At 42.7% G+C, this 72,089-nt stretch overlaps 1 protein-coding gene across 1 annotated transcript; it reads right to left on the minus strand.

The window, feature by feature from the left end:
* Positions 1–5,393: 5,393 nt before the first annotated feature.
* On the minus strand, positions 5,394–37,778 carry LOC143142570 (NXPE family member 3-like). Its single transcript, XM_076303540.1, has 6 exons — positions 37,466–37,778; positions 28,684–28,853; positions 26,642–27,447; positions 25,422–25,489; positions 25,014–25,220; positions 5,394–6,829 (listed from the first exon to the last, which is right to left on the minus strand). Exons 1-6 carry the CDS (start codon positions 37,476–37,478, stop codon positions 6,264–6,266), a joined length of 1,830 nt encoding a protein of 609 aa, XP_076159655.1. The 5' UTR covers positions 37,479–37,778; the 3' UTR covers positions 5,394–6,263.
* Between the last annotated feature and the right edge of the window lie 34,311 nt (positions 37,779–72,089).

Genomic DNA, 72,089 nt, shown 5'->3' on the forward strand with positions numbered 1-72,089 from the left:
AATGCATTTCCAGAATACCACAGACCCCGCCTACATATTGTTTAAGGGATCACATATTAAGTTACAATAACAAAGTGACAGTGACACTAAAGGCTATATATAGTGTTGTTGTGTAATTGATATGTGATTTATATTGATACATCACCCCATCAATGACTATCCAAAACAGACCAAACCTGTGAGTAGAACTAGTGCTGACAGTTATAGACAGACACAGATCTGTAGCTGGAAACCATACATACAGGTACCCTGTCTCTGCTAAGTTACTGAGGCTAAATGTGAGCTTGATTAGGATTTTTATGGGTGCTCTCCTTGCAAACTTATGTTGCTATTTGACATGGTGGTGTTAGTGGCTGTCCATTACATGCACTCTCCTCTCTGGTCAGGATATTAATATCAACCCCAATGCCTTCACAACATCATGGTGTGGACATCAAAGATTAGGGGGTTCCCTGAACCGCTGGACAAACCCAGGTGTGTGCCACATATTGGTGGGACATAGTAAGGTCTCCCCTTCATTGTGCAGTACTTTCAGAGTGTAGTAAAACAAAATACCAATGTAACATGTTGCTGAAGTTCTACCCACAGCATTAGAGTGTTTTGGATAGTCATCCACATAAATTACACACCAACAGTATATATTTGTATATTTGTCACTGTCACTTATAATTTAAGATTGAATTTCAGTAATATGTGATATCTTTACAAATATGTGGGCCAGGGCAGTGGCATTCTGGAAGTGCAGAATGTAACATCAGATAGCACACCTTGTGTTTACACAATATACTTTACTTGTAATGACCAAGTTAGGTTAAATAGGAATTCTCCTTAGTGTAAGTGTACTACACAAAGTAAGCATTTGTTTGCACAACTTGGAATTCCTATCCCAGATTAGTCTGTAATTTCAAGGCAATCGGTTTGCATGTTTTTTTTTTTTTAAACTACAGTTAACTAACAGGTTAAGTAAGGTTAACTAACTAACTAACTTCACAGTGTAGAAAAACTTAAGCTATTCAAGTATAGTTTACTCGATTTAAATTATCATGTTCACTTAAATTACTCCTTTTAGCCAAGTTATCTCAAAAAGCAAAATCAACATAATCAACAAAAGACAAAAACTGCTATAGAATAGCTATTCAATTTTACAATTTTACAATCCAAAGTAACTTTCCCAAAACTGAATGCATGTGATATTCAACACATTCTTCCTGTTGTTTGACTGTGGAATTACATTGAATTGCCATGAATTTAATTCCACTTCCTGTCATTCCAATTCCAATTCAAATTCAACTTCCTGTGGGGCGGAGCCAATTCAATTCAAATTCCAATTCGTGAATTGAATGGAGATCCATTCTAAAATTTAGAATTTTGCACAAGCCTGGCGCACACTACTTGGCCCGCCAAAGGTTCTTCTGGCATGACATGGAGAGGGAGGTCCGTGACTATGTTAAGACCACAGCTCCACTGGAACTTGTCTGCATTGACTTTTGGTCTACAGAGGATCACAACAACAAGTCTGTGGATGTTCTTGTAATCACAGACCATTTCACAAAGCTCGCCCAAGCGTTTCCCTGTCGGGACCAGACAGCAAGAAAAGTGGCAAAGACGCTGTGGGACAAGTTTTTTTGTGTCTACGGTTTCCCTGAGCGTATGCATTCTGATCAGGGAACAAGCTTTGAAAGCGAGCTGGTTGCAGAGCTTCTTCGCCTTGCTGGTGTTTCAAAGTCTCACACCACTCCCTATCATCCTATGGGGAATGGTGGGACTGAAAGGTTCAACAGGACTCTGGGTGGCATGCTCCGCTCCTTGCCTCCTAGACAGAAGCACAAGTGGCATCAGATGGTCCAGACAATGACGTTTGTTTACAACTGCACGGCCCATGAGACTACTGGTTTTCCTCCTTTTTATCCAAGGCTGCCGGTGGACTTGATGTTTCGTAGTGTTTTGTTGGACAACACAGTGTGTGACTATGACTCCTTTGTAGAATCTCTACTAAAAGATCTCAAGTCTGCCATGTCAGTTGCCCAGAAACACACAGAGTCAGAACAGAAACACCAGTCAAGTCAGTACAACAAGAAGGCCAAAGGTCAGCCATTGTCGATAGGAGACCGAGTGCTGGTGGCGAACAAGGGCTGCCGCGGAAAGCGTAAGCTAGCAGACAGGTGGGGAGACACCATGTACACAGTCATTGCTGCCAAGCCAGTGCTCCACGTTTACAGGATTCGTGATGACCTTGGAAATGAGAAAGTGGTGCATCGTAACCTGCTGCTGAAGGTCAATTTTCTCCCTCTGATTGAGAGGCTAGATGGAAGCTCCACAGAAGGTGGCGGGGCGGATGCTGATTCTGTTGAGAATGAGCCCCACTCTGTGCCTGCAGTTCTCAGTGATACAGTGTCTGTCCATCCCTTGGATGAAGCTATCTCTTCTCTGGATGCAGATAGTGGAGCCCGTACTTCATCATGGGTCTCACAGCATCACTCAGATGTCACTGCAAGGTCTACAGAAGACCTGACTGATGATCCTGGCTTGATCCAGTCTCCCTCTGACTCCCCTCCTGAGCATGGTCTGACTGATGCTTCTAGTCACAATCACATTAGTTCATCTACACAGCCACACATTCCTATTTCACACACCATACATCCACCATACTCACCTCACACTTCTAGATTTGGTCGGGTTATAAGGCCTGTGTGTAGGTTGATTGAATCGATGGTTCAGCTTCAATCTGTTCTTAGTGATGGTGTCCCTGAGAGACATGTCATCCATGTTTGAGTATTGTTTTCTAACCCTGTTTATTGACCTGGTTTAATGGGTTGTTATGGGTTTCAGTAAAGTGTGCATTACTTTTGTCCTTCTCCGTTGTGGTATAGTCTGTAGGCCTTAGTCTAAGGAGTGTATACGGCATCCCTGTTTCCTATACAGAATTCTGAGACTTGATCAACCTCTGTATTATTTTAGCCTGATGTGGTAGGCAGCTTTTTATGCTGGAGGGTTTTTAGTTCTAATGGCCTGTATACCTGATGGATGTTTGCAGATCTTTGTGCAATTCTGAAGGGGTGAGTGTAACAGGTTAGACCTTATACTTACTGTATGAATCACATAATTGCACAATAGATCTAGGTTATCTAGTTACAGTTTAAATCTATTCTATAGATAGATAGCTAGATAAATAGATACTTTATTTCCCCTGGGGATCAATAAAGTATCTATCTATCTATCTATTCAAGTTATTACACACTGGTATTGAGGGTCTCTAGTAGCCCCTCCTCTCCCCCTTGGTCTTGACCCCCGTCTCCCCCTTCCTCTTTCCTGTCTAATATCTTTATGGAGAGAGGTAGGTTGACTGATTGCAGCCTCATAAGCAATCTTATAAATATTTCTGTTAAATATTGTCATCCATAAGATTGCTTCCATTTATATTGTTTGTATTCAGTTTATGTATATTATTTGTGAGTTATTTTTGTGAATTTACCCTTTTAAATGCATTGTTTACATGTATACGTCCGTCTAGCCGCATGCCAAAAATAGCCATACAGCGATGTACAGTAGTTTAGCTAGGTAGCTGGGATAGCACATTAGCACCTGTAATATAGTTATACGTTTTCAGGAGCTATTGGCGAACTCACCCTGTACTGTATGCATTGCTGTGCATGTGTGCAGGTATGTTTTGTTTTTATTCTTCTCTTTACATGCATTTTTGTTTTGCCTGTCTAATATCTTTATGGAGAGAGGAGCTATTGGCGAACTCACCCTGTACTGTATGCTTTGCTGTGCATGTGTGCAGAATAAAACTTCAGCAGTATCCCGTGCTCGTTTTGGGTCATCTTTATTAATACTAGATGTACCGCAGAGCGGTACAAAATATGACCGCCGCCCAGTCCAGCACATTTTTTCCACAAAAATAAATCACGCTGAAAGGCCTATATGATTCTAACTGTCTCACTAAATTGCATTATCCACACTCAATTCTCACTGATATCTGCTAGACAACAAGTACCAAAACATGATTAGTTCATAGATTTCACATGTAAAATTAATTTTATACAACCCCACCTCCATCTTGCCTGTTCATAATTCTGAGAAATTATTGAATTGTGTGCATGTACATGTTTATGTTATGCGTGTGTGTGTGTGTGTGTGTGTGTGTGTGTGTGTGTGTGTGTGTGTGTGTGTGTGTGTGTGTGTGTGCGTGCTTGTGTGTGTGCCTGCGTATGTGCCTGTGCATGCAAGCGTACATATGTCTACTGTGTGAGTATGTGTCATACGTATGATTACTGTGAATGTATGTGTGTGTGTGTGTGTGTGTGTATCTGTTTGTGCACATGTGTGCACATGAAATGGGTTAACATGACCCCTGGAGGCAAACATACGGAAAAAAATGTTCATTCTAGGCCCTACAGTTCTCAAGATATTCACAGAGAACTGTGTCTGCCCTACCCTTCTTTCGGGGGGTCCAGTCCAGCGGGGGGGCTACAGATCAAAACGAAAAATTACGGTTCCATGCTATCCATGTGGGGGTACATGCCCACCAAGTTTTGTGTACCCCGGTCTTTCAGTGTCCCGGGAATCCTTGTTGGTGTACGTCACTAAATGTACACATAAATTATTTTATTGTAAGGCCCCCCATGAACGAAAGTACACAAAACTTGGCATGCATTCGGAGGGTGTCATAATGATCCTACACTTTTAATTTCGTGCAGTTTTGACCTTGTCAGCCAGAGATATTGTGATGAAAACACCTAATTTTTTGCTTTTTCATTTTTAACTAGGTGGCGCTATACATAAAATAAGTGGTAATGGGATGGGTTGACATGCCCCCTTAAGACCAACATACATAAAAAAGGTGGACCTCCTAGGCCCTACGGTTATCGAGATATTCACAGAAAACTGTCTCCGGCCACCTACAGGCCAGTTGGTGTATAGTAACATAAATTAATGTATTGTGTGGCCCCCCATGAACGGAATTCCACGAAACTTGGCGTGCATACAGAGGGTGTCATAATGATCCTACACTTCCAATTTTGTACAGTTTTGACTTTGTTAGGTCACAGATACCTTCAATTACAACACCTCATTTTTACTTTTTTGTGTTTAACTAGGTGGCGCTATACATGAAATGAGTGGTTATGGAATGGGTTGACATGGCCCCTTGAGATCAACATACAAAAAAAAAATGGTCCTCCTAAACCCTACGGTTTTCGAGATATTCACAGAAAACTGTGTCTGCCCTACCCTCCTTTCGGGGGGTCCAGTCCAGCGGGGGGGCTACAGATCAAAACGAAAAACGATGGTTCCATGCTATCCATGTGGGGTTACATGCCCACCAAGTTTCGTGTACCCCGGTCTTTCAGTGTCCCGGGAATCATTGACAGAAATTTGGGCATGCGAAAAAGAAAAAAAAAAAAAAAAAAAATCTGACTAAACCTATATCACCGCCGCTTTGCTGCGCGGCGGTCATAAATAAAGCACAAACGCAGAAGTCTACCCAGTTACATAGGCATAAGGCTAACAACAGTAGAATGCAATAGGTGCTGTGATGGCTCATGATGCAATACATACATAGCCAGAATTTTGTTAAAAGCAGACCAAAGGTCGAAGTCTGGTCAATTGTGATAGAAATGCTGTAACTTTAGGCTTAGGCCTACTCATTAAAATCAACAGAGAGCCCACTACCTGTATATTGTAACCCAAAACTTAAAGACATGTCAAGATAGGCTACACAGTGCCGCTGCTGGCCATTTTGGTGCCCTAACTGGTGAAATGCAGTGTTAACCTAAGTATGTCATCATATGGCCAACTATAAAGATGTACGATCGCTGACTGTACCTTTAAAATGCCATTTTTCATGCCAGGTGTTAATCTATATGCACTTTTCTACTTAAAAACAACTTAATCTTTAAAGAAGGGGTTTAAGGTCAAAAGTAAGGGTTGATATCATACTGCTCATCTTTTCTCTCATTTTCCCCCAATTCCATCTAGCTCAATAAACTCAAACAGACTGTGAGCGAATTGCTGTTAAAAGGAGGTGGGAACTACTTAGACAAAGAACCGAGTTCTCACTCAAATCACGTTCACGTTTGGGCTGATGCCTCTGGGCAGGAAAGTGCAGCAACGCTCACTCTTCTCCGACTGGGAGGAAAAGGACACTCAAGGAAATCCTGTATAAAAGATGTATATGTAAGATGTAAATCATGTTTGGCCCCACTGAACTACTTGCATTTCATACACATCCCTCCCCTTCCCCTTCCAGATCCCTCTGCTGGCTATGTGCTCTTCTTCTTCGCTGGGCACACGTGGGAGAGGATGAGGTGGATCATATTCTTGATAATGTCCCGTGGTGGGTGCAGATCGTGGGGCAGCGTGGGGTGTGCCAGCGTCATGTCCCAGGCGTCCAGCAGCACCACCCCACGCAGGCCACGGAACATGGCCCTCAGAACCGCGTCCAGCTGCACGGAGAACCAGTCGCTGTTGTACAGGATCACTTTCGTATCCAGCTTCTGCGGGTTGGCCGAGCGGATCACCACCAGCGTGTCCGGCGCCCGGTCCAGCAGGCGGGCCACGGCGCGGCGGATGTGACGCAGACGCCGGATGTACAACTCCACGGGGGTCATGCTGAAGTGTGCCCAGACGCTCAGCGCCACCACGGTGTTGGGCCCGCCAGGCAGGCCGTCCAGCTCGTTGGCCACGTAGTGCAGCTCGCTGGCGGAGACGGTGGAGAACCGGATGGGCGGACCGTGGCAGCGGTACTGCAGCAGGATGTTGTGGACACTGTCCACAGCCATGAAGGGACCCACTTTCTTTGGGCTGTAGAGGTTGACCTCTTTCAGTTCTGTAGGTGGGGGTGGGGGCGGGAGAGTGTGGTGGGGGGGTTACGTGACAAGGTAATATAGAAAAGTGAGACAAAAGTGAGACAGAAAGAGGAAGAGAGGGTAAAATTGCATGAAGAGAGAGACAACAAAATGACACTCAAATGTGTGTATACAACATAAAAATGCATTGTTGAGTTTGAAAACATCATGAATGAAAGAAAATTAGATACAGTTAGGAACAAAATTATTCATACCCTGGCAAATGTTGATTTAATGTTGGGTTTCTCTTGACTAATATGTTTGTCCTGACTGAAAATGACACTGTCACATGCCAAAATTTTGTAAAACAATGTGGTAGAAACATGTAATCAGAAAAAAAAACATTTTTATGAAAAATGGCGTGTTCAAAATTATTCTTACCCTTTTTAAATAATCAATGGAAACATCTCTGAGAAGAGTGATCCATGATCAGCATCTCTGATGACCAAGTGGTCCATTTTGGCATGGGGTGAAAATTTCAACCAGAAATGTATTCGTTTTGGGTGTTTTTCAGACAATGGGGCCTGGCAACATTGTTAAACCAAATGGCCTCATGAGAGTACTGCATTTCCGGCGGGAACTGCAAAAGTGTGCTTGCCCTGGTCCGGTCTCCAACGTGAGCAGACAGTGGCATACGCAAGCATTCTAACAGTGCCTTTCAGTGTTGGAGCAGTGGCAATATCTCAAAAGCTCTAGGAGAGGGCTATTCAACTATTGGATTGCGGGGTGAATGCGGTTCGTTGGATTTTACCTGTGGCCTGCCTTCGAATTTAGCTTCTATGACTCAAATCAAATCAATAAAATAAAACGACAGCAGTGATTGGCTGCAAAAATAAATAATATCACGCGTCTTGCGCCTTTCAAACTGGGCTATCAGGTAACCTACAGAGGAATTGAAATTATGAAATATGCATTAAATGCTGCTTGTCTGTCAGGATACGTTTTCACTGATTTATTTTAAAAAATATGAGCTATGTGAGAGTGAATGTTATATATTCTATCTCCTAATTCTGTTTTACTGGTTTATTTGACAAATAATCTATATGGATTTTCTGTATAAAGACCTTAAGTCTGTTTGGGATTGTTTTGAAAGCCTGGGATTGTTTTGAGGGCCTATTGATGTAGCCTATCTCAGATGTATCTCAGAATAAAGGAATACTTCATATTACTCTAAACCACCGTCTGTAAATCAACTGTATACTACTGTCTACATTGCACTATATTTCTTGACCTGTCTCTACATTGCATGTATGCATCACAGCTCAGATCTTTGGTTGCTATGAAGGGCAGTCGTTCTAAATGGATGGTTGCTATGGCCAAAGGCCAGTCAATCGAGGCGGGGGAAGCAAATTTCAACCGTTTCCTGTTGGTCGACGAGGCTTTCTGCGCAGGCTCAGGGGACGTAAATGTAACGTAGGCACGTAGTCTGACTCGTGTAACTCTTGTGATAGCTGCACCGAGAGATTGGGTACGTAGCCCCTTACAGTACTTCGTTACCACCACGTCTACATTACAGTTCTAAATGTCCTAGTTGTTCGTAGATAAATGTGATTTCATATAAACAGCACTCGCCACATTCATAGCCTACTGTCAATCCATCAAAACTTCGCTGAAATGTTGTGCTCAGATGCTTTCGTTCTTATCCAGAGAATACGGTTATTTTGCTCCTTTGCCAGTAGGGGTTAAGTCATTAGGCTTGTTTGAGATCGACTGAGTCTGACTTTCTACGTCAACGTGATCTTCAGAGGCTAGCTGGGAGGAGCTACAACAGAGGGCAGCTCATCCCGGACAGACAGGCTACAGTCTGCCTGACGTGACTCGCGGAGATATCGTGGAATTTTGTTTGCAATAAATACAGCAGAACTTTCATTCTTACTCATGAGCATGATGACTGACGAAATAAATTCTTATGATGTAGTTTAAATAAACCACTGTTGTCATACAGTTAACAGGCCTGCATTGTAGCACATAAATTCAATATCAAGTGTTTTCCCTATATGTGTGTCTATCTATTTAGCCAACAGCAGAAAATAACAGAATATCCAAACGTTTTCAGTAGGCTAGCCTACCATTGTTGCAGAAATCACATATAAGAAGGTATCCCTTCGATTTCTGTTCATTTTCGCATATTCCAACATAAGGAAGCAGCATGAGACACCCGTCAAAATCATCATGAGGAGATTCCTCCCAAATGGCCCTTTCATGTCTTTGAACTGACGTCATGAGGGCGTGTTTCAGCTCGTGCAGATCGTGGAAGGCAACTGCAAGATCTGTCTACAGGCTAAGACTCCCGCGATATTTTAAGGTCATGTGACATGGTGGTAAGTCCCTCCCCAGCTGACATAAGTCGGACAGGATTTCTAACCAGTAAGCATTGCGTCCATCCCAGTATGCATTGTGTTCAACCCAGCATGCATCACATCAAGTCAGATCTGCACAGATCTGCATAAAGACAAACAAGCCTATTGAGAGACCTCAGAGCCATACAGACCAGCCTCAAACGAGTCCAGGAAGTGACGTCAATTCCGGAAATAAGTACATAATTTACTCTTTATGGAGAATACAGCGGGAAAAAAACGTGTTTTCTTTTACAGTTCATTCCTTACTGGTCAGCTGGGAGGAGCTTGTGACTCACGCATAGGGACTCACGGCAGATGTTGCGCGAAATTTTGGTTTATGGCTATCGTTTAGATGTCCTTCCTATTCATTAACATGAACATGATGACTGACTAAATAAATTACTATGATGATTAAAAAACCATTGTAGGCATACATTTAACAAGTTATCATTATATCACATCAATTAAGCGTTTTCTGTAGACTAGGCTACTGTGTGACATGCTTTACACTACAGCATAACAATAGGCTATCAAAACGTTTGCAGTATCACTGTTTCAGAAATCACATACAAGAAGGCATCCTCTTGATTGTACATTTTTGCACATTCCAACATAAGTAAGCAGCATGAGGAAACTTGTAGTTTTTCTGCCTTATTTTCTAACTACTTTTACGAGTCTGCAGTATCACTGAGTACAGCTGTTACAAGAGGGTCTGGCGTCCCTTTGTTATGATGCACTTCCTGCAACGGTCATTCGTCTCTAAATTACTTAACTCCCTCTCTCCTGTGCGACGCTTTCACCCGCTCTGGTCGCATGCTCATTACTTAAATTACGTCACTCTGAAACTGAACTACTGTAGCTATAGGCTGCACCCAGGGTTGCTAGGCAACATCAAATAAACGAAATGAGAGTCTTTCAGTATTAAATGTGTACGTGTGATTACGAATGGATGTGTGTGGTTTGCAATTAGAATAAACAAGAAATAACATTTCCAATAATTTCCCATTATAAATTACATAATATTTGCACCTTCCTTACTTGTGAAGCTCACATAATTCTAATGATTTCACCGTATGTATGTGAAATGTAATAGAACGTTGCCACCTAGCGTTCAGATGTATTTTAACATTAACGTGACATTTCCTGCTTGTTCTGTCGTCAACTCCATGCTTTGAGGAAAACAATCTTTTTATCATGGTTTCCTCTTCAGTGAGCGATTACCAGCTCATTTTTGTAACAGAGATGGCTGTTTATTGTCCCTAGGTTTACAGAAACACCTATTAATATTATATAGATATAATACATCATATTAATACGTATGGAAATCAAGTTAACGCTGCCAACCACACTGTTTGTCTATTACAGTGGTCCCCAAACTACGGCCCGCCACCTCATTTTGGGTGGCCCCCCAAAACATGTCCGTGGTATATAGCATCTGGCCCGCAGGGGAGTACGACATCGTCAAACTATAACATCCGTAATTTCCCCCATTCATTCTCTATGGCGGGTCTTAAAGGAATTATCCGGAGTAAAATGCACTTTAGATCGATTTCCGGATGATTGGGGGTACATACGTTGAGTTGACATCAAAATTATGTCATTCGGATGTGTTTTGAGAAAGTCGTAGCCTGGAAGTGAGCGGGGCATTTCAATTGCGCCGCTACAAAACGCTATTTTTATACCTCTTCTACAGTTCCAAACAACATGACACTAACGTGGTAGTGAGTAGAGGGTCCCTAAAGCCAAACCGAAGTATCCCGAGGTCTTTATGTGGTCGAATAGAGAGTCCAGAATGAATTTCATCAAGCCAGTACCTTTCCGGAAATGTTGCCATCTTTGCCGCCACCTTGAGGGGAAAGTCCGTAGGAGTCTTATTGCTGTGTAACACACTCTGGAAATTCACAATTTCGTCGCCGTTTAAAAAAAAAAAAAACATAGTCCAGTCCATACAACTTCATTTCAATTTCGAAAGAAATACTGGACTATGTTTTTTTTTTTTTTTTTAAACGGCGACGAAATTGTGAATTTCCAGAGCGTGTTACAACACACTCAGCAATAAGACTCCTACGGACTTTCCCCTCAAGGTGGCGGCAAAGATGGCAACATTTATGTAAAGGTACTGGCTTGATGAAATTCATTCTGGACTCTCTATTCAACCACATAAAGACCTCGGGATACTTCGGTTTGGCTTTAGGGACCCTCTACTCACTACCACGTAAGTGTTATGTTGTTTGGAACTGTAGAAGAGGTACAAAAATAGCGTTTTGTAGCGGCGCAATTGAAATGCCCTGCTCACTTCCAGGCTACGAGTTGTGACTGAAAACGGTACAATCGAACTTTCTCAAAACACATCCGAATGACATAATTTTGATGTCAACTCAACGTATGTACCCCCAATCATCCGGAAATCGATCTAAAGTGCATTTTACTCCGGATAATTCCTTTAACAGTACATGTGTAATACTCTTTTTGTCCACTAGTGGTTGTCTTGGCGCTGTTTCGCGTTTACCATCGAAAACAGAATGAAATGTAGGCCTACCTGCAAACAATGTAAGAGGCTTATGCTGACTGCATCAGTGCTCAAAGTATTCTAAAAGTTTATCAATTAATTGTTAACAACTAACTAACTTCTAGTCAAGTCATATTTCTGAGACTTCCTGGGATAACTATTTCTATTTTTTATTCACTCGGTCAAATGTTCATCCAAATTCACAATTCACAAAGTTCTCATCAGGTGAGTGAAAGTTAGAATGGTGGTCATTCCAAATGTTTTTGCCAGCACTTCATAAAACTCTCATAGTTTGAGAACTTCCCCGTAAACATATGAATTTGCATACTTCAAAGCTTAAGTTAAAATAATTTTACATTTAAAAGTTCATTAATAGGATAAATATGATTTATAATTTCATGATTTAAAAATGTTAAAATGCATTGAATTGCTCTGTAAGGTTAAGGCAGGACTTTTAATGTGATTCTGATGCCCACTATTGGGTGCTTTATTTTGATATGTGGGGAGCAGAGGTGGAAAGTAACTAATTACATTTACTCACGTTACTGTATTGAGTACAGGGGTGGAGCTAGGGTATTGTGTGAGGGGGGGTGGGAGATGTTTGCCCCCCCCCCCCTTCACTGATATGTTGCGGTAACCCGCACTGTCAGGTTGGCTTGCGTAACTTCACCAACCTTTCCATTCACACATGTAATATGCAGTAGCCAACCAAGCAAAATATTTAATATGTTTATTCCAGAAAAAATAAAAAATAAAGCCTTTGATCATAGCTCCCTATTCCGGTCAAACAACTTTGCTCAACAACTCAACTCATTTAGCATGTTAAAGGGACAACAACTATCCCATCCTTTTTAAAGAAAAGAAACGTAAATGAAAACAATATCCCATAGCCCTTGCCTAACAGAAAATGAGCGACTGTGAACTCAAGAACGTTAAAAGTTGGCCCACTTTTAAGATTTTCTCAACAAAGGAAAAAACAGACACGTAGCTTTACAGGCCTAAAAGGACATGCACACTGCAAAAAACATTTAATCTATTTAGAGTTTCAGCATTCTCTCCTTCATGTTTGCAAATCTGTCAATAACTTTATCCTTATTGACCTCAATGTCTCTCTCGATACAGAGGAGCGCTAAGTCTGACAGCCGCGACTCACCCATGGTGGAGCGCAAGAAGCTCTTAATGAGTTTCAGTCGGCTAAAACTTCTCTCTGCCTTCGCACGGCTAATTGGAATCGTCAAGTAAATACGATAAAGAATGGCAAGATTAGGAAAAGCCTGATCCATGTCGTTTGCGATGAGAAATGGGAGGATTCTGTGGGTGTTTAAATGCATGCACAGCTCACTGTACATTGCACAAAATGTAACAAATTCATTAACCACTTCGTCGGCACTGGATAGATCCTGTGAATAAAAGTCCGCAAGCGCTCTAACTTTTTCAGGCGCATCAGGTAGAGTAAAATGTTTTGGGTTCAGGGCAGCAAATTTTCCAGCCATTCTATTGAAATCGACAAATCGATGTTCAAACTGAGAAACAAAGACGTCAAGTATGTAGTAAAACACATCGACTCTGAATTTGTCCCTGCTGTCTTCTAAAATCTCATCTGCGTGTTCATCTGAACACAAACGCGTTTTCTTACGAACTCTTCCCCTATCAAAATCGGTAGTTCCCTCACACAGTATAGCCAGCTCTCTGGCTGTGTTCTCTACAGCAACAAATGCCTCTTCTGAGCGCAACTCTCTGATCTGTTGCATACATGAATCAATGAGCTGAACAGCTGTGTTAACGTCAATTGATTCCTGTTGCAGGTAATTCGATAGTATGTAAGATTCCCCAGAACTGCACTCCAAAACACCAATAAGAACTTGAACTCGAAAGTGTTCAGTTTTGTCAGCAGGCCCTCTGCATCTGAGGCAGTCTTTGGACTGGTATTGGTGTGATCTATGATTCGCTGCAATGCCTCCAGAATTGCTGGCAGGCTTTGCATAACTGCATCTGCCGCCTGCTTTCTAGAAGCCCATCGTGTGTCGGACAGCCTCTTTAATGTCAAAACGGCTCCATCTAGCTTTTTTGGCTGTTCTTCCTGCAATATTTTATATCTGGGCAAACTAGAGGTCAAGAATGCATACAATGTTTCAAGTGTTCCAAAAAAAAGTTTTGCTGTAGACAATGAACAAACAGCATCCATGAGAATTAAATTCAAATTGTGTGCGCAACAATGTAGCTACATATATTGCTTTTTCAGAACAGTGCTCTTTAACCCTAGCCTGTAGTCCTGTTAAATGGCCTGACATTGTCCGTGCACCATCATAAGCCTGCCCTCTCATTAATTTGACATCAAGTCCCAGTTCATTGGTGAGAGTGTCTGTAAGGATGTTGTAGAATGACTCTACCGAACTGTCGGGAAGCTCTGCGAATTTAATGAACCGCTCAATAGGTTCACCAGCATTAGTGACATGTCTGACAGAGAGGGACAGCTGGTCGATTTTAGAAATGTCAATTGTAGAATCGACAATTACAGAAATTTTTTTAGTAGTTTTAATATCGTTTATAATTTTGGACATAATTTCACTTGCTATCGCAGATATGAGTTCATTTTGTGTCTGGTGGCTCAAATAGTATGTGGCCTGCAGCTGGATTGTTCAAGTGCTGCGCAGTCATGGCATCATAGAGTGCTAGACATTTCAGTAATTCCAGGAAATTTCCCTCATTAATACCAGGAGCGCCAAGACCTGCGAACTCTTGGTGTCCACAGAATGGGAGTCCTTGTCTCCCAAGAAAGAGAGTAGCATCAATCGGTCTGAGCACAATTTGGCGATTCCTCTCCACCTGCTGCCTCTCAGCTTTCAAGAGTTCTGCAATGACTGAACAGTCTTGGCTGATGCGATATTTTGTCATAAGAAAGTCTTTCTCTGCCTCACGATGCATGCTGCTTTTTTCATGCTTTTCAATTTTTTCAACACCCTTCTTAAAATTCATGAAACCAATGCAAGGGTCTGCCCACTTACCAATCTTCTTATCACCCTTTTTAGCGAACAGCCAGCAGCAAAAGCAGTGGAGGCGTTGACCTTTCGGGGAGTAGACCAGCCACTGCCGGTCAATGCACAAACTACCGACATTGCGCTTATACCATGCTGTTTTAAATCGTCTGTTATCCGAGTTGTAGGGGAAGTCAGAGTAATTGTTGTTTAAACCAGGTTGACATGGCCCGTGTTTAATTAAAGCTCTGATCAGGCTAGTGCTGAGTGACTCATTCCTGAAAAGGTAGGGATCCGTGGGGTAAGGCTCATTCAAATCAAGATGGAATGAGGTAACGTTAGACGTTGTGCCAGCAGCGTCCAGCACATCAACGTTAGCGTTGGAGGACGTTGAACCACAGTTTAGACCAGTATTTTTCAACCTTTTTTGTGCCACGGCACACTTTTGACACTTAAAATGTCCCACGGCACACTAACATCCTGTGTGAAGAAAAAATAAACATACCATAGCCTAAAATTTCAAATAATACACAGATATGGCCTTATTATGGCTTCTATGCAAGACCTGCTCAATAAAACAAGCGCCCTCTGTTTCATTTGTAGGTGATTATATCTAATTTAGTTGTTGTTTTGAACTGGATATGTGATGATTCTGTGAATACTGGATATGGGGCCCCCGTTGTACAATGCCTGCATACCACAAATAGTGCAATCATACAATCAATGAGAGCATGTGGTTATAAATTCATTGATGCAACAGTTGCTTTTCTGGACCAGTGAGTGACATTTGGGCAATTTTCTGCGGCACACCTGATGATCTCTCACGGCACACTAGTGTGCCCCGGCACAGTGGTTGAAAAACACTGGTTTAGACCTACATCCTGAGTTAGGCCGACGGTGCTGATCTGTGTCGTCTTCTTGTCCCGGAACCTCACCTCCTCTATAATGTTCTCTGACAGGAGGTAACTTCTAAGTACTCCTCCTCAATGCTGGAGGACACCACATGGCTAGTTTCTTTCTCCACCTCGCTAGCAACTGTCTCTGTCACCGCAGGCGACGTGTCGGCCTCATGTTCGGCCTGAGCCTGGCAAAAGTACCTTGTCAGTGGGGCACAGCTTGATGTGGGAGACAGTCTCCTCTGCTGCACCTCCAATCTTTCCCTCCGCTTACAAGCACCGGATTTAAACTTCCTAATCATATTTGAACGTTGCTTGCGGCTGAACCATAGCTTTGAACCAAAGACGGTCATGTAGGTTTACGTTCTGGAGGGAAATGACGCATTTTATAAACAAAATGTTAAACAGACAAAACTATGCCTAACCCAGCCTAAACAATTCCGAATGGATATGTGGTCAATAAACTGTATTAATATATATATATATATATACAGTGTTGGCACCCATGCTAAAGTTGACTGAAAAGAGGAATATAAAATCATCTTTTGGAAATTGATCTTAATGCCTTAAGTGAAAAATGAGAAAATATCTAACCTTTAAGGACACCAATTTTCTTAGTGAATGAATAATGTATCATAAATAAATAAATGTTCTTCCTTAAAATACAGGGGTCATAAGTATTGACACCCCTATATTAAATTCCCATAGAGACAGGTAGATTTTTATTTTTAAAGGCCAGTTATTTCATGGATCCAGAATACTGTGCATCCTGATAAAGTTACCTTGGCCTTTGGAATTAAAATAGCCCCACATCATCACATACCCTTCACCATACCTAGAGATTGGCATAGGTGTTATTTCAGTTAGTCTATTAGCTGGTTTGATGCTCATTGAGCTCAATGCAAATCAAACCAGCTAATAGCCAACCAGCAAAGTAATGACCTTAATTATGCAGGTTGAGTCGTTCTGATGGTTCTACAACACTTTTTGGGTCGTTTGGTGGGTGCTTCGTCTCCCCCTAGTGCTTCTCCGCGGAAAAACCGAATATGCAACTTTCTGGTCCCGGACCGAAGAAATACGGATGTGACTCGGCGGAAGGCCTCGAAAATGTAGTAAGATTGTAGTTTCTAAGAAGACTGCAAAACGGACTCCGACTTGGCTTTGTTGCTGCTGAAATTGTAAGTAGCCTACCCTTGGGTGAACTTCGTTTTTGTAATGTGGTTTGATAGTCTCTTGAACAATGTGTTTGCTCGACCGTTTTATTGTGAGCCCTGTATGTGTTTAGCTTGGTTTCTTGATGGCTAGCTCGCTAGCTAGTGGGGGTTTAGCGTAGCAGTCACTTGCTACCGAAGCTGCAGGGGGAGCTATGTCGTGAAAAATGCGAGCCAAAATCAGGCGAAAACCCAGAAACAGCGAAGGAATAACCAGACTTGCATAGGGCTTCTTTAAGTAAAAGTACTGAAGTACTTGTTTTTAAAAGTACTTGAGTATCAAGAGTACAAGAGTAGCCTACATTTTCCAAATATTGCATTACTATTGCCACGGTGCTCACATTTATGTACAGAAACGTCCTACATGGAGTTATGAAAAATGTTAATGTTAATACCTTGGAGAATGTAAAAGGAATTGAATCAAGTCATTTTCATTTTTTTACCATGTTGCCAGGGATGGGCAGTATTTCTAATACATGTATTTAAAATACATATTTCAAATACAAAATACTATTTTGTAATTGAAACACTTGAAGCGAAAACTATCATTAACTTGTACAGAAAATCTAAATAGTCTGGCGAGGTGGGGCCTCAGGTTCCCGGGATGGACCTGCTGCGTCTTCATCCATTGTTTCGTTTATGGCTTCATCTCTTATCTAAATCTGACCATGGAGTTCACTTTGGCGGAAAACTGAAGGTGATTGCTGATAGGCTGTCTCAATCAGTGGCGCCTGCACAATCCAATTATGTTTGAGAGGGAAACAACAAATTGAGGGTTTCCGAGATTTTGGGCTATATTTTGGGTCACCAGCGCATGGCGTAAAGTTCGTTATTCACCTGCGCGAAGTTGAATTCGTTATTTTGCACGTTTATTTTTTAAGCATTGCGCCCAGGGGTGTGGCAATTAACAACCTAGGGAGGGACCTGGCGCATTATCTAAAAATCGCTATCATACACCACCTAAACCTGGTCAGACGTCAATGGCGAGTTGTTCATATGCTATTTTAAGAGCGCATGTCAACAGTCATATTGGCAGGTGCACCATCCTTCTATCATTCATGAACGCACACCAGCGCACGTCCATGCAAAGCATTACAAATTGCACGATTACAATGGGAAACATAATTAGAATAAAGATATTACGAAATACTGTACATCTCATGATGAGTAGTTATTCACCATGATTTGCAAATTGGTAATGACGGTTAAAAGTGATTAGGGGAGAGGCGAGAGACACGTATGGAGCACAGCTGAAGACGCACTGTCACGAGATATAAGCAACTCCTCTGCAGGATAAATGTTGTTTTATTCAGTCATTTGAGCAACATTAGGGTAAGTGTTGCTTTTTCCAGCCTATGTTTTCGATGGTAACCCATTGTCAGTCAATAGTGAAAGTAACTGCATATAACTGTCTTGTCGTTGACTGACTCCTTGGTGAAGTTAGTTTCACTTTGCCAATGAGTTCAAATAATAGACGAGTGCAAATGCGTGAAGGCTATGCTAGGTTTTAGTAAAGCATGGTTTAAGAATGACTATTCCATACGGTCTCGCAAGCAGCCTCCTTCAAATGCGCCGTTGAATGCCAAAATACCGATGCATTTATTTGACATATCGCGCATTGCGCCGTTAAAGGGAATGACAGATGTCATTCTCATTGGTTTAAAATGATGTTACGCCCCAAACACACCCATATGACTGATTAAAAGACCTAGGAACACCTTGTTACGCCATGCGCTCCACTTTTGAGAACGAAACCCCTCCCAATGTGAACTGGACATCCTACTAAATTTGAATAGACTTTTGACGAGTGACGATGCACTTTAGAATGTCATGATAGGGCCCTTTAATTTTTTCCTTTTTTTTTAGAAGAAGTAACGGGTACTCACGGTTATGGATAGAAATGTAGTGGAGTAAAGAGTACAATATTTGCCTCTCAAATGTACTTGAGTAAAGTCATGAGTACTCCCCAAAAATGATACTCGAGTAAAGTACAGATCCCTCAAAATTGTACTCAAGTACTGTACTCAAGTGTACAGTACTCCGCTACTGTCCAGCTCTGCACGTACCCAACCCCACTCCCTCAAAATCAAATTGTCATTATCATTATCACAATCATTAGTATGCCTATATTGTTATACATGCACTTTCACTTAAATATTTTGTGACATGCACATCAGAGGACTGCTTTACTAATGTAAGATATAATTAGTTTCATTGCTTTTGCATGGTTGCATGATGCTTGCATAAGAAAAGAAATACTTCTCAAAACAGCAACAATTATATGGGTGCTATTGTTTTGGGATGTTTCCCTCATGCAAGCATCATACATTGGTAGGAAATGGAGAAAAAATACATGTTTTTTAATGAAGTTTAATTTGAATGCCTGAATGTAAGGATTCAGGAAACACAATACCAGCTTTTTTAGCGAGCAGATAGATGTAAATCACTCATCTGTTGATCTTCAACAGATAGAAAGAAGGCTACAATAGCTTTTGGCCACGTTATATTCAAATTTGATTATACAATACTCAGTGCTATACTGTGTATTATTATAGAGTCTCTGCTCTGTTTCTATGGAAGTTCCAAAAATCAACGTTGTTCTATTAAGTGTCTCAAGTCTCACGCATTGAGCGTAAGACACACGCATTTCAATGACTTCACACGCTCACACGCCGCACACGGCATTTCTCACTCCGAGAAATTATTAACTTGCCCGCACAGAAATTTCTAAGGGCTATATTTTACAAACGTGTCACACAACGTTGCTGTCTGTGCGCTCATTCAGCTCAGAGAGCTGCTGTTCAGTTACTAACCTATCGGCCAATCAGAAAATAGGATTTCTCAACCAATCAGGAAATAGTTTTGTTTTGATGTGGGTCCGCAACGAGGAGACTGCTGGTCCGCGGAGTCGTGGAGTGAAATTAGGCCCGGTGCTTCGTCTGATAATTTGCTGCGCAGTTGATCAAGATACCGCGGACTGACAAAAAAGAAAACAAACATTTCTGCTATCGATGTCATTAAACATGGAGCCATACAATAAAGTGGTGGTATGAGCGTTCATTCAATGCAGGCGTCTGCGCGAGAGAAACTGAAACTAATCTATAACGTTGGTATCAAAGCTCCGCTTCAACCCGTTGAATGCTATTTAATTGTTTAACGACACTTAATAGAACAACGTTGATTTTTGGAACTTCCATAGAAACAGAGCAGAGACTGTATAGCACTGAGTATTGTATAGTCAAATTTGAATATAACGTGGCCAAAAGCTATTGTAGCCTTCTTTCTATCTGTTAAAGATCAACAGATGAGTGATTTACACCTATCTGCTCGCCAAAAAAGCTGGTATTGTGTTTCCGGAATCCTTACATTCAGGCATTCAAATTAAACTTCATTAAAAAACATGTATTTTTTTTCTCCATTTCCTACCAATGTATGATGCTTGCATGAGGGAAACATCCCAAAACAATAGCACCCATATAATTGTTGCTGTTTTGAGAAGTATTTCTTTTCTTATGCAAGCATCATGCAACCATGCAAAAGCAATGAAACTAATTATGATCCCAAAGTCTGCCATGACTGGGCCTCAGGTCAAAGAAGTTTGAGAAAGGCTGGTCTACATAAACTGCATCAGATTGAGGTTTGCAGTGATGCGCCTGAAGGCACGGGTTGAGGACCCAGTCAGTTACGTCACAATATGCACATTTATTTAAATTCATACCTACGTATAGCCTAGAAATCTAGACGCGCCCCTAGCGGCAGCGAATTACATTTGCTGCCAGGGCTAGTCTAGCAACTCTCCGTTGGCTTGTGAGCTCCAGAAATCGAAACTTAATCAGGCCAATGAAATCGTGTATAGAGTCGTTAGGTGGGCTTAACATAATGATTGATGGCAGAGTTGCAACGGTTGGCTTGAATTCCCTGCTACTTGATAACAAATAAGATGGATGTTGCTGCTGGTGAACAGTGTGACACGAGTTAAGCTTTTATTAAGTTGGCAAACGTTTGAACTAGCCAACTAGCTCTGCTGGTGGGAAACGCATAGCGCTGCCGCTGTCCTATTGCGTGCAGAGGGAATTTGAAAGACAACTGATTATCCCGCCCCTCGGACTGAGCACTGCGAACGGTGAGTGTCCAGACCCTACATTTTAATGTGGGTCTGGCTCGTCAGGCTAACTTACGTAATCACCATGACCAAAATTGTACTTTTTTTTTACTTTGAATCTTGAAAAAAAAAATATTGACCTACCTACTGACCCATTTTTTTTTTTATTTTTTTGGCTGTTACTGAAACAAGAATATTTTTAAGGATGGCCTGATGACTGTGAAAATGGCTGACATTGAACCACAGTGCTTTAAATGGGAGCCCCCAATATCAGTCATCACGGCTGCCCAATCAGAAAAAAAACTGTAAACAATAACTCAATTTAGGTTACTTGGCTACGAAAAAAGGTTTCTATTAGGCTACAGCACAACCCCTATTCAATGAATGGCTGCCTTGTCTCGCAATAAACAGCGGCACTTGTTTCGCTTCAATGTCACAATCCCGACACTTTTTCAACTGCATGAAACATAACAGTGAACCATCAAATATCTCCCAGATTTCAGTGCTCATCAGTCTCAACATTTAGCAATATAATCAAACAGTCCAAAAGTAAATTAAATCCGAAACCAAACCGAAACTGAAAATAAAGCTTTTGATAGCCTACCGGTATGCCGCTCCAAACGAAACGCATGTCTAAATGCAGGTTAGAAATTAAAAAAGCCTGCCTCGAATAGCCTACCAGTTTGCCTCAAATAAAGATGCTGTGCTTTGCAAAAGACCCCAGCCATAATTTGAGGATTTACGCTAAGCTAGTAGCCTGGATTATTTTATGATGGTTGTTAGTAGACAAACTGGCTTCAGATATCCAACAGAGTGAATATGAGATTGTGCAGTTGTACACTGTAGATGGCTGTGGTTAGTGATGTGATGCTGTTAATGGGGAGTTTTACATAGTTAGCGCAAACCCTATTGGTTATTATTTATTTAGCGTACCTATAAGGCTTTTTTTCCTTATCAAAAGTGAGGGGGACGATGGCCGTCTCTTCAGCACTGCGGGGGACATATCCCCCACGTCCCCCGTGCCTCCTGCGCGCTTGGATGTGATATCTGTGTGAAGAGTAGGCTACTTCGGGAGTAGGCTAGTTCAGCAAAGAATGGATGAATTTGGACCCACTTTCTTTCTTGCCGTGCACTGTCACATTCTCCACTGCGTAAAAGACTTAGGAATTAATTTGCGCTGTGAATGCTAAGCTTAATTTGACAGGCCATAGGCTAAATAAAAATCGCTAGTCGGATGCAAAGCAGAATTTTGAAAGAAAGTGGCATCAAGGCCACAGTGGCCTGTGATCCTCCGATTTTCAAAGGGACATCACGGCCAACGCAAGGGGCAACGACGTGGCCGCCGTAAAATTCCCACCCTGCTTATAACACAGTTAAGGAATGACCAATGTTTACAAACTAACTGGCTAGATCACCTTAGAAACCTAACATGCACATAAGCTAAAAAAAAACCTTATTCAAAACAAGAATAATACAAACACTAACACTACAGTTAAAGGTCTTTATTTAAACCAGCAACAAGAATCTATATTAGGCCTACATCTAGTAGCCTATAACCTTTATGGAAATATGATAGGTAAGCCCTCTCTACTGAAGTATGAAACAGCAAGTGATGCACACAGTGTGGAATGGTAGGGGAACGCTGCTGCTCCGATATTTATACTATCCAACCAGCAAATCAGCACCCTCGAAATTCAGACAGGACGAATTAGAAAAGTGTAATTGGCAGATTCAATAGCTGTTAATTAAAATTGACCAATTCATAGCTGTCAACATTGAGCTTTGAAAATAAGGGAGATTTCCCGGTTTTCTCACGCAGAATATGGGAAAATGTCAACATTCGTCCCCCAACGTTGGAAGGGTTGCAGTATTAGTCCGTTCCGCAATTGCAAGCTCGTGCATTGACCAGCTAAACAATACAACAAAGTAGCCAACTTTATTTACGCCTAACAACAGCCTATATTAATTTGGTCAACTTTATACAGCCCTAACAAGGCTAAAGTTCTGTAATCGATGTCCCTGTGCAATGTCATTCTCTCTCCTGCGCAAACAAAATGTGTGCGTTCGAAGTAGCCAGTGCGTAATTCTTCTTCATAAAGTTGAACAAATGCATTTGGTTATTTTAGAGAAAAATATAAACAGCCTGTCATGCAGTTTATGGGCTACAGTGCAGAGTTGGGAAGTTATGGTAGGCCAACTTGGAGTGAATATACAAACGGGGAATTCTTTTTCTACTCGTATACTGTAGCTGAGTAGCCTGGTAGGCCGATACACACAGTGCGTGCGGCCGTACACTATGCAGGTGCAACTGAATCGTGCTCTCACGACAACCCCGCTGTTGTCTCACTGTCGCCTTCAAGCAAGCAAAACGATGCTTTGAAAACATCTGATTCGCTGGAAGGGCAAGGGGCGCTAGCCAGGCTAGGACAAGGGCAGGGCTCTACAGTGCGCCCATTTCACTCGCATATGCGAGTAAAAATGATGACGTGCGAGTGCAAAAAAATATTTAGGCGCACTGGTGCGAATGACTTCTAACCATGTCAATGTTTGTCTACAAAATACACCGCAACATCGAGAAACAGTACTGGTGCAAACCATAGAATCACGTCGCGAATGCAGCATAAAACTACACCTCCCATCAACGTTAGCAGTTTCGCGTTGGGACTCGATAGTAGTAGTCGCTTCTATGAAATCCATGAGCGCGCAGAGAAAGCGGAAAGTTAGACTAGCCAGCCAAGATGAAAAGATTGAAGAAATTAGTTCTTCCGCCTTCTATCCACCGAATTAATCGGATATAGGAGGAACAGGATAAGATTCTGAGAATGCAGTGAGAGAAGGAAAGGTAACCTAACATGCTTTTTAGCCCAGTTGACGTATTGGCTGCAATATGGTAAATATAGCTGTAGCGAAAAGGCATAAAAGTAGCTTCCCGTAATACTCCCATTTTATTCAAAGGTAGAACGCTACTGACAACTCCAAGCTTCCACGCATGCTTGTTTGTTTACACCGAATACAAGCTTAAGTGCAAAACGAGTGTAGGCCTAACGTTTGGCTACTGCCCCCATCAATGCAGATATTTCAAATAAAAAAATAAAAGTATAAAAATATATATATATCCTTGATTAGACTATGTTTTGTGGAAGAGAAAATTGACTGTTTTAGTAGTAGTATTAGGCAGTATGCAGTCAGATAGGTCACATGGGCATATTTGGATTAGCTACAGGTGGATTCACAAATAAATAAATTAGCCTACATTTGGCAGGATACTTGATATACAGGCTAAATGCAAATATGGCAATGTATTATATTATTTTACATTAACAAAATGTAGGAAAATAAAACAGACTGAAAATAAAGTAGGCACTGATCTTTAAAATCCTGTTTCCTGTAGCCTAAATGTTGTCAGTCATTCTTAATATTCGCAATTGGTGCACTGGCATGTTTAACTGTTAGCTGCAGTGTAATGTTAGATTATGTCTAAGTTAAGTACAGAACTGACTGTGCTCCCAAATTTTTGTCTGTGCTCCTAAATTTTTTAACTTGGGGGCACAAGTGCTCCTGGAAAAAAATGTTAGTGTAGAGCCCTGAAGGGGGTAGCAACAGGACAACAGTACAGAGACTGACAAGTCCGATGGTAGAGCTAATGTTATGAGATTGTTAAAATACGGGATATTTACGGGAAAATATTAAAACGGGAAGACAGCGAGAAAAAGTTAAAATACGTGAGAAACCCGGAAAAAACGGGTGGGTTGACAGCTATGCCAATTAGGTGGGGCAGAAGAAATATTTGGGGGGGCATTTCCCCTCCCAGCCCTATTCTAGATCCGGCCATACGAACCATTTTGAGAGCTGTGATGGCAAATAAAGATGTTTCCATTGATTATTTAAAAAGGGTATGAATAATTTTGCACACACCATTTTTCATAAAAATTTAAGATGAAAACGCTTCTTTTTCTGATTCTATGTTTCTACCACAATGTCTTACAACCTTTTGCCATGTGGCAGTGTCATTTTCAGTCAGGACAAACATATTGGTCAAGACAAGAGAAAATCAACATTAAATCAATATTTGCCAGGGGTATGAATAATTTTGTTCCTAACTATATTTCGGCATGAAACAAATCAATGTTGACCTGGAACGAAGGCACTGAGGTACTCAAACCACTGTCGAACAGTGGAGTCTCCAAAGATGTAAAAGAGTTTTCCACGCAGACACTGAGCAATGGCGGAGGAGTCATTGAACTGCTGTATGGGAATTCCAGATAAAGTCCTCCAAGAGCCTTGGTAGTAATACCCAGATGGCATGAACTTTGAACTGTCTCGTCGAATTAATGACAGTTCTGCGGAGGACAAGTAGGGTTAGCATTCTGCTGAAGGACATGCAAACATGCGCACACACACACACACACACACAGTATGCACCAAAGCCACAGATGCCTACACATTGATTACCCTTAACACTCACACGCGTCTGTGCTCGTTCAATTTGTGACGCAATGTTTCTAAATATAAAAAAAAAAAAAGATTGCTCTTTATCCTACCTCTGACAGCGGGTGAAATCGTTATGTTGTCCATCCCGAGGGCTTGAATGGGAACTTTAATAGTAGAGCTGTGACAAAACAAAAAGAGAAAAAATCGGAACCGTCTGACACCGGTCTCTTTTCCCCCTAGATCCATGCCTCACAGATAAACATTTGAATAGCCTATGCACGAGTAAATCTATGGGGACACAGGCAAATAGACTTCATAGTAGGGATGGAAAGAGGGGTCCACGCGCCCCCCCCGGATTTTTTTTATGCCACTTACATTTTTTTAATCCTTAAAGTGTCTATTTTCAGAATCTGAAAAAATGGGTTAAAGGCTTCATTTTTAACCCTTTATTGCACCCAACCCAAACTCGAAAAATTAAAAAATGAGATAGAAAGTGGCATAACTTTTGAAGTAAACAAGATACAGAGACAAATAAACACATTTTCCCATACAATTCTGACCCAAGGAATTCAATGGAACAGGAATGGAATGTTGTCAAATGAAATAAATAACTGTTCCATTGAATTCCTTGGGTCAGAAAGCTCCAGATTTCGGAGTGCAGGGGACAAGCCGAGACAAAAGTTCACACTCGGTATCATGTTTCAACACACTTTAGGTCAATATCACACCGAACTTCTCTTTTAACACCCATTTATGTACTCAAATCCATTTAAAACAACTGGATGGAGTGTTGTGTTGGACAGCCTCGTCACTTAGTTTTACTGCCATTATTTGAACACATCAGACGAGAAGTCCTGCTTGCCAAATATTACAATATTCCTGCTTGCCAAATATTACAAGCACATGAGTCACTGTCCAACTATAACAATCACATTATATAAAATAATATTTACGGATTGGTTCACCCAGTCAAGTCAAATGTGTGAGTAGGACTTTTGCTGGTATATAATATCTGGCTGATGCTTTTATGACATAGACACTCATAAAATGACCATGGTGTCGAATCCAAGATTTATATGCTTATTTTCTATGGAATTACCTGCACACTATTTACATATTACTATATTACACCAGGGCATCAGGATTTGGTGGGTTAGCTTAAGCCAGTTATCATCCCAGCTGGACGCCTCAGCCCCGTAAACACTATTTTGAAAAAGATGGATGTAGCTATAGCCTAGCATGGACCAGTGAAATGAATGGGGGCGGTACTACCTCCCTCTCTACAGTTTTACATAATACCTCCATGATTTGCCCTCCATATGCCCCATACCTCAAAAACAACTTGGACTCTGTGGTGGTGAGCACGTGCTTCTTGTAGCCTCCTGTGGCGTGATTGATGCGCGTGTCACAATCCAGGAGCCGGGGCTTGTAGCAGTACCAGGGCTCGCCGGAGTGCGGGTCCGTGTAGTTGCAGGGCGCCGGCTGGCTCGGTCCAGTGAGCAGGCACAGGTTGCAGATGGTGGTCTCGGACAGGAGGCCTGAGCGGAAGAGGCTCTTATAGTAGACGCGGTCGGGCTGCTCCTCGCGCAGGCGTCGCAGCACGGCCACCACCTCGCTCGAGTGCACCAGCATCACCTCCACCTGCGCAGGGCCCAGCCACAGCAGCGGCAGCTCCACGGTGTACAGGCCGTCCTGGTGGTCGGTGACGCGGCCCGAGGCGCCCGCACCCAGCTCGGGCGAGTAGATGCGCGCCAGCAGGAAGTCGCCGCCGTGCCTCTTGGGCTGGCCCAGGAAGTTCTGCATGTGGACCAGCACTTCCAGCTTGCCGCCCACGCGCCACACCGACTGGCCCGAGGCCCCTCTGCCACTGGCGGGCGGCTGAATCACGAAGAAGCTACGGGCCGGGTCGCTGCTGAAGCGGAGCGGCGGCGTGCCCGGCGTGGATGGCTCTGGCCAAGAGATGGACTCCAGGAGGTAGCGCTCCTCACGGGCCTCCTCGCTGGATGGCTCCTGGCCCAGGAAGGGGCAGTAAGTGTGGTTGTGGTCCAGGAGCAAGAAGGCTCCAGAGGGCTTGAAGGCCGAACTGATGTTGCTCTGGAGCTGGTAGAGAGAGGACATCGACTGGCAGTTCCACCTCTGTTTGAGTGGAAAGGGGGAGATGGAGGAGGAGGAGGGGAAAATAGACAGTGAGAATGGGGTGGGCAGTGAGAGAGTTGAGTGCACAAAAGCGGAAGGAAATCAGTGCATGAGATCAGCATGAGCTCTAAATAATACTAGCCTATTCTATAACCTCTAGCTTCCCCTTTTTCCATTGTCTAGATCAGAGGTTCCCAAACTGTGAGGCGCGCCTCCCCTGGGGGGCGGCAAATAATTTGAGGGGAGGTGCGGAAGGTTGATTCAAAAAAGGAGGAAAAACGTTTATTTCATGTTAGAACTTTGATGATCATTTGATCATTTTTCAATGATTATGTAATTGTCAACATTATAAAATCGAAATAAATCATAGAAGAGATGTATACTAAATCTTTGGGATAGTGGAAAGTATTATTGATCCCTATCCTGAGTGAGAATGTATTGTGCCAAACTTCATAACGTAATTTAGCAACAGTGCCGCCAGCCGAGCTAGCTGCAAGTTACCAGTGAACGGTAACTTGCAGCTTGGAGCTTGAGCTTGTACACGCAGCCTTACAACACTGTTTACAGCTCTTCGAGTCACGGTAAAATGTATTTTTTGGTACATAGCTAATTTAGATAAACTTATGGTATGGGTGCTTGCATTTCTTTAGGAATTCGCCGCCTTGGTTTGTATAGAAATTAATATGACAGATATACGTAAGAGGTTGGACATACGTGACGGTAATATGTGACGTTATGATAGCTAACTTAAAATGGACAGATTTGTCACATTTTATCGCTGCACGGCCTGAGCCTGATATGGGCAACAAAGCCAAACGTAGAAAATATGATGAAAACTCATTGCATTGCATAACATAACACCGATTTAAGTGGCTTAACTGAAGTGAATATCATTATTTGAAAATGATTGTCGGGGAGGGGGGGCTGGGGGCGCGGAGGTGTCACTGTTTTCAGAGGGGAGGCCCACATTGATGGAGTTTGGGAACCCATGGTCTAGATCACCTCTCTAATTTATTGCCATACAGTTTAATATGATAATTTCTTCTTTTATAATCAATTCAAACAATATATTTTCCCAGTTTGTGAGTGCTAAACTATTATGTGTGTCTTCTGTAAGTAATGCAACAGAACAGAACATGACAAAACTACCAAAATCAGTTTAATGAGTAACCATACAAATGTCTGTCTGTCTGTCTCTCTGCCTGACTGGTAACAGAAAAGCAAGTCTTTCCCGACCTCCAGTGTATGCATGTTCCGCAGGAGGAAGAGGATTCCTAACAGTGCGAGGACGAGGAAGATGGGGGCCAATTTGGACAGTTTCCCCCCATGACTGTGGCCATTCTCTGCCATCCCCCCACACGACATCACACCCACGCCAGTCAACAATGGGACTCCTTTACCCTGATCTGGGGGGACATCACATAACAAATGTAAAGAATCATTAACATTTTACTTAAAGGAGAATTCCGGTGTGATTTTGACCTAAAGTGTGTTGAAACATGATACCGAGTGTGAACGTACTGTATGTCTCATAGCTCACCTCGGCTTGTCCCCTGCAAATCTGGCGCTAGTTAGCCAATGCTACCAACAGTTTTTCGTTGCGGTGCCTCGGCCTCGCCATGCAAATAAATAACTGTTTTACACCATTTACGAGGCTCAAAGTAGCTCCATACTTCATTGGTAGACTTCCGAGGGCCTTGACATTTAAAACGAGATACTGTATTGAGAACTTTGATAAAGCACTGGTAGTTTATTTACAAGATGATTTATACAGACAGTACCTTATGGAATTTTACCTTTCGACACCATCTTGAATTTAGTCACGATAAGTCGAGCGATGAGTACAAACGAACAGGTATGATAAGGGATCAGATTCCAAAAATAATTCCGTGGAAATGCATGGATTCCAGTTGCTGCTACTGGAAGCAACTGAATCCAGGCATTTCCTGGTGGAGCTGGTGTCTTCAGCATGGGCAACTTAACCTTCTTGTCGTGATTGTTTTGCCGACAGGTGACACACCGCTTGATGATGTCTTTGGCCGTTGCTGTGAACTTTGGTGACCACCAGACCTGTATGAATCTGTTCCTCATCTTCTCCACTCCCACGTGTCCAAGTGAATGAATTTGCGCCGCCAGATATGGCAGAATTCTTTCTGGCCACTGTTCGTGTTCCAAACCTCCACAAGTTGTCATCATGGAGCTTCGCCGCATGTTCAATCCAAATCCACTTTTCTTTTCGGCTTGAGCTGTTCTGCATGTCTATGATGTTGGCCAAACTTTCCCGTTTTCCCTCTTCAGATGTTTCCTTTACCTTCTTTGTCACTCTCATCACGCATTTTTCATCGTCGTTTTCAAAAATGTTACAATGTTAGATCCGTCCGTGTTTCCATTTCTGTGTCCATTCTCGTTAGTCGTTTCGCTATCCCCTCCCTCTCTTTTTCTTGGGCTGTTCTTGACGCTGCATCCGCCATTGCATTGCCTCTTGCTTCAATCGTGTCTTGCCTTTACTTTGATCACTGCCAGTTCCTCTGGCAGCTGCATTGCATCCAACAATTCGAGTAGGGTCCGTCTGCGGCATGGGCGTGTCCGTCATTAAACAAGAACGCCCATTGGGCGTTCCTGGTACTGCAGCATCGACTACTCACGAAGAGCTTCAAGTGATGCTGGGTATGATGTCATTTCTTCTTCCTTTTCCTCAATTTCATCCCGTGTGTGCACCACTGTCTATGGTGTGCACAGAGAAGGTTTCTCGGTATTTTCCATTAATAAGATAATTTCCCCAGTTGCGGTCATTCAATGAGAGATGTCAGTAAGTTGACTATTGTTTGTTTTGACAACATTGGGGAAGTATTTCCATTTACCCTACATCGCTAAGCTGTTGTTTCGTCTTAATTGTATCAGAATTTGATAGTAAAAGCAACAAGTGTGGTTCGGTAATCTCATGTTATCTTGTTCATATTTTAGCATCTAGCCAGAAGAGAGCAACGTATAACTTAAAACTGTTTGTAGTTAGATGTTAGATTTTGCTGCGAAGACTTTGCCAAGTATTTTCCTGTGTAGCTGAAATCACAACTAATACTTATATGGACTGAAATGACCAGAGTACATTGTTAAGTTGGATGTTCATGTTCGTTAGCATCGTTGGAAAGAGTTTGTTGGTAAGAGTTAACGTGCTAGCTAGCATGGCAATGGCACACTATTACATTGGTGGATGTGAAGCTACGTTTTGGTGGCAGGTATAATTGTGGGTAAGTAGTCCCAGGAAAAAATTAACTGTAAAATTTCACAGTAAAACAATGAAATTTACAGTTCAACTTAAATTTGTTATAGTTCTACCATTGCCTTTACAGTTCGACCATGAATATATCATAACTTGACTATGAACTCTCCCATTACTATGAACTTCATGGTCGCATGTCTGATGTGGACTTTAAAGTTTACAGTTAATAAGTAAAGATGATGAGTGACTGCAAATTCCCCAACAGAGCTACCTCAAGATTTCAAGTCAACAAAAATGTTTAATGACTTTGGTTCTTTTTTTCATCACAAAATTGAAAATATTAGAGTTCACCACAGGCCTAGACAAAATGTAGCCTCCTTATCTGAATTTACTGCTATGATGGCCAAACCCTTGAAAAAACTGTGCTGCAACTTAGTTCATCTACAGTACCTGCTGTCTTGACGCTCTGCCTACAAACTTCTTTAAAAGTGTTTTCAGCTGTTTGGCATTTGAGCTTATGCAAATTGTGAACCATTCTCAGCTCAGGCATTTTCCCAGCAGCACTTAAGACTGCAGTTATAAAACCTCTCCTGTTGTGTTTGCGGTCAAATGTGACCGATTGACAATTCTTTTCTCTCAAAAATATTGTTACCTTATTCTGACTACCATGAGGCGCCATGACTTAATACAGGGCGTCTGAACACACAAAATAATCTTTGATAATTTTCATGACAATTTGAGTGTTTTATTTAACACCCATGTGTATTCCCGGTCTCAAATATGACCGGCCATTAGAAATGAATGGGTGAGAAAATGGTCAGTGTATAAAATTGAATCCAGACACATACTTGTTGATTAGATGGACTGTATGTGTGCTTCTGTACATTAAAACACCCTCACTCCCCCTCCTTGCTTCTATGCCAACCCCCACTGGAACCTTTCCCCAATAGAATCTTCCCCTTTCTGACTTGCATGAGCTCAGGTCAATGAGGCCTACAGGCCATAAATAGCAAATGGAAGTTCAATAGGTTATATCTATAATAGAACACACGTTCATACAAAGGTCTATCACAACATTAGATGATAATATATGTGCTGCTATGGATTTATAACAACTTTGGGTGCTGAGATATCATGCAAAACATGAGTACCTTGTCTCCCCCCACAGCACAGACAATTTCTAATCTTTAAAATCAGCCCCTACAAGATTCTTGGCAATTCTGACCTTTTGACGATCGAAACTATCTCAGCAACAGAGACATGAAACTGCCCCAACTGGTCCTTGACAATTCAAGAACTTCAGTGCATTCTCCTCCAAGCACTTTGGAATGCCTGGAGCCATAGTGCTCATGTCCCCAAATATGTTGCTGGATGCATTGTAAGCCATTCTAAGCTCTTACACACGCCAAAGCTGTTTTGTCATTCAAAATAGGGTATTGGTCTTCACAACTGAACGTAAATTGTGTGTGTGTGTGTGGGGGGGGGGGGGGGGGGGGGGGGGTCGTCGGTCCAGTAGTGGGCCGGTCCAGGAGAAAATTGCCAGGGCCGAATTTTGTTCCCAGTCCGACCCTGGATCCGACCCTAAACAAATAAAATTATTAATCGACAATGTGATGCTAGCAATTAACACCAACATGTCCATGTTATCAGTTCAGGATACACGATCATATGGCACAATGCTTGTGCTTTACATTACGTTTCGGAAGCAAACTGATTTCAGTTAAGACAGTTTGCTGGAATCATTCAGCTTTCAGGACGCCCTGCAGAAAACATCCTTGATGCCATTACCAAGTTCTACGCAGACCATGCGCTAAACATGAACAAAATGGTCATGTTTACTTCAGATGGTGCTTAAAGGTTGTATCAGCGATTACGGCTGAACTTCACTTCTGTTGATGTTCAAACAAAACAGAGAGCTAGCTCGCTACTCCCTCCAGTGCAATTGAAACTAAACCTAAACGCGCATCTCGTCGGTTATTGGTTGGAACACTTTATTTTGCCTTGGTTGCCAACACTTGTTGGTAGCAATTGTTTTTGTGTACAGATGTCGGAGCCTAGGCTGCCTACAGAGACGCGGTTTTGACGGCCTGCTTATGAGGCAGGCAGCTAGCGGATCGTTAGGAAAGATTAGATGAATATGATAATTTATGTTTGGGCCTTCTTTGTGCCTGAAATCGCTGATACAATGAAATTCAAATGACATCATGTTTTGTAGCCTAGTTTGTTGCAAACCACTCCAGTTTATAAATTGTTTATATAGGCTACCTTTAGGAAAAATGACACCATGTCAATTTAATAAGCCTATTATTGTTAAGCAGTTCCACTTAAATGTTGTACCTGCTGAGAAATGACTAAACACCTTGGATACTTTTATTTTATATATATATATATATATATATATATATATACTCATTATGATCATGTGTGATCATTATCAGTCATAACCAGTGAACCAGTCATAACCTCTCTAAACCTTATTGAAGTTCAACCAAAGATCCTTTAAGTTCAACTAAACTGACTGGTAAAACACCATCATTAAAATGTTCCACAAGTCCAACCATTATGAAGGATACTGAATAAATATCAACCTTTTTAGACATATTGATGCATTTTTGGCTATGGCTAACGCAGGCTCGTGGTCATTTTCGGCAGGTCGCGTGGTTGCGTATTGCTCACAGTGCTGACATGTGCGCTCAGAAAACAAAATATTTGCTCAGTGCTCAAAAAAATGAGAGGGAACATTGACTACCACATCACGGAAAAATATAAAAATATATATTTAAGAGGATCACGTCACTGCAAGAAAACATAGTACAATTTAAAATCTCATATTAATTGATATTAGCACAATCAAGATATGGTTCTTGGCAGGAAAACTAAGTTGCAGGCCTTTGCTGAGATACAAGACTATGTGTCAGATTGGATGGCAGTGAAATTACAATTGGGCAAATTTGAGAAAAAATTACAAAGAAAAATAGAGAAGTTGGAATTAGAGATCCGAGACAGGATTTTGAGAACAGAGATCGACAGACGTGATTTGGAGGAGCAACTCATGAAAGCGGAGGTGTTGCCAGAACAGAGTGGAATGAGGCGAAGAGGAGTAGTCTCAGAGGCCCACTCAATGGGGAGGAGCCAACTCCTCCCATATACACCGGAACCAAGTCATTGAGAGACCTCAGACCCATTAGACCAGCCTCAGACGAGTCCAGGAAGTGACGTCAATTCCATAAATAAGTACATAATTTACTTTACTCTTTATGGAGAATACAGCTGGAAAAACGTGTTTTCTTTTACAGTTCATGGAAAAAATAGTCACATTAGGTAGAAGCTTTTTATTATGGAAGGAGCTCGTGACTCACGCATAGGTAATCACGGCAGATATTGCGCAAAATATTGGTTTATGGCTATCGTTTAGGTGTCCTTCCTATTCATTTACATGAACATGATGACTGACTAAAAAAATGACTATGATGTTTAAAGGGACACCAGGCAACGTTTTCGTGTTAATTATAGTCCAAGAGCATTAGCTCAAAATTGAGTCAAACCCGGAACAAATTAGTAACAAGCTGAATTTTTCAGGATATGTTCAGAATACCTTTAGGAATAACATACTAAAAGTCCCCGTGAATCCCCCTTGTGCTTTCTGAGATATTCAAGATGGCGTCCAAAATTGCCGCTATTTGGAAATTTTTCCGTATCTCAGGCTTAAAACATAATACAAATGCAATAAAAATGTTTAAATATAAGTTTTCTCATACAAGGAATCCAAATTCACCATTGACACACTGCTAAAATTAAAGTTAACCAAGATTACAAGGTCAATGTGACACAAAATGTACATAGTGTACCCATTAAGCCCAGGCACCATTTAAGCCCATTTGTAACTTTGTCATTTTTTAGAAAAAGAGGGGCCTGTCTAATGCTATTCATTATTTTGTCTAATCACACTATGTCTTTATTATGTTAGTTTTTATTTGGCACCAATCATATTTGTCAATATTGAATAAGGCTCACTTACATCTGTGCAGTCTCAAGGAGGCTCAGACAAAGTCGCTTCAAAACTTTGGTGTTTTCGAACCCCTCAGATAGAGCCTCTTTTCAATTATTTTCAGCCACTGACTAAGTATGTAGATTCATATTATGTAAATTGGGAGATTATTGTTTGTTTTGTGTGTATAAACAGGTAGTTCAGTGTCATTTTTTACCATTTGGCTTTATGTAGAAAGATGAGTTATGCTAGTTAGCGCAGTGAGCAACCCATTGTCAATAGTCAATACATGTAGCCCTACTGATAGATATGTAACAGGAGTATTTTGCTCTCCATAAATATCCTCTGCGTTGTGTTTGTAAAAGAAAAGTTGAAATAATGCAACGTGACGTTCGAACTGGGTCTTACTGAATTTGTTTATTTTCGTACACAGGCTATCACATTCAGGTGCTCCTGTTGCGTGAAATCTGACAAGCCAGCCTGGGGTAGTGGGACACTTAGTTAAAAGTTAATTTTCGCGGAGCATAGCCCCACGTCACACCTACACCACACCCCCTTACCCTTAGATTCCCGTGGGAAAATAAAGAAAATACAAAAACTCCAAAAAGAAAAGCACAACTCATGTGGGGAAATTCAGGGAAACAACATTAACCCTGCTACAGATACACTGCTTAAGGATTAAAAATGTTGAGTGTACAAACTATATGTTTTCTGATTCATTTTACAAAAATATAATAAGGATTTGGATGGGTGGGGATGGAACATAAAAAATGCCTTTTTCCAAGGTGGGCTGAAATGGTACAGTGACCCAAAAAACAGCTAGCGTAAGCTAAGTTAAAATAAGAATTCCTTGTTAATTCAGAGAGTTTGGCAAAAAAGGAATAACTATGATGGCAAGTTTTAAAGCATATTTAGGCTACAGGCATTTCTGTATGCATTTGATCATGTTTATAAACCATCTTAATGTCTATGAAAAATATGTGAACTTAGAAGGTTCAAATCTCTCATGTCGTGAGCGACAAAAACAACAGATTGATTATTTAGCAGCTGCATTTTACCAATTTCTGATGATGAGGATGATGACTGAAGTGATTTATTATTATGAAATGTCTCCATTCAATAAACTAATGATGAACTTGACTTACTTACCCTAAAAAACATATATTTTGACCTTTTAATTACATTTGTATCAGGTTTTAAGCCTGAGATACGGAAAAATCTCCAAATGGCGGCCATTTTGGACGCCATCTTGAATATCTCAGAGAGCACAAGGGGGATTCACGGGGACTTTTAGTATGTCATTCCTAAAGGTATTCTGAACATATCCTGAAAAATTCAGCTTGTTACTAATTTGTTCCGGGTGTAACCCTATTACTACTGGACTATTACTCATCTTCGTAAATCGGTATATGGTTAAATGACTCATTACAGGGCGAATGAAGACTCTCTCGCCCGCCCCTACTGCCTGTAGGAAAAATATCCCGCTTGCAAGTTCAGTGTATCCTACCCGCCGACCGAAGCAGGATCAATTACATCCTCAGAGGCAGGCTACTAAACGCTAGCGATTGTTGCAAACGTGTGTATAATGGCAGAGCCGGCGAAAAAGCTGCGAAAACCCTTGACGGAAGATGCAAAGAAAAGAAAAAGAGCTTCAGACCGAGCGAAGGGGGAGTTTCGTAGAGAAAAAGCATCAGGCTTGCCTGGTGTCCCTTTAATAAACCATTGTAGGCATACAAGTTATCATTATATCACATCAAGTGTTTTCTGTAGGCTAGGCTACTGTGTGACATGCTTTACACTAGGCTACAGCATATAAATCAACAAGGCTATCAACACGTTTGCAGTATCACTGTTGCAGAAATCACATACAAGAAGGCATCCTCTTGATTGTTTGTACATTTTTGCACATTCCAACATAAGGAAGCAGCATGAGGAAACTTGTCGGTTTTCCGCCTTATTTTCTAACTACTTTTACGAGTCTGCAGTATCACTGAGGGTCTGGGGTCCCTTTGTTATGATGCACTTCCTGCGACGCGGTATTTGTCTCTAAACGACTTAACTCCCTCTCCTAGTGTGGGCGGGGGTCGCAACAGGCAACAAAAGCACCCGCCTCAATCCGACTCTGCCTGACTTGGACTCAACAGCGCCATATGCCATGGTGGAGACATCTAGAAGTGCAGTGGACATTGATAAAGACAGCTTCATTGGACAGAATGCTGCTGTTATGGGAACCCCACACGGGCCAAGAAACAGCAGCCCACCTGACCAACAGCCAGCAGATGACACAAAACAAATCATTCTGGCCCCATCAGCAGCCACTGCTTTCTACAATCCACAAAGACAAGCAATAACGTCTGCAACCAACCATCATCAAACTGTTCCACTCCAGGGGGTCATTTCTAGAAAAGTTAGCAACGACGTTGCTCAACCACCATGGTACGACGCAACTTGCGACCAAACAAGACACTGTTACACCTGTTTCCAGAAAGCATCGTACCTGTGTCGCAATTCGCTACCTCCGACGTTCGAACACCATAGTTCCAACAACGTTGTTGATGATGCAGCGATACATATCATTGGTGGAAACAGTGGCAACGTGTAATACCCCACCCCCTAGAAATGTTCTGTCACGGCCTATGTCGACATGTTTCTAATCTAAACCGAGTGATTAATGCTGGTATTGTCATTGCCATCAGCCAAAACCTAAACCTATTGCAAGCATATAAAACAGTTAACTTAAGCAGACCAATATGAGTCATTATTTGTGTTAAATATCTGTGTTGGAAAAAATATATAGCCTGGACAAATACCTGGGTATCCCATAGGTTATCAACTGTCTCGTGGCTTAACGGCAGCGCGTTGGTGCACTGCGCGCTCGGCCGGAGTTCGCATCCTATCTCTTCTTTTCATCTCTGAGTAAGAGTAGGCCTACGAGACACAACAATAGGTTTTGACCATACATATTTATGTATATAGTTACTCTACATCGAGAGACCATAGGTACAATACATCAGTCAAAAACAATTGAATCTACGTGTCACACTAGTTCACCTGCAGGTAGCGAGAAGCAAGAGGACAATCTCACATTATAAGAAAATCGAACCTACAACGTTGGGATAATAAGTCATCTGCTTTAGCCACTACACCATTTAACACTGCTGTTTTTAGGGACTGTGAAGATTATAATACTAAAATCAAGGCAATACTTTAATTAACATAAATAGCAAGAATGAGCCAAGTAGGGGAGCAGTGTCTTAATCAAAATTAAGCTACAGGATAGATCAATCATTGAGTCACGAGATAAACATCCACTTCGCAAATTTTGGTTAGGCGGTTGTGATTTTTGGTTAGGCGCTCCGGACACCAACAGGAACTACCAAGGAACGACACAAGTGCGACTGCCTAGGGGCAGTAGTTCAAACGACCAAACTTTGCGTCCTTGTTTGCGATTGAGAGTTCGAACTACCCTTTCTAGAAACACCAAATCCAAGAATGATGGAGCGTACTACCAAGGTTGCGACGCAAGTTAGCAAACGATGCTTTCTGGAAACGACCCCCAGTATGGCTATCCAGAGCCACTAGCCATAGCTTCAGTACCCCCTCCTCCTCCATTGTTGTTACCAATGTCACTGGCTACAAGCCCTTACCCACCTCACCCACCTGTCAACTCTTTCCTCCCTTATTAACTGTAAACTTTACCTCATAATTGTAAACCTCATAATTATGAAGACCTCAGTCTGACTATAAACAAATTGCAGTCACTCATCATCTTTACTTATTAACTGTAAACTTTAAAGTCCGCATCAGACGTGCGACCATGAAGTTCATAGTAATGGGAGAGTTCATAGTCAAGTTATGATAGATTCATGGTTGAACTGTAAAGGCAATGGTAGAACTATAACAAATTTAAGTTGAACTGTAAATTTCACTGTTTTACTGTGAAATTTTACAGTTCATTTTTTCCTGGGTATTTATGTATATAGTTACTCTACATCGAGAGACCATAGGAAGCCTACAAGACATCAGTCAAAAACAATTGAATCTACGTGTCACACTAGTTCACCTGCAGGTAGCGAGAAGCAAGAGGACAATCTCACATCATAAGAAAATCGAACCTATACAATGTTGGGATAATAAGTCATCTGCTTTAGCCACTACACCATTTATCACTGCTGTTGTAAGGGTCTGTGAAGATTATAATGCTAAAAGCAAGGCAATACTTGAATTAACAAATAGCAAGAATGAGCCAAGTAGGGGAATCAGTGTCTTAATCAAAATTAAGTTACAGGATAGATAGATCAATCATTGAGTCATTGTCACGAGATAAACATCCACTTCGCAATTTTTGGTTAGGCGGTTGTGATTTTTGGTTAGGCACTCCGGACACCAACAGGAACTACCAAGGAACGACACAAGTGCGACTGCCTAGGGGCAGTAGTTCAAAAGACCAAACTTTGTGTCCTTGTTTGCGATTGAGAGTTCGAACTACCCTTTCTAGAAACACCAAATCCAAGAACGATGGAGCGAAGTTAGCAAACGATGCTTTCTAGAAACGACCCCCTGGTCTGAAGTATAAGTAAGTATAAGTATAAGTATACTCTTTTGATTCCTTGAGGGAAATTTGGTCTCTGCATTTATCCCAATCCGTGAATTAGTGAAACACACTCAGCACACAGTGAACACACAGTGAGGTGAAGCACACACTAATCCCGGCGCAGTGAGCTGCCTGCAACAACAGCAGCGCTCGGGGAGCAGTGAGGGGTTAGGATCCTTGCTCAAGGGCACTTCAGCCATGCCTACTGGTCGGGGTTCAAACCGGCAACCCTCCGGTTACAAGTCCGAAGCGCTAACCAATAGGCCTCGGCTGCCCAATTGGAAGCTTTGTCAGTCGTTTTGGATAAGCATCAGCTAGCGGTCCCCAACCACCGGGCCGCTGCCCGGTACCGGGCCGCAGGACATTCCTAACCGGGCCGTAGCCTACGACATGAGTTTTTTTTAAAAATGCATGCAAACTAAACTAAATTTAATTCGCAATAATGTCACGTTTTTACATTGCATAGGCCTATATGCAGTTGTTTGATTGCACGCATGTTTGCATTTTGCAAGGTCTATTTTCTTACGTCTGTCTGTCCCGCCTTCAACACTTTTACATACAGTATTGCCTTCAGCGCTGCAGCCTCAGGTCAGCTCACTTCACTTGTTCAGTTCTTGGCGAACGGTAGTGTCACATAAAGTTAGCTAAGCTGCTAGAATGAGCAACAAAAAACAAGCATCTTTAGCAGGTCACTGGCCAGAGTGTTTGAGTTGCGAGAGCCGCTGCAGAGATTTCTTACAGAAAAAAAGTCACCGTTAGCTGCACATTTTAGTGAATGTTTTAGGTGTCAAAACTCGCTTACCTGTGTGACATATTCGGGTTGCTTAATGACCTCAACCTGTCACTCCAGGGGAGAATGACTACTGTCTTTAAACTGACAGATAAAGTCGCTGCATTTAAAGCCAAGCTTGATTTGTGGGGACGACGAGTGGACCGGGGTGTATTTGATATGTTCCAAACAGTAGTGCGGGTTTTGGGAGAGACTGAGGCAGGGCCCTTTCTCTCGCAGCTGGTGCGCGATCACCTTGTTGCGCTTTCAAATGAGTTTGATCGTTACTTCCCATCCTCCAAAGATCCACGGCAAACCAATGAGTGGGTCCGCAACCCATTTGTCAATATCCCGAATAGTCCTAACTTGTCAGCGCAGGAGGAAGAGCAGTTGATCGAAATTGCAAATGACAGTGGTCTTAAGAGTGTGTATAAGGAAACCTCTCTGGCGGGTTTTTGGATCAAAACCAAAGCAGAATATCCCGAGATAGCCATAAAAGCGCTGAAAACGTTTCCCACCACTTATGTATGCGAGGCCGGGTTTTCGGCAATGACTGCAACTAAGACCAAATTGCGCAATCGACTGGACATTTCAAACACACTGAGGGTGTCACTGTCTTCCATCACCCCCAGATGGAAGCTTCTTGTTGCAGGGAAACAAGCAGGGCTCCCACTGATTATATCGTAATGCACGTTTAGTTCCCATGTTTTTCCCGCTGTTGTTGCAGGTACTGTAGGCTATATTCTGAGTTGAAGGTTATCTGTGCAACTTGTTATTGTGATGAAATGCATTAAACACCACATGAGTGACTCACTATGTTAGCAATAAAAATTATGGTTGTGTTTTGATTAGAATTTCCGAGTTTATTACATGTTAACTGTAATCATGTTCCCATTAAATATGTTAATAAACTATAGTATGGCTTCTTTAATGCTCAAACATGTATTTAGAGAACACTTTTATTTTGTTTTAGTGATTACTTTTGAAATCAACCCAATTTAGGTAAAAATAAGCAAAAGAAAATCGCTATTTTATGTAGCTTAGATCTCAGAATTGAGCTTGGTAAACAAAATATTCAGAATCAGCACCCTCAAATTAGGTAAGAAGGGTGGTTCCCCAACTTTTCCTCAAATTTGCCGTCAGAAGTTCTCTTCTGTGAAGCTGCTCACGACGGAGTATTAGGGCCACAAATGAAGACAAAAAATATTTTTGCCATGGCGACATTAAACTCGACATTTCGAGAATAAAGTTGAAATGTCATGTCGACTTTGATCTCGATGTGTCGACTTTAAAGTCGCCATGTCGACATTAAAGTCGACATTTCGAGAATAAAGTTGAAATAGCATATCTACTTTAATCTCGACGTGTCGACTTTAAAGTCGACATGCTGACATTAAACTCGAAATAAAGTTTAAACATAACCTACAGTTTAAGCTATGTAGCCTACACTAACACACAATATGTGACATGAATAATAGGCCTACTTTAAATAGGTGTTATTTCAGATAGATTGCTAGATTGCAGATATTCAGATAGATTGCGTCTTCTCATTGCCGTTATCGTGAAGCGCTGTATCTCGCGGTTATACCATGCACTATTATATAGCTAGAATAATACATGTTCCCAATGATATAATGTTTTTATAGTAGGCTACAAAATGTTATTAAGTGTGCTTGCTGAAAGCAGCACACTTATTGTTCTTCTTAAGTTTTATTATTCCCGTCTCCCTAATTTTTTGTCAGCTCTAGCGCCTAGGCCCTTTGAGACAGAGACACCGTTCCAACTTTAAAACGTCCGGTCAGTACCGGTGTAAGTTGGTCGCGAAGATGACGTCAGGTGGGCGTGTCGTTCGTCCGCCATATTGGATTGAACAGAAAGCGAAACTAAATTTTCACAGGTCACAAATTTGGTCCGAACGCCACGAAACTTGACGTACATTATCCTTGGACCAAGCCTCACAAAAGTTACCGGAAGGATTTTTGATTTTCGAAAGCGTTTGCCCGTCACAGCCAAACGAAATCGGCAGCGAAGCTCCAAAACAGGAAGTCGTCCATATCTCAGGAACACTGTCACATATCGATACCAAATTTTGTATATGAACTGGGGACTCCAGTGTGAGGGTGCATAAGCTAAAAAAAAAAGAGAAATATTCCAAAAGTTTCCATCATTTGGCAAAACACCCACAGGTATTTGGTAACTCTCACCATTCACCTTTTCACCATTCACCTTCTATCACAATGCCTTCCAAGTATGCTCAATGTCTCTGGGCAGCCACAATGTCTCCAGGCAACCTTGCCCAATCATGAAATCCTTGCTCTGCCATGGGATAGTATGGACTTACGAACTGAAATAGCAAGGAGAACAGTAGCTATATATAGCTTACATAATAGAGTTGTTTTCACATTGACGGTATTCAAATTACATTTTTCATTATTGTTAAATATCATGATGGAAGAGTATTATTAAAAATGTTACAAGTATGCAAATGCATATGTTTACGGGCATTTAGGTTTTACTGTGTTGTTTTGTTGTAAAGACATGCAAGGCATTCTGGGCCGTAATGAACAGTGGTCAGCAGCACTCCATAGGCTACGTATTAATATGAATAGGTGTTTCTGTAAACCTAGGGACAATAAACAGCTATCTCTTTTACAAAAACGAGTTGGTAATCGCTCATTGAAGAGGGAACTATGATAAAAAGATTGTTTTCCTAAAAGCATGGAGTTGACGAAAGAATAAACAAGCAATGTCACGTTAATGTTAAATAGCCTAATGCTAGGTGGCAACTTGTATTACATTTCACTGAATACGTGTGAGGTTCACAAGTAAGGAAGGTGCAAATATTATGTAATTTATCATGGGAAATTATTGGAAATGTTATTTCTTGTTTATTCTAATTGCAAACTACACACATCCATTCGTAATCACACGTACACATTTAATACTGGAAGACTGTCTATTCGTTTATTTGATGTTGCTTAGCAACGGGGACAGACTTCAGAGCAAAGATTCTAGAACAGAGCTTCAGAGAGACATGTTTTGAGTTCGTAGGCTACCTAAAATATCGGTTTCCATGTGTATGTGCTGGATGGTGTGCTTCCTTTATGAAAGTAAGTGTTTTATACAGTTAACGTTACAGACATAATGAGTCATGTTGTAGTGGTCCACATAAATGTGCCCCTTCTGTTATTAGAATGCTAAGCGGAGATTTCATTCATTTCGTGTGTGGCTAGAAACTAGCTAGCTAGGTCATAGGGAGAAGAGGTTGCTGTAACGTTATGAGATTTATGTTGCTTAGTGTAATGCCATGGTCATAGAGCATCACAGTCCCGCCCCTCCTCCGAGAGAGCTTAGTTTCCGGAAGTAAATTTCCCATTCATTTCTCCCATTGACGTTTTGGAAAAATCCGTATCTAAAGAGTTTTAGAGCATGTCTTAGGCTAATCAGCTACGGCGTAACTCATAAGCATACAACATATCATTTCGAGTGAAAAAACGAATAGAAAGTCCAAAAAAAGTCAAAGGTACAAGACTGTGTACATATTTTCATTTCCGAGCGAAGGAACTACTCATCCCATAAACCACCGGGCCTCACTGAAAAATATATAAGCAGCACGAACCAGCGCGAAATATTAATTTCCAACCGGCGACAGCAGCGAACCATCTCCTCCAAACAATGATTTTTATATAGTTAATAGCAGTTATTTCAGGAGTAATCGTGTAAATAATAGTGTTTTGGTATTGAATGTTATACCATCGTGTATTTTATATCGTGTGTGTGAAAGCGGTTAACTTTAACGTTAGCAACATTGTGCAGTGCTTCGTATCTGACTGCCATCCTGATGCATGGACCGGTGCATGGTCTGCTCTTGGACCACCATATTCAGTTTATTAACTTGAATTATTACACAAAATGTCCATTAAATGTACGAAGAAGTATTTCTAGGTTAATGATTGATATAGCTCGTACAGTATGAAGGCTACAGTAGCCTAGCTAATGTTAACTAGCATTACCAACCTCCCTGCAAAACTCACCACACAACTTCGTAGGTTTGATAGGTCTTGTTCCTCATGCTGGCCCATACAAAACCCACAAGCTGACCCTCGACACACAACAGTCAATAATGTGACCCAATTTAAAGTGGTTTTCACCCCTTTGGACACTCTTGATTTCGTCCTTGAAACTGAAATATTCACTGGCCGGGGGCATGGACGGTTTGCTAACCATTTTACTGCAGTGTCTACCCGGTGGTAGCATCCAGCTTTGCTATCAGCTAGCTAGCTAGTTCAAAGGTTTAAGTTCTTAATGGGGATATACAGGGCTTTTTATGCCTCGTCTAAGTTGATGTTTCATTAAACAACAATTCATGTTCATAGAAACAACAAGGTCACTAAAACATAATATATTTCATACCTGTGTTGCAGCATGTAGGCTAATGTTAGCAGCATTATAATGACATTCTAATGTCTGAAAGGCTAATGATTAGCTAGCCTATCGGCTACCTGAAAAGTTAAGTGTTCAAACTAGCATTTACAGTGTTCTATTTGATGGTGTATTGGCCCTGACTAAGTTCGTGTGATATATAAACCACAATCCTTGTTGATACAAGTACCAATGTTCGTCTAGAAAGTTTTTATTCACATTAAGATTTTCGCCATAGGCAGTAAAAGACTCCGCCATCTTGTCAATAATTTTCGCTGATTCAAGTTTCAAACTATGACTGAACGGCCTTTCCACCAATCAGAAGCATCACTGTGGGATTGTGGGATTGTTCAGGATTGTGGGTAATGAAGTACTTATCCAAGACATCGCGAATAAAAGACATTTATCTCAAAACGAGGTTAGTGCCCTGTGAACTTTTGGCGTCTATATGAGCATACACAATCGCTTAGTACAGCCGTTTTGAGTCTACCATGTGCAGTTAAGTTTTTATGGCTTATACCCGAATTGTCAATGGAGAAATTGCATTGAATTCTTACTTCCGGAAACTCCTGTGGGCGGGACTGTGATGCTCTATTTGATATGAGATGCTTGTACTCGTAACTTCGTCACTCGTAACTTTAGGACTCCTTTTTTTACTAAGAGTAATTCAGGAAGCATTTTAGCCCTAAAAGTAGCGCCTGAGTCTGTGACAGCTTAAGCGAGGACTCCTAATAAGACCGATTCACAAACAATGTTTTGTGGTGGCATTTCACGTCGCGATGTTTTGAAATGCGTCTAACAATCACGAGGGAACAATTTTGCATTGTAGGCATAACTAAGGGATGCAGTAACACCACCAACAACAACCAAAACTTGCCTACTCATTGTTTACATGTACATTAAATGTAATGTTTCATTGTGAATCAAATTAAAAGATTCTCCTCTTTGCAAACGTTGGCATAGGCATATGGTGACAGATTAATTTAATAATGTTGCTGCGTGAATCATGGTAAGCGCGAATGAAGTGGCCACTTCTTAATAGGAGTCACTGTATGGAAGTAGGCTAAGTAAAATAGAGATGTTTAAAATAAGATAAAGTTAGGATATGCCCGCTTGACAACGGCAGAGATAACTGGCCTTTGGCCATAGCAACCATCCATTTAGAACGACTGGCCTTCATAGCAACCAAGGATCTTAGCTGTGATTCATGTAGCTACAGTATGCATACAATGTGATGCAAAGTATCGAAAGGTGATGAAATATACAGAGACAGATCAAGAAATATAGTGCAATGTAGACAGTAGTATACAGTTGATTTACAGAAGGTGGTTTAGAGTAATATGAATTAAATATAAATATGTGCAGTGTATTAGCAGTTATCTCATACAATAAGTAGAATAATGTATATAGTAGTAACATTATAATAGTAGAAATAATAATATAGATATACAGTGTATTAACAGAATATAATAAAACAGAATAAATATGGATATTCAATATGACAAATATATAACAGATATGTACATAACATACAGCTATGTGCAGTGTGGAAACAGTGTCATTGTAGTGCAGAAACAACATTATAAGAGTAGTAAGAATAAGTTTATGTGCAGGATGAATAGTATAAAGATCAGTAGAATAACTGTATAAATGTAATTACAGTAGGCCTATGTACATTTGTAAATAAATAGAAAACTATGGGTGAGAGGGATAAATTAATTTTATTTAATCGTAAAAGTAAATTGCATTCAATTAAATTGCAATTAAAAATCTTTCCAGTAGGCTTTAATGTCACGCAAAAAGTACAACCAAAGCTAAGCTTGATCAACTAGAACGTCTAAAGAACCAGAACTTGAGTGTAGTTTTTTGCTGGGTCCCAGGCCATGTTGGTCTGAGGGGAAATGAGAAAGCGGACAGTGCTGCTAAGCAAGCCCTCAATGAAGAAGTCACAGAATGTCAAATCCCTGCCCCAGACCTTAAACCTACTGAACTCTTACATCTCAGATAAGTGGCAATCTGAATGGGATTAATGTACCAACAACAAGCAAGGAATGTGAATTTTGGCACATTTTCATGATCCACTGGGTCGTTATGGGCCACACAAAATACGGTGTTGCTAAAATTACTCCTATTGTGGCTATTAGAGACATGCGTTCATGAGTATCCAGCTACATTCAATGAGTTAAGTAAAATACATTCACACACACAAAAAAAAACATCACTAATGTTGTGGACATTCCTTTATTCTGAGATACATCAATAGGCTCTCAAAACAATCCCAAACAGACATAAGGTCTTTATAGAGCAAATCCATATAGATTATTTGTCAAATAAACCAGTAAAACAGAATTAGGAGATGGACTATATAACATTCACACTCATAGCTCATATTTTTAAAATAAATCAGTGAAAAAGTATCCTGACAAACAAGCAGCATTTTAATGCCTTAGTCATATTTCATAATTTCAAATTTTTCTCTAGGTTACCTGATAGCCCAGTTTGAGAGGTGCAAGACGCATGACATGGGCGGACTGGCCATCTGGCATACCGGGCATTTTCCCGGTGGGCCGACGAACCTTTTGGGCCGATAGAATATAATTTAATTATTTTGGCCAACGATCGGCCCAAACGAAGGACAATCAGCGGCCCATTGGTTACATTTCAATATTGACACTGGACTGATCCAATAACAGCTCACGTCAGGCCCCACCCCTTCCATTTTGGTTCAGAGCCAGGATTCTGTGAGCGCATCAAAAGTTAATCGAAGTTGCCTACTGTACACGAAATTGCGGCGGGTGCCGGTAGTGACAATTGTGCAAAATGAACACCAATGTAGAAGCTTCAATACAATATAGCAAGTAGGCTAGCATATGTCACCAACATGTTGAAGTTTGTTGAGTTTGAACGAGGATATACAGAGCAAGGGACAGTGAGCAGGTAGTGGACAGTGCAAGCCTATAGTTGAGGCTACATGATAAGAACTCAGTGGTGGAGCAGGTAGGCTGTGACATGCCATGCTGACTATGATGATTATGATGACTTATTAATTGCGATAATGTAATGATATGGTTGCCTAATGATAACATAGTAAAGCCGTGCTGTGATTATGATAACAAATAGCGCAACTTACATTTTCTAAATGAATGATTTGCAAACCCGGACAGCAAAATAGTGTCAAATCGACGTTAATTGATGGTCAGATTGATCAGTTTCCGTCAGACGCCCAAAATTCAACATCGATGGCATGAGTGGTGGTTCTATCTTGGGAGGGTTATCATGGTAAAGAAGGGATAAAAGACTGTAGACTGACGGAAATGTAGGTTACAAAACGTCACGTCATGCACAAGCCAACTAAGCTATATATATAACCTATAGGCCTAGGCTACTGTCAGACACTAAAGACAATTAGTTCATGTAGCTGTACTGTTCCAAAATGTACCAGCAATGTAGGTAGGAAGTATAGCCTACAGGAATAAAATATTTCCAGCAACAGCCCTGTTTATTTTGTGTTGTTTCAGTTGTCCTACAGTGATAACTGGTATGTCTAAGACAATCTGGGTAATTTAACTCTTTACACATAGGCTTCAGTAATTTTTGGTGCTGCTGTTAATTGTAGCCCATTGAATAATTTGAAATTATACTTTGAATTCAAGCAGAAACTCTTCTTTAATAATTGCTTTTTAGTCTACTTGAATATGGAGATCATATGCTTCATGCCTACCTCTGATCAGTCAGAGAGATAACCAATGAGGCTTCAGTGTTCCATGACAGTTGAAAAAATATGCATATTTAAGGGTAATGCAAAGATTTTCTATTTAATTAGGTGTGCCCGACCGATTTGAGGGCCGCTTGGGCCAAATATGCCAGGGCCGATTTTTGGTGCCAGTCCGCCCCTGCCACTGCTCCAACACTGAAAGGCACTGTTAGAATGCTTGGATCAAGCCAGGTTCAGCATAGCGTATGTCACTGTCTGCTCACGTTGGTGACCGGACCAGGGCAAGCACACTTTCGCAGTTCCCGCCGGAAATGCAGTCTAGTTTCACTCTGTTTTACGTGGGTAAGGCCACCGCACATCCAAATAACTGCCCTTGACCCACAGGCCGTCACTCTCATATAGCCTAGGTTAACATGGCAAAACTATTTTTTCTAAAACTGCTTTTCCATGTCTCACCTGCAATACATATAGGAGGAGGCTATAAACACAGATATGTATACGTATATAGGCCTATACTCGTTTGATCCCGTGTGCATTTACTTACAATACATGGGGATGCCTGGTCGGGATGACGGCTTCATTTGTCCCTCCATAGACATTTAGCAGTTTGCATCCATTACAAACAAACATGCAATGTGAAAGTCTGGGATTGGGGAGCACTTAGTATACCTAGTCTAGTGCATAAGCATGAAGTTGAACCTTTAGATAAAAAACACTATTTAATAATAGGCCTACAATAAATAAATAAACCGCTAATGGCGTTTACTTTTGACCATCGCATTTATCGCCTGTAACTCCGTGATAGGAAAGCATTTGGCTGAGCAACGGAGGTTAATATGTTCTATGTTTTGTCCACATGATGTAGGCCTATGTCTATTGTTGCACTCGAAGAAAACTGCAATGTTTCATTCGTCCTCCCTTTCAATCGTCCCGAGCGGTCGTTCTCTCTCCAAACTAACTTTATTCTCAAAATGTTGAGTTTAATGTCGACACGTCGAGATTAAAGTCTACATGATATTTCAGCTTTATTCTCGAAATGTCGAGTTTAATGTCGACATGTCGAGTTTAATCTCGCCATGGTAACAAATATTTTTTTCTTCATGTGTGGCCCTAATACTCCGTCGTAGCTCTCCCTCTATAAGTGACTGACCTGAGTGCGTTTGGAGATGCCTGCTGAAATCAGACGTTGTTGAATAGGCATAATTTATCCTGGTGCCACACACCTTGCATGTAGCTATTCGCTTATTTCCTCTGTGCACGAAGTTATTGTAACCGAAAGTAATGATAAAAGGCACAACTCTGGGAGGACTTCTTGTCGCCATGGTCAATGCATTTTTCTATATATCTGTGAGTGTGCGCACATGCGTTACGTAACGTTGCACATTATGGCAAAGGGTCGCTCGTTATACGTTTTCCAAAGTATATTATATGTAGCAATACAATAAAATAGAAATACATGAATACATTTAGATTAAAAAAGCAATACTTTCATGAAATACAGCTTGTTTAGGAGTCTCGAAGCTCGAGTCCGAGTCAAGTCTGAAGTCATTGTTTTTGCGACCATATTGTTATTGTTAGGCTATGTGAAAAATAGTTTTCGCAAGTGCAAGGATATGTGGATTCAATTCATCATGTTTGCTATGTCATTAGATAAAATAAATGTTCAAAAAAAGTCAAAGAAAAACTTTATGGGATGAGATCATAGAAGAAATATCTGGTGTCTCGCAATGTTCATTTCTATGGAAATGCACTGGTTTATCTTTTATTGCTTTGCATTGTGCAGGCTACATTCACAAATACACTGCAAGATTGGCAGCCCAGTGACTTCTATTCTGTGCTATAGCCTATGCGACTGTCCGTGCGGCACACCCATATTCAACATGACTCCTAACTTTGGTTGAAAGATTACAGAAGCTAGGTTTAGCTGTGACAATATCCTGGGTAATCCTAACAGCTAATTTTTTTAAAACAGTAAAATCCGAATTTGAAAGCCTGGTCACCAATTGCCAGTTTGTATGGCTAGTTTGCCTACTTAGACTCTGCATAATGAAAAAGCGTTGTCCCCTTTCTTCTTCATGGGTAGCATACAGTAGCTGATCTACAAACCACAAAAGGTGCAAACATGTAGGCTACATGCTGAAGAGCAAAGGGAATATCAAAATCTTTTACTTTGGCTTTTTATGGGGTATGTATTGGCAGACAGCCCTGGTAACTTACCGTTGTCGTTGACACACCTGCTCGCTTGACTGCCAGTTCAAAGTAGCCAGTGCATTGGCACTCGCCATGCCTGTAGCGTGTGTGTCAGGTAACCCTTCCCCCTCGGTTTTTCAGCCAATCAAATGACGTTTCTTGTACTGTCGTGCTGGCTGTCGGAATGATCAGCAGCATATAAGTTCGCTAAATATGTGACCAACTGTACATATAGGCTCTAAGTGCACGACTACGCCACTTGGGGCCTTTCACACCAAGATATGTTGTAAACCCAAGTATATTTGATAAGACACACAGATAAGATAAGTAAAGACAGAGACGTGATTCCAGTACAAAAATAAACAAGTTTATTAATATAGGATTCACTTGAAAGGCCATTTATGAGGTTAAATGAGAATTCCGGTGTGATATTGACCTAAAGTGTGTTGAAACATGATACCGAGTGTGAACGTATGTCTCATAGCCCATCTCGGCTTGTCCCCTGCACTCCAAAATCTGGTGCTAGTTAGCCGATGCTACCAACAGCTTTTTCAATTGTGGTGCTTCGGCATCGGGCTAGCTATGCAAATAAATCACTGTTTTACACCATTTACGAGGCTCAATGTATCTCCACACTTCATTGGTAGACTACCGAAGGCCCTGACATTTAAAACGAGACATTGAGAACTTTTAAAAAGCACTGGTAGTTTACTTACAAGACGATTTATACAGACAGTATCTTCACGAAGTTTAGCGTTTGCAGCCATCTTGAATTTAGTCACGATAAGTCGAGCGACGAGTAAGAATGAACAGGTATGATAAGGGATCAGAATCCAAAAATAATTCAGTTGAAATGCATGGATTCCAGTTTCTTCCAGTAGCAGCAACTGGAATCCATGCATTTCCACGGAATTATTTTTGGAATGAAGTGTGGAGATACATTGAGCCTCGTAAATGGTGTAAAACTGATTTATTTGCATGGCTACCCCGATGCCGAAGCACCACCATTGAAAAAGCTGTTGGTAGCATCGGCTAACTAGCGCCAGATTTTGGAGTGCAGGGCACAAGCCGAGATGGGCTATGAGACATACGTTCACACTCGGTATCATGTTTCAACACACTTTGTCAATATCACACCGGAATTCTCCTTTAAGCACTTGAGCGCGCACCCACTGGGTTGAACGGGAAGGGGAAGTGGTAATGGCTGCCACCAGGGATATTACTCTTTGGGACAGCAGCAGGGCCAGAGGCGATTCTAGAGTCTGTGGGGGCCCTAAGCAAAAATTCCAAGGGGGCCCTACCAAACAGCGTTCATCACCAATATGTTAGGCTGTAATTAATCTGACATGAAAAACCTTGTTATTTTGAAGATATTGTAATGATCTGAGCCTAGCTGTTATCACTGTACTCCCATAATGCTGTGCGTGTGTGTGTGTGTAATGTGGATGTTGGTTTAGTATGAGTAATGGCGTTTACCTTGTCATGTATGTGTTAGCTGGTATAGTCTTTCTTTATGTTGTACCTCATGTGTTTACCCCGTGTATTGTATGTGACTACCCTGTTTGTGTATTGTGCTTGTTTAATTGACCTTCCTTGTGTTGCTTGTTTAATGACGTTCGTGTTTTTGGTGCGTAACCAATAAAGACCATTTTGAGACAACCTTACAGTTTGTTACATTGGTGTCAGAAGTGGGATGACGACCCCTACTGGACGGGAGGAGAAAGCTGCAACTGATTACCTGACGATGATGAGTTTCCTGCCAAGACGGCTCTTCGACAGCACGCTCGCCCATGGCCACCTGCTGAGCCCAGCAGACGGAGCCAGCCTGCAGCGTGACCGTGATGAAGAGACCCGCCCCCGGCCACAGGAGGAAACGAACAGGGCTGATGGCAGCATCCCGCCACTTGAACCCGCTCCACACAGGAGCGATGGAAACCGGCCGGTCCTCGGTGCGACGGCGGCGGTAGAAGGGCGCCCCAGCGTAAAGTTGCCCCACTACAATGGCGAAAGGCCGCTGGCGACATACCTGGTACAGGTCCGGCTGGCAGCCGAGCTGAATGGCTGGTCGGCGGAGAGAACGGGCGTACAGGTGGCGTTGGCCCTGGAGGGGGAAGCGCTACAAGTATTAGAAGATCTGCCACCGGCGGAGCAAGTAAGCTGGACCGCAATCGAAGCAGCTCTGCAACTACGATTCGGCCAGAGAATCTTCATCAGCGATGCCAGAGAACAACTCGCTTCCAGACGGCGACACAAGGACGAGAGACTGGGCAAGTTCGCGGCTGACCTGCAGCTGTATGCCCGGCGGGGCTACCCAACGTACAGCCAGGGTCTACATGAAGAGATGGCACTGGAAGCGTTCGTGCGAGGCATCCACCCAGAGCGGCTAAAAGAACACCTTCGCCTGAGCGCCCCCAGCTCGCTGTCCGTGGCGCTCGCGGAAGCCGAACGGGTGGAAAACATCTTCCGCACAACAGAGTCGCGGCATTGCGTACACCAGACATCGATGGAGGTGACGCGGCAGACCACGGCACAGCCACCACAACGGCGCCCACGCGAGTGGAAGAGGCCGGCCAGCGGAGACGGATGCCACCGGTGTGGCGAGCCGGGACACATCGCGTGGTACTGCCCAGCCCTGGCACCCCTCACGCTCGCACCCCAGTTACTAGAAGAAGGTGGCACGGCAGGAGGGGCTATGGATTGCATACGGCTGGGCCGGCTCGGCCAAACCAGAGGACTGTATGTGGACTGCACGGTGTCGCGCCTTGATCGATACTGGCTCCACCATCTCGCTTGTGCGCCCCGGTCTCTTACCCGGCACGCTGGTAGCCAGACCCAGAGGCTGGGAAAAGACAAAAACGCGCATCACAACAGTTACCGGAGAGCGAGCGGAACTGTATGGACAAAAGGTGGTGTGCGTGTGCATCAACGGTGAGACGGCGAGCCGCCGGCTTTGGTTGGCTAGCATTCAGGATGATTGCATTCTCGGCCTGGACGTGCTAGAGAAATGGGGGGCTGTGGTGGACATTTCCCGGTTCACACTACACTTACGGACGAGCAGCGTAGTGTTGCACACGGCGGGGAAAACAGAGCATGAAGTGCGGAGAGCTGGCGCGACGAAGAACTCTCCAACTCGCTCCACACAAGCCCGCAGGAAGCAAACTCGCAAAGAGTGCTCGCCATCCAAGACTCCGCCCCTCCCCACACAAGCCCGCGAAACTCAAGCCCGCGGAAACAACAGGTCTCATCCAGGTCCGCTTGCTGAGTCTCCGCCCCTCCCCACACAAGCCCGCGGAACTCAAGCCCACGAAAACAACAGGTCTCGTCCAGGTCCGCTTGCTGAGTTCGCCACTGCTCAGCTCACGCCCACTAGAGAGGAGCCAGGAGCGCGGGTTGAGCAATCACCACACCGCTACAGGAGCGCGGCCCTCTGTAGAGACAAGGCAAGCCGTAAATGAACTCTGCACTCGTAGCTGTGAGGGGCTGAGTGAAGTGAAGAGTGAAGTGAAGAGCTGAGTGAAGGCATTCCGGCGGCTGCGGAGGGCGCTATGTGAGGCCCCAGTGCTCGCTTTCCCTGACCCTCAACTGCCGTTCATCCTGGACACCGACGCCAGCGACGTGGGCGTCGGCGCCGTCCACTCTCAAGCAGGCGAGCAGGGCGAGCAGGTGGTCGCATACTTCAGCCGCTCACTGGACCGAGCGGAGAAGAACTACTGCGTGACCCGCAGAGAACTGTTGGCTGTGGTGGTGGCAGTGCGCCATTTCCGAACCTACCTCTACGGCAAACGGTTCCTGCTGAGAACGGACCATGCATCGCTCACCTGGCTGCTGAACTTCAAAGAACCAGAGGGCCAGCTGGCTCGCTGGCTGGAGGCGCTCCAGGACTACGACATGGAGATTCGACACCGGGCGGGTCGCCTTCACGGCAACGCGGACGCCCTGTCCAGGCGTCCGTGTGCAGCAGACCAGTGCCAGCACTGCCACCGGAGGGAGGAGAGGAGCCTGGCCGCGGCTCAACCGGAGCCCGCTCGTCGGCTACAGGCTGCATCACCGCTGGCAGAGAGAGAGAGAGTCGCTGTTTTCAACGCTCGCCAGCGCCGCGCCATCAAGAGAGCCACCGCTCGCCAGCTTCACGCCAGCGAGAGAGACAACGCACCGCAGCCCAACGCCACAACACAGCACTGCAGAGCGGCAGCTGAGGCCATGGACGCGCAGTCGCCGGTGGACGTGATGTCGAGGGAGGAGATCCGGAAGGCGCAATCGGAGGACGCCACGCTTGGCCGAGTGTGGTCATGGATCGAAGCCGGTCAGCGACCGCCATGGACTGACGTATCAGCACTCGATCCAGAGACCAAAGCGATTTTTTCACAGTGGCCGGGAATAGTAGCACGTCAAGGACTGTTGTATAGACACTGGCGAGCCCCCGATCGACAATCTGACATTTTCCAGTTGCTGGTTCCTGCTGGATTACGAGCCCGTGTACTGGAACAGGTACATGGGGCTGTGGGGGCGGCTCATTTCGGCATCGCAAAAACTCTTCGTCGGCTGAGAAGCCACTTCTATTGGCCGGGATGCAGGCTGGACGTTGAACTGCATGTTCACTGCTGTGACGCCTGCACAGCGAAGAAGGGCCCCACGCGACGCTCGCACGCTCCGCTGCAGCAATACGCAGTCGGGGCTCCCATGGAGCGGGTAGCCGTCGATATCATGGGCCCACTGCCAGTCACAGAGCGGGGAAATCGCTACGTGCTCGTAGCTATGGACTATTTCACTAAGTGGCCGGAGGCGTATGCAGTGCCAGATCAGAGCGCCCACACGACAGCGGACAGACTGGTCACTGAGATGTTCTGCCGGTTCGGGGCACCGGAGGAGCTCCACAGCGACCAAGGGCGGAATTTCGAGGCGGAGGTGTTTGCTGAGGTTTGCCAGCGCATGGGCATCCGGAAAACGAGAACGACACCTCTGCATCCACAAAGCGACGGGCTGGTCGAACGGTTTAACCGGACGCTAGCAGTGCAGCTGGCCATATTGGCCGACCGCCGACAAAAGGACTGGGACTTACACTTGCCCCTGGTGCTATGGGCATATCGCACAGCGGTGCAAGAGTCAACGAAATGCACACCGGCAGCTCTGATGTTCGGGCGAGAGCTACGCACGCCGGTGGACTTGGTGTTCGGTTCGCCTCCGGAGGCGGAGATTGGAGGTAAGCCAGGGCTGGAATACTACAAGCAGCTACGCGAGAGACTCAAAGGAGTACATGAGTTGGCCCGGCAGGCTATGAGTGAAGCTGGAATGCGTCAAAAGCGAGCTTACGATACGCGCTGTCGCGGCCAGGAGTTCCAGACCGGCGATAAAGTGTGGGTGTACTGCCCGGAGAGAAAGAAAGGCATTTCCCCGAAACTCACTAGCCAGTGGGTCGGGCCGTGCGATGTCTTAGAGAAGCTGTCTGATGTGGTCTATCGTGTGAGACTGATTAAGCGAGTTGTGAGAGAGTTGTGGCTCTCCACCGTGATCGACTGGCCCCGTATCGACCCCTGGCCTCAGCTGAGGGTCGTGGAGACTTTGACACTGACTCTGTGGAACTTGGTGACAATGGAGCTGTGGCTCTAACACCGATCACCGTGCAGCCTTCACCGGAAGTCACCGCCGCGACAGCGGGGCGCCCACAACGCCAGCGTCGCGTCCCAGCCAGGCTCATGGACTGACGTAGGGTAAGACTTGAGTCAAGGGGAAATGGACTAAGTCTCGGGGGGGCTGTGTAATGATCTGAACCTAGCTGTTATCACTGTACTCCCATAATGCTGTGCGTGTGTGTGTGTGTAATGTGGATGTTGGTTTAGTATGAGTAATGGCGTTTACCTTGTCATGTATGTGTTAGCTGGTATAGTCTTTCTTTATGTTGTACCTCATGTGTTTACCCCGTGTATTGTATGTGACTACCCTGTTTGTGTATTGTGCTTGTTTAATTGACCTCCCTTGTGTTGCTTGTTTAATGACGTTCGTGTTTTTGGTGCGTAACCAATAAAGACCATTTTGAGACAACCTTACAGTTTGTTACAATATAAATGTAGCCGAAATAATAAAACATGAATAAATATATATTTATATTGCTGAACTCCCCTTTCAATATTGTGAATAGTAAATGTGGGCACTACAACATGAGACATAGGCTACAATAATTGTGGCATTGATGGACAGTTTAACACGGAGCCTGGCTTATTCTAATTACTTCTTTGGATAAAGTCTATCTTACTTTTTTTTCTTAAATAGGCTACTTGGTTGGCCCATCTCCTGACAATGTTACAATCAGTGGTGTAGTCTACGTAGAACGCAGGTATAGCTTTTGGTTATTTCAGTTAGTATACCCACCTAAAATGTTCAGTATACCCACTTAAAATTCATTTTTCAATATTTAGAATAGCACAGCCACGTTTCATCAACGGCCACTTCTCATCGAAGCCTTGTAATTTAACAACACAACGATATTACACTTTACAATATTCATTCGGAGATTGCGGCAGTCAATCTCCCATGGATTCTCCGTCGGTTGTTTCCAGATATGAAACCATGCAGCGTTGACCACTGGCACTGCTTTCTATTGGGACGAATGGCTGAATGTCAGATCACCGCCATGTTTAACCGGTATCACATATTGCCAGCATCAATCAGCCTTCCCCCCGACCCCGAGCTGCCAGGTTAAAGCAGCAGCACAGCAGCGTTCCAGGTTTTTAGTTGGGGACGACGAGATGGCCAGGCGCAAAGGACAGCAAGACCTTCGGAACTTTTTTAATAAGGTTGCCCGACCTGACGTTTCCGAAGGTAAGTTAAGAGTCAAAAACATCATTCACGCTTTTTATGAGACTTGTATTGCTACCATGTTACCCTTCTAGGTTGTTTAATTTGTGGACATAACACGGTAATAACACAGGCTTGTCATGCTGTAGTCTAGCTTTCGTTTTTCTCTCAATACTAGCAAGCTAACGTACTCTGATCCACGTTACCCTACTTAGTTTTAGGGTATTTGATGATTATTTACTATTGGTTTTGAAAGTGAATTTATGCTGTCCCTGACGCATGCAAGGGGCAGGTAAGTGCAAATCTGCGACCCCCACAAACATTTTTGTCCCTTAATATTGGTCCCGAGGGGTCCCGACACCTAGTTTGGTAACCACTGAGCCCATTACTGGCCAAAATATACAGTATGCCCACCTCAAAAAAGTAGACTACACCACTGGTGGACAGGAAGCTTTACTAGTGAAATAAATCTAGTGCACGCACCTAACCACCCCACCCCCACACATACATAGTGCACATGAATAAGAATGGGATATCATTCTTTATACAAATAAAGATTGATCAGGAGCCATCAGAATAAAGTTTTCCCACGTCTCTCTTACATTGTAATAAAAATAAATCGATATGAACAAACTATGCTTGTCACAGTAGAGGCTATGAACCAAACACAATGTTGTGCATTAGCCAAAAGTGTTTATGCTTTGAGCGCGCTACAATTCAGGGCCCACTTCCCCGAAAGCATCTTAAGCCTAAGAGCGTCGTAAAGTCCCTCTTACGAACGTCTTAAGATTTGCCGACTGTTTCCCGAAACCATCGTAGCTTAAGAGCATCGTGAAAACACTCGTAGATCTACGAGTGCTCCAGAGTACTCGTTACCGGCTAAGAGCGTCTTAACAGTACTTCTCACTGAGGTCACCAACAGGACATACAGAGGAATTACAACTTAGAATACATAATCCAACTTACGTTCCCATTCTTTATTGTGTTTACCTGTGATGAATCAGATTTTAGCATGCAAAATAGCATAGGCTACATTTAATGGTCATAATAATGTGATGAAAAGCGGACAAAAATGCAATCAAGTTATGAAACGAGACGTTGCCAGAATAGTTTGACATTATCTTTGCTAAGTGAATATTTTATTAGGCCTATGAGGTAAAAAGCAGAGAAAGCAACATGTGGTTTAGTCTGTAGCCTACTGCATCAAAATCAAAGCCTACACATTTCCTCTCTTTCTTACTCGACTTCTTTCTTATCTTCAAACATGTTCTTAAGTGGCACCGCGAAAAATTATTGCATGGTGCAACAATCTAATCTTAAAATAATTACAATTATTTATGTCTCTGTGTGGTATATAACCTACTTGGGATGCTTACATGCAGATGTCAAAGTGTTTCTATTTTCGTATTGATGTGAATTAATGTGTAGATCCGAAGTTTAAATGGTAGGCCTATAGCTGTGACGTGCAGTCACCTGACATCACCGTCAAATCAGAGGATATTTCAGAACTATTAACGTGGACAGCTCCCCTTAAGAGCATCTTAAGAGCAGTGCACGCGCGTTCAAGCTACGAGCATGTTCGGGAAACAGTCGGAAAAACTAAACGAACGATCGTAAGATGAATCGTAGAAAACCCTCTTAAGAGCGTGTCTCCGTCGTTATCGGGGAAGTGGGCCCAGGGCGCCTAAGAGCGTCGTAAAGTCCCTCTTACGAACGTCTTAAGATTTGCCGACTGTTTCCCGAAACCATCGTAGCTTAAGAGCGTCGTGAAAACACTCGTAGATCTACGAGTGCTCCAGAGTACTCGTTACCGGCTAAGAGCGTCTTAACAGTACTTCTCACTGAGGTCACCAACAGGACATACAGAGGAATTACAACTTAGAATACATAATCCAACTTACGTTCCCATTCTTTATTGTGTTTACCTGTGATGAATCAGATTTTAGCATGCAAAATAGCATAGGCTACATTTAATGGTCATAATAATGTGATGAAAAGCGGACAAAAATGCAATCAAGTTATGAAACGAGACGTTGCCAGAATAGTTTGACATTATCTTTGCTAAGTGAATATTTTATTAGGCCTATGAGGTAAAAAGCAGAGAAAGCAACATGTGGTTTAGTCTGTAGCCTACTGCATCACAATCTAAGCCTACACATTTCCTCTCTTTCTTACTCGACTTCTTTCTTATCTTCAAACGTGTTCTTAAGTGACACCGCTAAAAATTATTGCATGGTGCAACAATCTAATCTTAAAATAATTACAATTATTTATGTCTCTGTGTGGTAGGCCTATATAACCTACTTGGGATGCTTACATGCAGATGTCAAAGTGTTTCTATTTTCGTATTGATGTGAATTAATGTGTAGATCCGAAGTTTAAATGGTAGGCCTATAGTTGTGACGTGCAGTCACCTGACATCACCGTCAAATCAGAGAATATTTCAGAACTATTAACGTGGACAGCTCCCCTTAAGAGCATCTTAAGAGCAGTGCACGCGCGTTCACGCTACGAGCATGTTCGGGAAACAGTCGGAAAAACCAAATGAACGATCGTAAGATGAATCGTAGAAAACCCTCTTAAGAGCGTGTGTCCGTCGTTATCGGGGAAGTGGGCCCAGACTAGAAACGAGGCCGTGCCAGTTGCAGTGGCAGCACGATTGGTTCACGAGGCGGTGGCGCTGTGATTCTTTCAGAGAATGAAGCAGTTTCTGCTTCGGACGTCATATGTCACGTGATTTTTCCGTAGCAAAGCAACCTTCGGAGCAGTGGTTCAAATGGAATTGTAGTTACTGGTTTGAAGCACGTATCGAAACTTCAGTGTCAGACTGCCATCACTAGACACAGGTGAACAAGGAACAAGAGACAGATGGAAACCATAATTAAACTAACAAGGATCAGGTGAGGGGCAGAGACACAGGCACAGGGAACAGAAACACATGGCAAAACAAACAAAGGAGCACATGGCACAGGACACAGGAAGTAAACAAAGCAAACAGGAAGACACAAGAGGAGCAGACATGATGGAAAAACACTAGACAGGGAAAACAAGACAAGACAGGATCCTTACAGTAACGTTGTAGCTGCCTGGTTGCTTTAGCTTGTATGTTGTTTTTCTGAACACAGAATCATTGGGGTATTATAAGACCAGAGGCGGACAGAGTACACAGCTTCATTACTTGAGTAAAGAAGAGTAAGCCTACATTTTCTAAATATTGCATTACTACTGCCACAGTGCTTACATTTATGTACAGAAACGTCCTACATGGAGTTATGAAAATTTTTAATGTTAATACCTTGGAGAATATAAAAGGAATTGAAAGTAAAATCAAGTCATTTTCATCTTTTTACCATGTTGCCAGGGATGGGCAATATTTCTAATACATGTATTTAAAATACGTATTTCAAATACAAAATACTATTTTGTAATTGAAACACTTGAAGCGAAAACTATCATTAACTTGTTCAGAAAATTGAAATAGTCTGGCGAGGTCCACAGGTTGGCACATTCCCGGGATGGACCTGCTGCGTCTTCATGCATTGTTTCGTCCATGGTTTCGTCTCTTATCTAAATCTGACCATGGAGTTGACTTTGGCGGAAAGCTGAAGGTGATTGCTGATAGGCTGTCCCAATCAGTGGCGCTTGCACAATCCAATCACATTTGAGAGGGGTTTCCGAGATTTTTCTTTTTTCCTTTTTTTTTATAAGAAGTAACGGGTACTCACGGTTACAGATACAGTACAGATCCCTCAAAATTGTACTCAAGTAAATGTAAATGTCCGGCTCTGTATAAGACACACAATATTGAGACCCACTCTAACCAGGGGTTGGCACAGTTCTGTGGAGCAGAGGTCCCTGCACAGTCAGCCCGCTGCCCTTGTGGATGGCAATGAAGGCGGTATGTGTGCAGCTGACTCCAGACTCCAGGCTGAGCTGCAGCAGCTTCTCTCTCAGGGCCTTCGTCTCTGGCCCTACTGCCCATTCCTCCATCTCCAGCGAGCGGATCAGGACCCGAGCCCCCAGCCGGTGGAGAGTCACTCTAAAGTAGGGATGGGTGGGGGGTGGATCAACATCATTGAAATCTGTTCCTGAAATATATTTTGCATTTATTCAGACAGGACAGTGAAGAATGACAGAAAGCAGATGGGGTGGGTGCGGGAAATGACCACAGGTCAGATTTAAACCAGGGTCCCCGTGTGTGGTGCAAACAAACGTGGTACAGACGCTGCAGCCACTCCTGAAATACTTTTGGATTGCACTTAAAAACGAACCCTGTCATCTTTACAAAAGCTGAGTTGGTTCTTGACCATCTCCTCCAACAGGTTGTACTGTATTGTCACAGATCCTTCAGGATTCCCTGTGCTCTGAGATCAGGAATAACACAACATATGGGGAAGTTAGATATTATCATAATAATATATAATCTTGTATCTGAAGGCCAAGAGAAAATATATTATGCCTACATGAACAGTAAGACAATTAAAAACATACATAGCCGATCACCTTGCCTGCATCCTGACATGTAAGGGAGACTTTTTTCATCTACAACCAGAGCTATTCTGAACTTTCTGTGGTTGCACATCAGCTGACTTCCACACGGGGGCAGTATGCTTTCTGCCTACTACTTTACTGTGAGTCTTGCAATCAATGTGAAGGATTTATTCATTTGTGCGCTTCCTGCATAAATTAATAAAACATAAATAAAGTCAAAGCAAAGCATTAGGTAAAAATAGATATACTTTGTTCTTGTCATTAAGAGACTTCCTTATGGTTAGAATAAAGGCTATAGTCTATGGTAAGCTATAGACCTTTAATCCCACACCATCACAGCAGACAACATTGCCTAGAGAGGTCATGTTGAAAATTAAAATATATCACTTTGATTCGCCTTTCTGTAATACAGAAGGAAAGGACTCAAGCAACACCCTACAAGACTCAAACAACACCCTTCACCTATAAAGTGAGAACACATTTGAATGAACTCTCAGGATATGTTTTATGGTCTCATCATGCATGGGACCACACCGCCCGTAAAATAAAAATAATACTAACATATATGGAACCAATCAGATTTTCCTGGTTTTAATGACAAACTGACCCTATAGCCTATACTCCAGAGTAGAACGCAACGATGGAGAGGCGACGTCACGCGTCGCGAGAAGAGAGCTTCCCACAGTTCCGGCATGCATAGCCGAGATTAAGCGTTTCTGGGACAAACCCTTTTCCCATCGGGTGCCTATCAAAGGTTTCTCCATAGTGGATGTCCAGGGTATGGACGAGCTTGGGCTCTCCTCCCCACCGGCAGTCGAGGAGGCGTCCGTCGCTCATCATTTGCACCAAAGCCAGAGAACCTCCCTCTCCGCGGGTAACCTGACACTGCCAGGGAAAATGGACCGCTCCACGGCGTCCATTTATCAGAAAATCTACAAATCGTCTGGTCTCGCGGTTAGAGCCCTCAACGCTACCACTCTTCTAACAGCCTACCAGGCCGAGCTGCTGGATGAGATGGGGTCCCAGCTGGACTCCGGAAACCCGAATCCAGCCCTTTGGGAGGAGATATGCTACATAGATATTAGGGGTGTAACGGTACACAGAAGTCACGGTTCGGTTCATACCTCGGTTTGGACATCACGGTTCGGTACGAGTTCGGTACAATGGAGGGAAATGCAAAACAAAAATGCAGAAAGCATTTTTTTTTTGTACATGTCTCAGGCTGTACCACCTAGTGTCATACAGTCTCTTCCCTGAGCTATCTGAACAGCCTGAAGTGTGTAAGATGTAGTCTAAACAGTACAATAAATACCCAGACTCCATCTGTAACTTGTAAACAAAATAAGACAATCAGCTATAAAACTGAAAATAGGCCTACAGCATCTCTTATTTCTGAAAGTGCAAATTACATAGAAAAATTATTTTTAAAAATCCACTTAAGCAAGACCTTCAACATCTGTGTTTAGTTGTATATGGAAGGGTCTACAATTTGCCTCAATATTTTTTTGTATTGTGTGTAAAGTAATAATCTAGCCTACTAACTGTGAAAATATCACAATATTTTGCCTTTTTTTAAAAAACGAAATTGCTCCTTTTATTTCATAAACAGACTACAACTAGAAGTCACGTGACTTTGCCCTTTGACGTTAACTCACCGTAGCATGGTTTGTTTATTAGCCTGGTTAGCGTTGTCACTTTATTTTGCTGTCTATGCACTTAACACTACCAGCTCCTCATGTGAGAAGTTACAAGTTACCCCAACATAAAGGTAATTACCACGCGATTTACATAGCTTTCTGTCATTACGAAATCATTTAATTTAAGCCATAGGTTTTGGCCCTATTTGTATGTGTATCCAAAGGCTGCTGAAGCGCAGGGTAAGTTTTTTTCCCCCTCGTTTCAGTGATTGGTAGCCTACATCATCTGGGTGATGGCTTCGAATATGTGTAGCATTTTTTCCACTCACATACCCAACAACTGCTGATCAACGCCGACACACAGTTTCATCTTATCCACCACTCTTTCGCCTGTACTAACGTTACTGTAACTGAAGTTCTCAAACTTACGATCTTAAAGAGACCAGCGGATCCTCTAACTCTTGTGGGTCTAACCTTAGTGCTGCTAATGACTGACGGACTCGACCGACGACCTGACAAAAAAAACATAGGCGCCAATCAGAGCTTCAGAGCTAAGGCGAGGCTAAAGATTGCGTTAGGTGTCGCTAAAGAACTCCCGTAACTCTCGCTACTTAACAGTAATTGTGCATGACATTAATTAATCCGCACACGAGTTTTATTTATTTTTATACCGTGTATTCTCCGTGTAAATTCATGCACCGAACCGTGACGCCCGTACCGTTTCGGTTCAATACGAATACATGAACCGTTACACCCCTAATAGATATACACAGATTTGAATCCCTCCCCGCAGCAGCCGAGGAGATTCCAGCAGCCAGTCAGGCCACCCAGACCCCAACAGGCTGAGCAGACCGCGAATACCCAGCCTAGGGCGTCAGGCCCGAGGTCCTGGGCGAGGAACACCTTCTCCGCAGCCGCCGCCAGGCACCGGCCTGGTAACCCTCAGGGGAACAAGAAGAGATGGGATACTTAGGTGTCTCTCGCCAACGGGATGAAGAGCCAGGCTTTTGCAAGCGCCCTATATGATAATAAATGGCGTGTGTTTGAAAAGTGGTGCGATGACAAACAAATCGTGCCCTTCCAATGCGATGTTGCTAATGTGCTGTGTTTTCTACAGTCATTGTTGGACAAGGGTAAGGCATTCTCCACGATTAAAGTCTACTTATCAGCCATCTCCGCCTGTCATGTGGGGTTCGACAAGACGTCGGCAGGCATACGCCGTTTACGCCCAGTGACAAAACGTCTTTTACCGTCCTGGGGCATGTCTGAGGTCCTGGAGGTGCTCTCTCATCCGCCTTTTGATCCGATGGACGGAATCGAGTTGAAGCTTCTTACGCTCAAGACTGTCCTCTTACTGGCGCTTGTGTCAGCTAAGCGAGTGAGTGAATTACGGGCCCTGTCAGTGCATCCCTCCTGCTTGCAATTTAGCCCTTCGTTCAAAAAAGTGGCTTTACAGCCCAACCCCGCTTTCGTCCCGAAGGTTGTTGAATCATCGTATAGGTGTAATTCTTTTGACCTGGACGCATTTCACCCGCCCCCCTTCTCTTCAGAAGAGGAGGCGAAGCTCCATTGCCTGTGCCCAGTCCGTGCCTTACGCATTTACGTGGACAGGACAAAGATACTTACGAAAAGTAATCAGCTGTTCGTGTCATGGGCTACTTCACATCAGGGGCTCCCCATTTCATCCCAGCGTTTGTCTCACTGGATGGTGGAGGCTATTGGTTTGGCTTACGAGGCGAGGGGCGTGCCGCTCCCGGTGCGCCTCAGAGCGCATTCTACTAGGGGTATTTCTACGTCCTGGGCGCTGTTCAGAGGAATATCAGTCCGTGATATTTGCGCCGCAGCTTGCTGGGAAAATCCCCATACGTTTATGAGATTTTATAGACTGGATATTACTGCGCCCTCACTGGCTCACGCAGTCCTCAGTGTTGGTGCCCGTTTGGTCTCACTTGGACACTAAACTCAAATAGTGTTCAACGTGTTAAGTTGGTATGTCACGTCTGTTGCGAACTCGAGCATGCGATCCGGGAGTTGGCTATATCTCCCATAGTGAGATACCGAGCGAATGTTTGAAAGAGAACGTTAGGTTATTTACATAACCCCGGTTCTCTGATAACAGAGTGAGGGATCTCACCACACTTCCCTTCTTGCATTCACGCACGGGGAAGAGCGCATGCTATGAATGACGAGTAGCTGGTGATACTGTAGTATATATATGGAGGGCGGTCCTCCGTATCACAGCGGTGATTGGTCTGTTTGCGACAGACGTGGTGTAATTGGTGCTTCCGTGGTCGGTCACGCCAGAGGGTGTCTCACATAGTGAGATACCTCACTCTGTTATCAGAGAACCAGAGTTATGTAAATAACGGTGTGTGTGTCTCTGTGTGTGTGTGGTCCATCCAACATATTTCATGCATACTGTAAATATGCCTATGTAATGACAAAAGGGTACAACAAAATCAAAACTTCCTTACACGGAAGGAACCACAGTCCAGAACATTCACTGTTTTTCATTGTTGGGCCACATGACTCCAACCCCAATCATTTCCAACAATAGACATCTGACATGCATCAAAAGTAGACCAACTCACGATACATGTATGTCCACAGATATGACCCTGGACCATAGCAGCATGTTGAAAACAGCACAAGCGGATGCTGAGTGGACAGAACCCACAGAAGACATGTGGTCAAGTGCTAATGCAGAGAGTGCTATGGTGACAGGAGTGCTGCTCACTGGGGCCAAATTCACACACTCAGATTCCATGAGTAAATGCACACAAGGAAGTTCTTAGGACATCATTTAGGCTCGTCATTTAAAAAATCATACAGTAGCCTCTTGTACAGATACTGTAGGCCTATATTGTACATCCGTGCATGCTACTGTAAGTATTGATCCACTGCATGTTGTTAGCTTCTTGCTCTATAGAATCTTTAGCTGATTGACACCAGATCCTTCACAATTGAGCAAATCCCAAGTTTGCCAGAAGTTCGTCTGGGTTTTCCCAGGCTATCTTTTCATTACTTTGCATTTCTGTCTAAATCAATTAGACAGAGCTAAATTCTTTTGAAATAAGTACATCAACATTTCAACCAATTTAACAGGAATTAAATGCAGAGTCAAATAATCTTTTGACTTTTTTGTATTGTTTTGTTTTTGTAAAATTAAGATTACAGATAGTTGGGTCATCTATAGCAGTTCCGTGACCGTGGAGAGCGAAGGTTCGTTTCTCACTAGATTTGTCATCTATTAAAGGTTAAAGAAAAAAATTAGCCGGGCTGCCCCTCACAAAAATGTGGGGAAATTTTGTGAGAGCCCTATATCCAAAATGGCTGCCGTCAGCAAAGCTGGAAATTAACTTTTTAATGGTTTTGCCCACAGTGCTGCATTACACATGGTTTCTGAGACTATTTGGGTCAAAAAATTCAAAAATGATGTAGATTTATTGATTTGACCTATTTCTGACCTTCAAATTCAAGATGGCCACCAATTTTTGGCTCTTTTAATGTCAATTTTTCAAAATTGTCATAGAGCTGTAATATTAGGCTCAAATGGAAGCTCTGCTCAAACTAATTATTTATTTGAATTAACTAAAAAGACTCTCCATCTGAATCTGTTGAATCTCCACACTGACTCATTACATTACATTACATTACATTTGGCAGACGCTTTTTTAGCCAAAGCGCCTTACAACATGGTAAACAGTTTAAAGCTTTAGAACAATTCTCTCAATAATACTAGAAAAATTTAAAAGAATGTAAAAAGGTAGAGCACAATAAGAAAAAGTGCATCAGTGAGTGCTGTTTTTATACAGTCAAGTGTCAGTTCTAGTCCAGTGGTAAGTGCTAGAATTAGCTAGTTGTAAGTAGTGCTACGAGAGGAGATATTCTCTGAAGAGCTGGGTCTTCAGGAGTTTTTTAAAGATGGAGAGGGATGTCCCTGCTCTAGTAGGAACTGGTAGTGCGTTCCACCAACAAGGAACAACAAATTAAAAAAGTTTGGATTGACCTGAGCGTACCGGTGGCAGAGCTAGACGTCGTAAGTCTGAGGAGCGCAGCGGTCAGGAGGTAGCATATGCCTATATGAGGGCATTCAAGTAGGTGGAAGCAGAACCGGAGACTACTTTGTAGGCAATCGTTAGAGACGAATTTGATGTGGGCGGCCATAGGTAGCCAGTGTAGCTGGGTGAGCAGCGGGGTAACATGTGCCCTTTTGGGTTGTTTGTAGACCAGACGCGCCACCGCATTCTGGATCATCTGAAGGGGTTTCACTGTGCAGGTTGGGAGACCTGTCAGGAGGGCGTTACAGTAGTTGAATCGTGAGATGACTATTGCCTGTACCAGGAGTTGGGTAGCATCTTGAGTCAAGTAAGTCTTGATTTTCTGTATGTTGTAGAGTGTGAAACGGCTAGTTGGTTGTCGAGAACGACTCCTAAATTTCTTGCAGCCCTGGTAGGTGTAACAGACAGGGAGTCAATTTTGACGTTGATGCCATGGTTTAGCTGGGAGGACCAGCAGTTCAGTCTTTGAGAGGTTTAGCTGGAGGTGGTTTGCCTTCATCCATGTAGATATGTCTGAGAGGCAATCCAAGATCCATGCCGAGACCAAGGGGTCATCAGGTGGAAAGGACATATAGAGCTGTGTGTCATCTGCATAGCAGTGGTATGGGAAGCCATGCAAACGGATAATCTGTCCCAAAGAGGTGGTGTAGATAGCAAAGAGAAGAGGGCCCATCACTGAGCCCTGGGGGACCCCTGTGGTGAGATAGTGAGGTGCGGACAGCTGTCCAAGCCATGATACGTTAAACGAGCATCCTGTGAGGTAGGATTCAAACCAGGACAGAGCAGAACTGGAGATTCCCATGTTAGAGAGTATAGAGAGAAGGATGCAGTGATTAACAGTGTCAAAGGCAGCCGTTAAGTCAAGCAGAATGAGTTCTGATGACAGAGTGGTCGCCTTGGCTTCCTTTAAGGCTTCTATTACAGACAGCAGAGCCGTTTCGGTTGAGTGGCCCCTCTTGAACCCAGATTGATTTAGATCCAGAAGGTTGTTCTGTGAGAGTAATTCAGAGACCTGTTTGGAGACTACTCGTTCGATACCTTTGGATAGGAAAGGTAGGAGTAAAGCAGGACGGTAGTTCTCAACTTGAGCAGGGTTGAGAGAAGTTTTCTTAAGTAACGGTGTTACCCGGGCCGTTTTGAATGCTGTTGGAAACGTCAGAGGTTAGCGAAGCATTGATCACGTGTGACAGCTGGTGTGATAGTCGGGCTGATGGACTGAAGTAGGCTCATAGGTAGGGTCCAATGAGCATGTCAGGAATCTATCTCACTCTCTGAGACTCCTCTTACCATCACTGCTACTCTCATCTGAGCAGTCATGAGGTGTGACTCAGAGTCATCATCAGGTGGGAGACAGATTGTACTCTTATTCTTCAGTTTTTGCCATTTGGAAACTCTGGCCTGGCCTGCTGAATAAGTGTACAATCCATGTCCCATCTGATGATGACTCTTTGAATTTTCATATGGAAAGGACAAACTATCTTACATATTTCCAGCTCCATTACAACCTGCAAGAGCATCCTCCTCCCATTGGTCACGGCTGGGATCTAGTGAACAGAAAGTGTCGACCAGTGCGTCACACCCCCTTGCCCCAGCAGCTCACACCTCATGAAAGCTCAGATGAGAGTAGCAGTGATGATGAGAGGAGTCAGTGTGGAGACTCAACAGATTCAGATGGAGAGTGTTTTTAGTTAATTCAATAAATAAATCATAATAAATAAATAATACAAAAATGACAGACATCTGATGACCTATGTGTATGTTGTAATTTTGCTGCCCATAACTGAACTCAGTTTGAGCAGAGCTTCCATTTGAGCCTAATATTACAACTCTATGACGATTTTGAAACATCAACATTTAAAGAGCCAAAAATTGGCGGCCATCTTGAATTTTAAGGTCAGAAATAGGTCAAATCAATAAATCTACATCATTTATGAATTTCTTGACCCAAATAGTCTCAGAAACCATGTGTTATGCAGCACTGTGGACAAAACCATTAAAAAGTTAATTTCCAGCATTGGCTTACGGCAGCCATTTTGGATATAGGGCTCTCACAAAATTTCCCCACATTTTTGTGAGGGGCACCCCGGCTAGTTTTTTTCTTTAACCTTTTAGTCCATGAGCCACAGGCCCAAAAAGGGGCGTGTGACTACCACTTGGGGGGGCAAATTCTCACTATATTTTTCTGAAAGCTACATATCTCTGGAGTATAAAATGGTATGATAGCAAGTTTGATCTTGTAGCTTTGTGGTTGTGCAGGCCTTCAAAGTTGACCTCTGATTTGAAAAAAGGAAATTCCGCCTATTGGCTTTTTTTTGTTAAACCACTCATAAGAGCCCAGAAAATAATCCAAACCTCATTATTACTGATGCATATGTGGTGTTTGATGTTGGCATACATATTCTGAATCATTATGTGATTTTGCCCTTCATTTTGGTTGATAAAATTCAAGATTTATGTGTAATAATGTGCAAATCTACATTTTCAGAGACACAACGTATTGCAGCAGTAATTTAAATGCCCACTACCTCATTAATCAATGTATTTCTACCTTCCTACCTCCCAACAGAGACTTAAAATACAAATGATTACATAGGTCGGCATTGCTATGCTATTTACTGTAATGTACTATTCGGAAACAACCCCCCAAAATTCAGTAAATTAGTATTTTATTGAAACTACCCATAAGAGATATTCCAAGAGATCAAAACATGATTACCAATCACATATTACCTTTACATTCAAGGAATACCATATGAAAATTGTTGACATCACCACATGTACCCAGCTTCACATAAATATTATAATTTCATAATGTCCAGGGCACATGAAATACATACAGTATTTTCCTGTGTATTAGCCGTATTGTGTGTAAGCCGCAGGACAGTGTTTTATGCAAGTTAAAAGAAACAAAACCATATACCATATACCAACTGCCCCTGTGTATTAACCTCATAGCTGAATAAATTTTGCAAAATGAATGTATACTGTAAGCTGCAGCTAATAGTTGGGAAATTGCGGTAATTGCATCACAGGTGCTAAAATGATCTACAATATACATTTCAGTTGTACTTTTGACTAGTAAGAACGTGGGAATGAGATGTAGATGAACTGGTTGGTGAAAATATTCAAACTTTACACATTGTTATCATTATGTACAATTATTATTATTATCATACTTAAAATTGTCTTTCACTGATGTTAAAATCATTTCCATTGAAAAGAAATAATAACTATTTTCCATGACTTGATCTACAGACATTTACAACAGTTTTAAAAAATCTACACAGTTAGATCTGATGAGACAGAAACTGAAATTGGATCAATCCATCATCCAGATCATCCAGAGGAACATGAGTTCAATTGCATATCTACAGCAGGCAAAGCAACACAAGAGGTTAGGGATGATCTGATTCAGGCTCATACTACAGGCAAAGATGCAAGTTCAAGACATAAAGGCTGGAGTCAGATACACCAAAGCACAAATTCCATGATACATTAACAAAGCAAAATTTAAAGACATTTACGAGCATGAGTCAAAAAAGAAAACACAGGCACATGGCAAGACCATCATGTTAAAGACTGGACATGAGAGAAGTTTTTTGTCACCCTCTTGGACCTTAACCATGGTCATTGGCGACACCTGAGGGGACCCCAAGGAAAACCTCTAAAGCAGCACTTGCAAAGCATTTGCAGAAACTTGCATCACTATCAGATAATCTTCCAGATGAATATAATACAGCAACAGTCATTGATGGAATGTCTCTGGTCCAGAAGGTCAATAACAATGTCTCAACTTTTGCAGACATTGCTGCTGCTATTCATAGCATGATCCGTAAAGAGGCAAAGCAGAGGCAAATATTTTTTTAGATTAAATTAGATTAGATTTAACTTTATTGTCATTGTGGAGATAACAAGTACAGAGACAATGAAATGCAGTTTGCGTCTAACCAAAAGTGCAAAAAAGCAGAAAAGTGCAATGTGATATACAGTACACAGTATAGGCAGGTGGTGCATAGACAGGACAAGAAATATAGTGCAGTGTAGACAGTAGTATACAGTTGTTTTGCAGAAGGTGGTTTAGAGTAGCATAAATTAAATATGAATATGTGCAGTGTATTAGCAGTTACCTTATAAGAGCAGAATAAATATGGCTATGTAATATGAACAATGTATGAACAACATGTACAGGTATGTGCAATGTAGTGGCGGTACCATTATAGTAGTAGTAAGAACAATATAGATATATGCAGTGTATTAACAGAATATATTACAGAAAAACGGAATAAATATGGATATTTAGTATGAACCATATAGACAGATATGTACAGTATGTACAACTATGTGCAATGTGGTAACAGTACCATTGTAGAGCATAAACAGTAACATTACAATAGTATTAATAAGTGTATGTGCAGGATGAAAAGCAGTAGAATATGGCTATGTACAGTATAAGTGTAATTACAGTATACATTTGTAAATAAATAGACACTATGGGTGGGATAGGGTAGTGCAGTTGTGGGGGGGGGGGGGGGGGGCTAGGGGATGTCTGCCTCCTTGTTGTCCCTGTCAAGGTTGCCATGGTGGTGGACACCTCAACAGGCACAGGCAAGGAGGCATCAGGCGGGGGCGGGACAGGGGGTGATGGGGGCTTTGTTTGTTGGATGTCACCGGGATGCAGAGCTAGAGCAGTAGGGTGACAGCCGCAGGAAAGAAGAGGAAGCTCCCTCTGAACCTGCTGGTTCGGATGCGGAGAGACCTGTAAC

This window comes from Alosa pseudoharengus, unplaced genomic scaffold (assembly GCF_046254945.1).
Source record: "Alosa pseudoharengus isolate Yale_2024_CS ecotype anadromous, Long Island Sound unplaced genomic scaffold, YU_APseudo_1.1 YU_APseudo_1.1_scf_24, whole genome shotgun sequence".
NCBI classification, from domain to species: domain Eukaryota; kingdom Metazoa; phylum Chordata; class Actinopteri; order Clupeiformes; family Clupeidae; genus Alosa; species Alosa pseudoharengus.

What these genes read in the sequence shown, in the direction of transcription:
- LOC143142570 (XM_076303540.1), bottom strand. An exon ending in GGAACATGCATACACTGGAG is followed by an intron (nt 27,448 to 28,683) that starts GTCGGGAAAGAC and finishes CCACTCAAACAG; the next exon opens with AGGTGGAACTGCCAGTCGAT. An exon ending in GAGTCCAAGTTGTTTTTGAG is followed by an intron (nt 25,490 to 26,641) that starts GTATGGGGCATA and finishes GTTTTGTCACAG; the next exon opens with CTCTACTATTAAAGTTCCCA.